Source organism: Lupinus angustifolius, chromosome LG06, assembly GCF_001865875.1.
Source record: "Lupinus angustifolius cultivar Tanjil chromosome LG06, LupAngTanjil_v1.0, whole genome shotgun sequence".
In the NCBI taxonomy this organism is placed as follows: Eukaryota; Viridiplantae; Streptophyta; class Magnoliopsida; order Fabales; family Fabaceae; genus Lupinus; species Lupinus angustifolius.
The window spans coordinates 32,530,110-32,591,069 of record NC_032014.1 but is presented as its reverse complement, the minus strand read 5'-3'; the positions used below and the strand labels follow the sequence as shown (position 1 = coordinate 32,591,069).

At 32.2% G+C, this 60,960-nt stretch overlaps 8 protein-coding genes across 14 annotated transcripts; 5 read left to right on the top strand and 3 right to left on the bottom strand.

The window, feature by feature from the left end:
* On the top strand, nt 4,322–8,633 carry LOC109351351 (bark storage protein A). The gene is made up of 6 exons (XM_019592832.1): nt 4,322–4,636; nt 5,539–5,606; nt 5,704–5,859; nt 7,750–8,001; nt 8,073–8,412; nt 8,478–8,633. Exons 1-5 carry the CDS (start codon nt 4,423–4,425, stop codon nt 8,406–8,408), a joined length of 1,026 nt encoding a protein of 341 aa, XP_019448377.1. The 5' UTR covers nt 4,322–4,422; the 3' UTR covers nt 8,409–8,412; nt 8,478–8,633.
* LOC109351353 (peroxiredoxin-2B-like) lies at nt 9,543–11,523 on the top strand. The gene is made up of 3 exons (XM_019592834.1): nt 9,543–9,747; nt 10,239–10,318; nt 11,138–11,523. The coding sequence occupies exons 1-3, from the start codon at nt 9,593–9,595 to the stop codon at nt 11,389–11,391; spliced, it is 489 nt and encodes a 162-aa protein (XP_019448379.1). The 5' UTR covers nt 9,543–9,592; the 3' UTR covers nt 11,392–11,523.
* Nucleotides 13,803–17,591, top strand: LOC109351352 (rac-like GTP-binding protein ARAC7). Its single transcript, XM_019592833.1, has 8 exons — nt 13,803–14,076; nt 14,465–14,552; nt 14,650–14,759; nt 15,989–16,052; nt 16,149–16,213; nt 16,326–16,391; nt 16,684–16,787; nt 17,343–17,591. The coding sequence occupies exons 1-8, from the start codon at nt 13,975–13,977 to the stop codon at nt 17,371–17,373; spliced, it is 630 nt and encodes a 209-aa protein (XP_019448378.1). The 5' UTR covers nt 13,803–13,974; the 3' UTR covers nt 17,374–17,591.
* Nucleotides 18,983–21,720, top strand: LOC109351349 (cyclin-dependent kinase F-1-like). The gene is made up of 2 exons (XM_019592828.1): nt 18,983–19,521; nt 20,715–21,720. The coding sequence occupies exons 1-2, from the start codon at nt 19,042–19,044 to the stop codon at nt 21,525–21,527; spliced, it is 1,293 nt and encodes a 430-aa protein (XP_019448373.1). The 5' UTR covers nt 18,983–19,041; the 3' UTR covers nt 21,528–21,720.
* On the top strand, nt 23,792–27,905 carry LOC109351350. 2 transcript variants are annotated; one of them, XM_019592830.1, is made up of 4 exons: nt 23,792–24,119; nt 26,413–26,707; nt 27,101–27,702; nt 27,740–27,905. In XM_019592830.1, the coding sequence occupies exons 1-4, from the start codon at nt 23,927–23,929 to the stop codon at nt 27,742–27,744; spliced, it is 1,095 nt and encodes a 364-aa protein (XP_019448375.1). In that variant the 5' UTR covers nt 23,792–23,926; the 3' UTR covers nt 27,745–27,905. The 2 variants fall into 2 exon arrangements, with proteins under 2 accessions (XP_019448375.1, XP_019448374.1); XM_019592829.1 differs by having other exon boundaries at nt 27,101–27,905.
* LOC109351348 (protein phosphatase 2C and cyclic nucleotide-binding/kinase domain-containing protein-like) lies at nt 32,652–42,242 on the bottom strand. 5 transcript variants are annotated; one of them, XR_002108216.1, is made up of 16 exons: nt 40,941–41,957; nt 39,127–39,258; nt 38,785–39,015; nt 38,480–38,605; nt 38,250–38,312; nt 37,700–37,782; nt 37,130–37,361; nt 36,717–37,030; nt 36,522–36,597; nt 36,378–36,444; nt 35,647–35,924; nt 35,493–35,558; nt 35,202–35,323; nt 34,251–34,407; nt 33,230–33,538; nt 32,652–32,949 (listed from the first exon to the last, which is right to left on the bottom strand). XR_002108216.1 is itself a non-coding variant. In XM_019592824.1 (15 exons), exons 1-15 carry the CDS (start codon nt 41,955–41,957, stop codon nt 33,293–33,295), a joined length of 3,210 nt encoding a protein of 1,069 aa, XP_019448369.1. In that variant the 5' UTR covers nt 41,958–42,240; the 3' UTR covers nt 32,652–33,292. The 5 variants fall into 5 exon arrangements, 4 of the variants coding, with proteins under 4 accessions (XP_019448369.1, XP_019448370.1, XP_019448371.1 ...); XM_019592824.1 differs by having other exon boundaries at nt 32,652–33,538; nt 40,941–42,240; XM_019592825.1 differs by having other exon boundaries at nt 32,652–33,538; nt 36,522–36,591; nt 40,941–42,240.
* LOC109351347 (dolichyl-diphosphooligosaccharide--protein glycosyltransferase subunit STT3A-like) lies at nt 45,128–53,742 on the bottom strand. Of its 2 annotated transcripts, XM_019592821.1 has the most exons (23): nt 53,570–53,742; nt 52,402–52,464; nt 52,159–52,214; nt 51,981–52,052; nt 51,728–51,833; nt 51,591–51,641; nt 51,186–51,281; nt 50,966–51,025; nt 50,772–50,885; nt 50,191–50,277; nt 49,037–49,140; nt 48,855–48,950; nt 48,474–48,594; nt 48,297–48,377; nt 48,080–48,211; nt 47,753–47,977; nt 47,200–47,343; nt 46,378–46,564; nt 46,205–46,302; nt 45,985–46,064; nt 45,811–45,898; nt 45,483–45,572; nt 45,128–45,379 (listed from the first exon to the last, which is right to left on the bottom strand). In XM_019592821.1, exons 1-23 carry the CDS (start codon nt 53,687–53,689, stop codon nt 45,323–45,325), a joined length of 2,328 nt encoding a protein of 775 aa, XP_019448366.1. In that variant the 5' UTR covers nt 53,690–53,742; the 3' UTR covers nt 45,128–45,322. The 2 variants fall into 2 exon arrangements, with proteins under 2 accessions (XP_019448366.1, XP_019448368.1); XM_019592823.1 differs by lacking the exons at nt 51,591–51,641; nt 51,728–51,833; nt 51,981–52,052; ... (1 more) ...; nt 52,402–52,464; nt 53,570–53,742 and adding an exon at nt 51,514–51,531.
* On the bottom strand, nt 56,861–58,429 carry LOC109351346 (lachrymatory-factor synthase-like). The gene is made up of 2 exons (XM_019592820.1): nt 58,212–58,429; nt 56,861–57,235 (listed from the first exon to the last, which is right to left on the bottom strand). The coding sequence occupies exons 1-2, from the start codon at nt 58,408–58,410 to the stop codon at nt 56,904–56,906; spliced, it is 531 nt and encodes a 176-aa protein (XP_019448365.1). The 5' UTR covers nt 58,411–58,429; the 3' UTR covers nt 56,861–56,903.

The window sequence follows — 60,960 nt, the reverse complement described above, 5'->3', positions numbered from 1 at the left end:
TAAAAATAAATAATAGATAATGCAATGACAATATAAAAAACTCTTACATTAGTTTATACATCTTTTTCTCGATAAGATTGCAAAAGTGTGGCATAAGTGGACTAATTAAATGGTGTGTATAGTTTTAATAATCCATTAGATACAATTTCTTGAAGAAAGAAACTCTAGTGTGTTCTTTGATGCATTTATGGGCAAAGAAATAAACCTCTATGTTGGGCTTCAATTGAGTTCAAGATTTTGGGCTTATATGAGCTTTAAGTTTATTTGTTTTTTTAAATGAACTTAAATCACGAGTTAATTTTAAAAAAAAACAACACAATGCAATTCACATAAAATATATTTCAATTTTTTACAAAAAATAAATGACAATTTACTTATCTTGTTAGTGAAAGTCAAGTTTATTGATTTACATAGGTATGTATATGTGGGTAAACAAAAATGGAGAAACGATAAATGATTTTAATCAAATACATAATAATTATGTAATTGTTGATTTTATGTTCTATATTTTTTATTGTTTTAATTTTTCATATTATTTTAAACATTTTGATATTTTTACAATCAAATACACATTTATATTTTATTTTCCAGCTATACCTTTATTTGTTATTTCTCTTTTCACATATATTTTTTCATTAAATGTTTTCTTAAACTATGTGCAGATTTAGCTAATTCTTTCCAACTTAACTAAATTAATAGTTTTAAAAGAGACTTGGTTTTGATTGAATTACAACTATAAATTAAGTAAACATTTGAAAGGGTCTACCTTCCAAGTTTTAATTTCTTATAGGAGTAGATTGCGGATTAAGTGATAATTATATTAAACATATTATTTTTCAATAAAAACTTGTCATTTTCAAATCATTATAAGATTTCGTTAACTTAACTTAAACAATAATTGTACTATAATTAGACTAATAATAAGGAACACACTATAAGTTAAAAATTACTCTTTTATTTTATATATATATATATATACGATAGAGATTAATTATTATAAACAAAAGAAAGAGATTAGTTACTTACCAAAAGGTGGTAGAATATTCTTGGTAGTACCAAAAAATAAAAGAATTCATTGACTCGATATCAAAGAATTTTCTAGTGTTAATTTTTTATTCATGTCTACTTAGTATACAAAAAAAAGATTTTTATACCTCTTTTATCTAAGGAAGATTTAAGAAAAATGGACTGTCTATTAATCCCAATTATGAATTCTCACATGAATTGGTAGGGATATAAGTCCAATATTAATTATCTTAGACGTATCAATAGCACAGATGGTCCTATGTTAGTTAATGAATCAAGATCCAAAACTGCATAAATGATATAATCCAATAAATTCATAAGTTAATGGAGCTTCGGAAGTTTTTTAGCTTGGAAATAGCCCCACCAAAAAACATAATGACAGTGTTAATGAGCGTTAAAAAAATACCCCAAATAAAATTAGGTATTTGCAAGTTTAAGGTATGATTAATCCTGTTATATTTTACTTAAGGTACACAAATATGTATTATTAAATTCATACACTCACAACATTGTGTTACTCCATGTATTATGAGCTGTGATTGATTAAAAAAATAATTAATAATTAAAATTTTAATTTAAATATTTTTTTCCAACCAATTACAATTCATGACAAATGGAATAACAGAATATGTAGGACATAAGATATGCTACTTGAAATCGGCCTCTAACTTGATATATCATCACATAATTATTGAGAACAATGATTCTCTCATTATAAAATGATTAACTTACAATTCAGATTGAACTTTTCAAATTGGAACACTACTCTTCCTGGAGCAGATTAATCCTTCAAATAAATTTTCCTGAGGCTTAGTTTTTCTTTGTTGTTTATTTTGTACCATCAAAATCTATATATTGTTAGTGTAAAGTTTTTTATATTCTATCATTGATTTGTATTACTTTTATTTAAGAATCAATAATTGTTAACATATATCTTGTGAATAATTTATTTATAGTATAAAAATACTTATATTGTCGGTATATACATGTTAAATCAAAAAAGGATAGCATCTAATTTTAAAAAGTTTCATTAACACTTTAGAGTAATGTGGCCGAGGGATTGTGATAAAATGGAGAATTGTAAAAATTGGAAGCATATATCTAATTAGAATATTTAAAATATGACATGTTAAATTATCAATTTTTGGTTGATGTGCAGTATTAATCAATCAACAACCAAGACTAATCCACAACAACGACATTAAACTGTGTTCCATCTTCAAGGTTGACCTAATAAAATATATAAATCATCTTTGTCCTATTCTTCATTGTAAGGCATGAGGTATACTAATTGGCTAAATCAAAGTGTCGATTTCTATCAACAATGTGATGGTCTAGTGGTATAAGGTTATGTTAGATCTTTAAGATGATCAAAATGTCAAAAGTTTGATTCTTAATAACAACATTTATTAAAAGATATAATCACACATTCCGAGAGAGAATAGTTCATTACCCTTAAAAAATATATATTTTTAAAGTCAACTTGATAACATAACTATTCACGTAACCCAAAATTTAAGCATGCTCGTAGAAATATTCTTTGGTGGGTTTTCATTTTTCATGTGTAATATTTATACATTATAAACGTAAAAATTTATATATACTTAATTCATTTTCCATCATTTATATATATTTGTTTTTTTTAAGAGTCTACAATTATTAATTATGAATGATGATTCAGCCTCAATATATAAAATGCATACATTATTATTGTATATATTTTTTTGTCATTATTTTTTATCTATTATTAGTACATTCTTTAACGACCTTTAAATTACATATGCAAATGGTTCATTGCTTTTTTTCTAATTAAACTATGATTCAAATCGAATCTTAGAGAATCCTATATTCCTATTTGTAATGTTAAGAATTTAACTATTGCACTAGTTATTTTTAAGATAATATTACTTCATCACCGTAACGGTAACCATCCCTTTAGAATCCGGGTATTATAAATTAAGTTTCTCAATATTTTCATAAATCATTTTTAATAACATTCCTAATACTCAATAAGGAGAATATAGAGTGAAAAGATTTGTAAAGTAAAAAATAATAATAAATGTTTATTATCTCTTTACTTCACATAAAATCAAATAACAAGAAGAGGAATCATATTCATTTCCATATAATAATATTTCTTCTAAACAAAAATGACTGCTTTAGATAATTTAAAGCATAATGAATATGAGCATAATAAAAGTGAGAGCCACACAAGAATTCGGAAAGAGATTAGTTTCTTATTAAAAAAGGTAAGAGAATATATTCATAGTGCAAAAAAAATCCAGAATTTGTTTCCAAAGAAGAAGTTTTTATTATTTATTTCAAATTATCAAAATTGGTACTTTGTATGCATTAATTTTTCATGTTGTAGATGTGTATACATACATACATATATATATATATATATATACATACATATATATATATATATATATATTGTTTGTTCTTCATTTATTATTAGATACTAGCATTTAATAGACTTTATCAGTCAATTCGTATTTTTATTAATTCAACAAATTAACATTAAAGATTAATATTTTCATATATAAATCTTAAGCTTTTGCCATAGATATATGATATCAAAATGACAAAATCTCAACCAAAATGAAATAATTGGATTATATTGCTCTTACTATATGCTCATCAATTTCTTTTCAAATTATCAACATTATTAAAAGGAGAAAATGACTTTAATTATTAAATTAAACATATTTTGATTTACCGTTAATAATTATCCTTTTATTTGATTCTACTACTTATATTATGTACCTTGTATGTTATATATATATATATATAACTACTTACGTGGGAAAAATGCGTTATTGTGAGAAATGATAACATTTAATATATACTTTTAAATCTTGATTGAACGGTCAAGATTAAAAAACACATGCACATGCACATGACTATCATGTGATCAATAACTAACTTTTAATCTCAACCATCCATAATTGGGTATAAGATCCAGATTTATTGTTGTCACAATTTTTATATAATAATTGTTATTACTTGAATAGCTATATATATATATATATATATATAACCGTTTATATCTAAATTAAGTTACCCTTAATCTCATTTGTTGATTTTTTCTTTTTAAATTTAGTATACCAAATGAGCGAGTGAAATAAGTGATGAGAGAGAGAAAGATGAATCTTAGATGACCTTCAAGTTTCAGTCATTTGGTCTATTATATTTAAAAAATAAAATAAATGAGATTAACTATAACTAGTCTAACTTAAATTTGGTGTAAATAATATATATATTATCATATTTGACATAGTTGTCTGGTCTATGTTCCATCATAATCATCTATGTCTATTATATGGTTGTAATAAAAGGACCTTTGAATCTTTGGAAAACTTGAAGGAGTGAAAATATAAGCATTATTTGAAGATGATGGGGTTACTTGGTTTTCTTGTATTGGTATTTGGCTATAGCATCAATGCCTATGGAGCAGTTACTCAAAGTTCTTGGGAAGAAATTAGCATTATCAATAGTAAAGGACCATATATTGGTATAGTGGTACCAAATTCCTTTGAGTTGAATCCTTTTCTACAATCACCTTTATTTGTGCCTGATCCTAAGTTTCCATTCTTTGATTTTTCAGGTAATTTTTAGAACTATGTTTTGTACAACTATTTTATTATGCTTATGTACAAGTTTATGTTTTCTACATCTTTGTTGTTTAAACTGAATTGCTTTGCTTCTTAATTGTTACATTGGTTTGTGTCAATCAAGAATCCATGCACTGCCCCTATAATCATTGTCTTTTATTTTTGCATGAAAATGAACATATCAACTAAAAATCAACTATATTGTATTTTGTTGAGGGAGTTACTCCTTCAAATTCATACCGGAAAAAAACATGGTATTAGACTTATAGTCCAACTTTTTCGAGTCCACCTATGAGTTAGAACAAACACCTCCCCTCCTATACTTATGTGAAGGGCATTGGAAGTCTCATATCCATGTTTTTCTTCTTCTCGATATGATTTATATACTTGTTGGACAACTTATTTTATTGCCGATTAGTTTGAGATGACACCTTAAAATTTTATCAAGAAATATTTTTTTTTTCAAAAGCTATTTGTTGTAGTTATTTCCTTCATTTTTGCTATCCAATGCTTAAAAAAAGTTCCCTCATTTCCTTTTGTATTTTGTGGGTTTCTCTGCCTCATATTATGGTCCTAGCTAGTTCATTATTAGCTTCTTTGATAAGTGGCAATTAGTCTTAGTAGGTTTTGTATTTTTCAACATTTGGTTGTTGTTGTTTTTTTTCCTCCGAACCCAACTAGTAAGATTAATATTTTGTTATTTTTATTGTCGATTTCACCTAGTAGGGTTAAGGTTCGATTATTATTATTGATCCTACCTAGTCGACTAAAACTCGCTTATGTTATATTTTAAAACAACACTAGTAATACAGTTTGATATAATTTATTTTTGATTGGTAATCATATGATAAAGGGTCTTTCTCATGCTTTGCATTTGGTAAACTTTATAATGCAGGAAGACATTTTCGCATTGGTGAGTTAGAAAAGAAAAGGGTTATAGTTGTTATGACTGGTTTGAGCATGGTAAGCTAAGTTTATGTTATGCCTTGTGCTTATACTTATAGTTATAATTAATTTTTCTTGTGTGTTTATTAAATAGTTTTGGTTCCTTTTTCTGTAGCTTAATGCAGGTCTTTCCACCCAATTGTTGCTAACTCTATTTGATATAAAAGGAGTTTTACATTATGGAATTGCAGGAAATGCAAATCCAAAACTCCAGATTGGAGATGTGACCATTCCACAATATTGGGCCCATACAGGACTTTGGAATTGGCAGGTAATTTCATTTCACCCCATGTGTTCCTAGTTGTTGCTAGGGGTGAGCACGAAGGGATCCTCTCCAGTACTAGAGAGTCCAGTGCTGGATAAGATTATTACACGTGTCAAAAATTAATAGTCGTGATTTCATATTATTTTTGAATAAAAAATAAGTAAAAAAAGTTAAAAAAGTTTCAGCCACATGTTTTAGTAATGACTTCTCCATTGCTGGAGAGAAGTTGAACTCGGGTAAGCATGGGCCGGATAAGGCTTGTTCCTTACGTGATCCTAAATGTTGGTAGTAGGGCTAAAAACAAGCTGAACCGGGTCGAACTAGAGCTCAGCTCGGTTCAGCTCGATTAAGGATTGGTTTAGTTTGAAACTCGACTCGAGTTCAACATGAGTTATTTTTTTAGCTCGAATTTGGCCCGGTTAAAGTTCGTTAACTGTTCAATTTAGTTCGAATGGTTCATTTAGACAACTCATATAATTAATTAAACTTTAAAAAATACTTGAAAATGTTATATATATAAATTTAATCTTTTTTTATATATATGATAACACTCAATATAAAAAATAATATATGGGTCATAATAAACATAAAAATTAGTTGAGGCGAACTATATTCAACTCAAGTTCGGCTTGTTTATTTAACAAGCTCAATTTTTAGCTCAAGTTCAGCTCGTTTGGTTCATGAACCAAGTTTATCGAGCTAAATAACAAATCGACTTTCGAACGAATACCAAGTTAGTTTTGTTCATTGTCAGCCCTAGTTAGTACGATCATTATTTTGAACCCAGACATGCCGAAGCTAACCCGATCCCAAATATCAATTGGGATAACATTCAAACCCGACTTATACCTGATTAAATATAATCCATATTTCTTTTAGATAAAGTTTTCTCAATATTTTATTCATTGTTATAGATATATGATTTGACTTATATATATTGTTAATCATGCATATATGATGAATTTTTTTTAAAGAATCAATGATAATTTCGACAAAATAGATGTAATTATTGCATATACAAAAGAAACAAATATAAACATAAGTGAGTGACCATGTGACAGATCGTGACGGGTAATTTTTGTTCCCTACTCGACCATAAATATTGCTTGAATTTAATTTTTGAACTTGAACCTGACCCTAAACTTGATGAGACCCAACCCTATTTGAGTGCGATTATAATCAAGTCAAACTAGATGCACAGGTAGGATCAGATTCTCATCACCCCTAATTATCACGATCCAACTTTTGGTTGAATATATTATGTAAATAGAGGTTTGTTGGGTTATTTGAAATATGTTATTGTATTAAGTTTTACATTGTTTAGTATTGGAATTAAAATAGAGTAGAGTAAATAATGTTATATATTGGACTCAAGTCCCTTATTATAATGTGCACCAGATATAAGACCAAATAGAAACACTCCATGGGTCAGGTAGGCCCATGGGTGTGTTTGAGTTTGTAATCTTTATTCTCTAATGATATCTTGATAGCCGCTCAACGCTCCCGGGGATGTAGGTATAATTGGCCAAACCCCATTAACAAATCCTCTTGTTTCTTCTCTTCTATTTATTCTATTCACTTTATTTGATTGTTTGTGGTCAACGCTGTACAACGATCACTTCCACTATACCAACAAAATCTAAAAGTCATTCACCTGTTTTTTAGTAGATGATCTTAAAGGTGCCTTTTAAACCAATCAATAACCACTATGCTTAGGTCAAAATGGTCCAAATTGTATATGATAACATTCACCATTCAACTCTCAAACTACCACCAATCTTCCAATCTTGTTTTATTAGAAGAGTAAACAAAAACAGATTGAAAACAAAGTATACCAACCAAACATGTCATAATAGAAATGCAAAAAGTTATGACTTTTCTGATTTATTTGACCAGAGATTTGGAGATGGACCTGATAATGAACTAGCTTTTGAAGCCAATGGAGATTACAGCAGAAAATTTGGTTATCTTGAATTTTCCAAATACAATAACAAGACAACACATTCCACCTCAGTTATAAATGTTCTGAACAATGTTTGGTACCAAGCTGAGGAAACTTTCCCTGTGAATGGAACTCCTGAAGTTAGGCAACATGCTTTCTGGGTTCCAGTTGACAAGACTTACTTTCAACTTTCAAGAAAACTCAAGGTAATTTATTATAATCCTGAAAAACATGTTATTATAATCCTAGTAACATTGCTTTTATTTGTTCCCTACAGAATGTTAAATTGGGTAGTTGTGTCAACACAACATGCTTGCCAAGAAGGCCTATAGTGGTGAGAGTAAAGAAAGGGGTTAGTGGCAATGTATTTGTTGACAACAAAGCTTATAGAGAATTCTTGAACTCCAAATTTGATGCATCCCCTATTGACATGGAAAGTGCTGCTGTTGCATTAGTTTGTTTGCAACACAAAAAACCATTCATTGCAATTAGAGCATTGTCTGATTTAGCTGGTGGTGGTTCATCATTGTCCAATGAAGCTGCTGTGTTTGCATCATTAGCATCACAAAATGTTGTAGATGTTGTTCTCAAATTCATCACATTAATTCCATAATTGTTATGTTTTTTTCTCTTAGTGTAACAATTCATTGATCTTATGTTATGTACTAAACCATGTTTCAAAATAAAATTTGTTCAGGAACTTATGATATTGTAGTTTTACAGTTTACATTTAAACTCAAGCATGTCAATGCAAAATAGTTTCAAATTTATGTATATAGTGTTGTTTGTTTCACATATGATGCCAAAACTGAATGAGTTGCATTGCATGTGTTCCTTAAGTTGGAATACAATAAAAATGTTATTTTCTATTTTTTATTTTTCCTCAAGTACGTGACAACTTTTTATAAAGTTGGAATACAATAAAACACAAAATGTGAGATAACTGATCCCATCTACTTTTAAGTCACTTCTCTACTAAATAAGATATGAAGTATTGGTTGGATGAATATGAGTTGGTTAAGATAAGGAGGAGTTTGTGGATTTATTAGAGATAATGATTGGGATTGTGGACAAGTAGGTTAAACTTGTTGAATGTTATGAGGAAATGTATCATCAACAAATATGAAGTTGGACAATGATACAACATAAGTTTTATATATGATTTACAATTTATTTATATTTTTTTACAAGTTAATAATAATTAAATATAAATTATAAATAATACTTAAAATTGTATTAAAATGTTAGAATGTTATTTGTTATTATTTCACTAACTATAAATAGTTTTGGCTATTCATTAATTAATATTTATTTCTTTACCTCAATATATAATTGTTGGTTGATGCAAAATTTAATGAGAAAAAGGTGATTGATAACGAGTGTTTTTATATTATTATTAAGTTATTATCATTCATATTTAATAATATTTAATTATTATTAATTCAAAAACTTAAAAATTATATAAAATAAATGATAGATAATATTATTGTATATAAATATTATATATCTCAAAATGGAATAATTTTTATTTTTATCTGTTTCAGAAAAGCATTGATTAACCAAAAACAATTTCTTTTAAACTTGTCGGTTGTGACATGTACATCTTATATTTATATTTATATTAATTATTAATAAATTGAAATAGGCATGGCTCCTTCTTCTAGATGCTTCCAAATTATAATTACTTAACAAAATAGCTAATGATATAAGGAGTGTTTCATTTCTAGGTATCACACACTTTGTTCTTCTCACCACACAACAGCATCAGCATCAACATCAACAACAATATCAACAACAATGGCTCCAATTGCAGTGGGTGATGTGATTCCAGATGGTACCTTGGCTTACTTGGATGATGAAAACAAACCCCAAGCTGTTTCTATCCACTCTCTTGCAAAGGGTAAGAAAGTCATCATTTTTGGTGTTCCTGGTGCTTTCACTCCTACTTGCAGGTAATGTTCCCCTTTCTTGATTTTCTAATACTTATGAACACCCAATTGATAATTATTCCAAAATAGCTTCATGGGTATCTCAGATTCACTCTTTTTTTACTCAAAGTTTTGATTTTTATCTCTGTTTTCTTTGGAAATATATGAAATTTTGCTTCAGTGATTGTGTTAGAGGATTTCTAACTGGAGCAGACAAGTTTCTGTTTTTTTAATTTCCCAGATCTTGTCCTTGCCTGAGTCAGATACCCTTTTGAGAAAAATAGTAGATGTCAACAAAAGCTACAAAATTTATGTTTACATAGAGAAAATTTGAAGAAAAAAATCGTGGGTTATGTCATGAAGTGGAGGATCAAGGTTATGATATGAACATAGTTCTGAATCCTCCAAATTTCAGTGCTACCTTGTTTGAATCAATCCAGATGATCTTTGTTGTTACCCTTGTTGCGAGGGTTTTGTACCATTTTATGAGGTCTAAATTTGTTTCTTTGCATCAGCTTGAAGCATGTACCTGGATTCATTGAAAGAGCAGAAGAGCTGAAAGGAAAGGGTGTTGATGAAGTAATCTGTATCAGCGGTGAGATTTGATCAAATATTAGTTTTGTCTCTTCATATCTGTTTAATTACCGTTGCTAATTTGCTCAATTCATATGTACATGCATGCAATTCCTGAATTTTATGACTTTCATGTGAAGCTCAAATAACAATCTTGACATATTATACCTTAGATGTGCATATTGTAGTATATTGCTTGCATGTGAAAATCCTTAATTCTTAAGAGTTGCATGGTTTAATCGAAACACGATTTGTTTGGCTTGAAAAGTTGAAATTCATTGACATACTTACACTGTTGCAGCACAATGACACTTCCAAGGCTTCAATACCTTTTAATTTAGACTTTTTTTTGGGACATGGAATCCAATTTACTTGTTACTCAATTTTTATTATATCTGCTGATTATTTGTTGTTAATTTTAAGCATTAGCTAGAAACAAAAAGCTTTCTTGCATGGACTCCCTGTTTCGAAGTAGTGTTTGATCCATTACATAATGGCTGTTTTCAAGTAGTGTTCAATCAATTACGTATTAATCAATATTCGATCGATTGGTCGATATCGACAAAAAAGATTTGTCTAAGTCGCTTTGTTTCTAAGTTAGTGTAGTTTGCGATTGAAATGGTCCAAGTTTTTGATTATTTCTGTTGTTGATGTGGACTGAAATCTAGAAAACTTTTAGCAATAGGACTTAATAAAACCAGCATTTTTCTCATTTGATGAATAAGATATGTGAGATATAGCAATTCTATGATTTATAATGCAAATCAACATGCTTCTACCAATCAAATTCATGAACTTGATTTGTTAGATGTCTAATTTGTGACTGAACTTAACCTTGCAGTGAATGATCCCTTTGTGATGAATTCATGGTCCAAAACATTCCCAGAGAACAAGCATGTGAAGTTCCTTGCTGATGGCTCAGCCAAGTACACCTATGCTCTTGGCCTTGAGCTTGACCTTACCGATAAGGGACTCGGCGTTCGATCTAAGAGGTTTGCTCTTTTGGTAGATGACCTTCAGGTGAAGGTTGCAAATGTTGAAAATGCAGGAGAATTCACTGTCTCCAGTGCTGAAGAGATCATTAAAGCTCTTTGAACCATTGCATCACCCCCTCCTATCATGGCTCTTGATGTGCCTGTAATGTTTGTGTTAGCTCTTTGACAATAGAATATGTTCAAAACATTTTGCTTGTTCTAGGAGGGTTATGATATGGTGCATGCTATTATGGAAATAAAAATTTGCTTCTTGCTATATCAAAAATAAAATGGTTTTTTTGTTCCCTGTTAGTTCCCTCATGTATGATTTTTTTGGTACTACCAATAGTATTCCTTCATCTTTTGGTAAAGAACTAATCCCTTTTGGGATGTGTGATTGACCTGACCTATCCAACAAGTGTCACTCATAAAAATCGAACCTTTGACATTTTGGTCGTTCGGAGGATATAGTGGAGTCTTACATTATTAGACCAATGTTTTATTGGTCACCCACCTATATTATGATTATCATATCTATGTAAAGATGTATATTAGGGACACACTAGTACTACAAATCTCATGTATATTAAAAACATTGGTCAGCAATTGTTTTGAACAATTAACTTACCAAAACCTTCATATAGGTTGCATTATCGAATGTTCAATATGATTCTACTAGCATTCATTCTATTGCATGTCTAGTATTTTCCATTCTTCTTGACATATATTATGTTGACATTTTGTTGTTCTTAAAAAGAAATAATTTAAGAAGGTTCAATTGTGATGAATGAATTTCTAGGTAGTGGATTTATCAAAATATTAGCTCGTTGACAAAAAGTAATGATACATTTTATTATTAAATTGTAATAAAATCATAGATATCCACTATTATGCTGAATACTAACAAATAGTTGTAGATATAAGTATGACTTAAGACCAACACACCACTTCATTACCAAGTTAAGTAACTAATCTACTAATATTTTTCCTCATTCATACAACTATCATGTTTTTATAAATGGACCCAAACTCATATTTTTTTCAATACTTTTTGAGTAAGAAATTAATTTATTTTGGGATGTGTGATTGTTTCTCACAACAAATATCAATTTCAGAAATTAAAATATTGATCTTTTTAAGAATTACGTGTTAGAGATTGCCTAGAGGCTAGAAAGATACCAGATTTTTTAATTTCTTTTTTATCTAGACACCCTCTAACGGACAAACAGGTTAATCACTTTCAAGAGTACAAAGTAAATTTTATTTCTACCGACAAAAAAATTCAATAATATTTCAAGGCTACAAAATTAAATTTTAGTTAGTGTATGCTTAATTTTATTTCATTATTGTTTTTAGAGTTTAATATATATTAACAGTGTAGACTTTTTATATTATCTATTAATCTTCCATGAGTCATATATTATATTAACTCATAAATACAAATAGTACATGTGAACGATAGAGGATAAACTTGATGATATATAGAGTAACATACTTTTATTTGGCTTCTCGTAGATATTTTTGTATTAGAGGTAATCGTGTTCAAACTAGGAACATTTATATGTATGTGATACTAACTCTTTCAATAAGTATTTCTTCTATTCATAAGATTCGAACTTGAAATCTTTGTTGGAGGAATCAAACATGTATCATTTGAACCAACATTTTTTGGTAGGATAGGATTATAGGTGCAGGTTGAGAGAGGGCCCATTTTTTGTAATTCAAAAATATTTCTGTTGGATTTTGAAATTTATTGAGTGGGAAGAAAAAGTGCACCTATATCACTTGCTACATGCACTGCCCTAATATTATTTTCTCACCTCTCTTTTATATGATATATTTTGTTTTACTCTTATTATTATGCCAAAAAGATATATTCATTAATCATTGTATTATTTAATATTTATTTTTAATTATGATTGATTTGAAATAAAATTAAAGTAAATGAGTGATGAATAAGGTATTGACTGTGTATAAATATTTATATTGTCAATATATAGATATTATAATATTTTATTATATTATTTTGTAAAAATTTATGTGTTAACTATTTTTTCTTGACAAAAATATCTTTGTAAATTGAACGAAGAGAGAGAGAGAGTTTATAAAGCATTAATTAAATGAAAAAATGGTGAGTAATTTGTTAACAAAATTAATGATATTAATAAGGTTTCTTAATTCACGAGAAACTACTCAAATTCAGGTGAAACTTAATTGAGCCATATTTATGAATTTTTGAATCACTAGCGTACGACTTAAAAAGTAAGTTATATTGAGAAAAACAAGTTTTAATACTTGAAAAAAGTAGTGATTTACTTTTCAAATGCCAATTTTCCTTTATTTTAACTTACGTATACTTCATATTCCATAATAAAACTAAAATATTTCACAATTTCAGAAATATTTAACTTCATTGTTTGAGTTTAAAATCTATGCAGAATGAGTCTCAAGTTTTTTATACTGTCACATCATTATTTGTATTACTTTTGTTTGAAAGAGTCAATGATTGTTAACAAATAGATGATATCAGTGTACCTATTTAATAAACACTCTTCGATGTAACCCATAAATCACTGTTCTTTCTTCATTTTCTTCTTCTTCTTCACACTTTATGTAACTCAAAGTCTTTTAACTTTCTTTCTATATTAAGAACAACAAGTTCTGTAGCTACTTAAACCTCTCACTCATAGCCTACAATTTTCATATGATGAGTGCATCAAAGTTCATTAAATGTGTCACTGTTGGTGATGGTGCTGTTGGAAAGACTTGCATGCTAATTTGCTATACCACCAATAAGTTCCCTACTGTAAAGTTTCTTCCTTTTTTTTCTCTTCCCTTTTGTTTTTCAAAATTTTGAAGTTGGGTTACTTGAATAATGCTTTCTATAAAATATACACCATGTAAACAAGTTCAAGTTTTGAGCTTTTTCTAAGAATAATATCTGGGTCTAATGCCAATACTAGTATTGCTACATTTGTTCCAATGTGCTGAGATGTTTCATTATCTGGTAAGCAACTTAGTTAAGTGTTTATTCAATGTGCTATTTTTGAAAAAAAAGCTAAAAAGAACTTATTTTTATAAGCTGGTAAAAAAAGTCATAGGTTGTTTTTATAAGCCTAATTACATTTTTTTGTACCATGTTTGTTTTCATTTTCTATATTGAAGTATATTCTAAAACTCTTATTGTGTGGCAGGATTATATACCAACAGTATTTGATAATTTTAGTGCAAATGTAGCTGTGAATGGAAGCATTGTGAATTTGGGGCTTTGGGACACAGCAGGTACTAAGATTTTCCTACTTGAGTTTTTATGGTTCAGTAATATGTTGTAGTTAATGTTCTTAAAATGTTGATACTTTTTTTCCCACTATGTTTAAAGGCCAGGAAGATTATAGCAGGTTGAGGCCACTGAGTTACAGAGGAGCAGATATATTTGTCTTAGCATTCTCATTGATTAGCAGAGCTAGTTATGAAAATGTTCTCAAGAAGGCATGCTTATCTCTGCATCATTCTTCTCTATTTTTACTCCTTTTTTCCATTCTATTTTTGTTAGCGTGTCGTTCGATACATGTAGCCGACCACACCTGGTGAGTTAAAGGCTTAGTTGTTGTAGGAAGTAGGTCTACTTTGGCATCCTTTGGATGAAGGGGGAGGAAAGGAACATTGAAAAGAGAGAAGAAAAAACATTTTGAAAATCATTTTCTCTGATACTATAAGAAAGGTACTATTCCCTTGTTAGGACAAGCATGGTGGTTAAGTAAAGTCCTTCGGTAAGTTCTTTCTCAAATTGGTGATTCGAGGATTTGAATGCCTAACCTTGCCGTTAAGGTTTGATTGGTGTCATAGTCGACTTTTAGTGAGACCAATCATGTTAAGTTTTTCTTTTGAATATTATTGTTTAAAATATTTGTTAAGCATCTTGTTATAGTTGAAGTGTGACATTTTATTTTTGAAATGCTAACGATGTCTTTTATAAATAAATTACAACACTAATACAAATTTACCAAACAAATTAAGAGGCCAAAGATTCAAATAAGATGGCAAGCCAGGAGGAACCAAGGAGAATGACGAGTCTTTGGTCGAATGAGCTTCAATGATCATTTGTTAATGTTCCATTCTCCGCTCTCTGATTGGTTTTTTGCCGACAGTACTTTTGTTGACTTTTGCCTATTGGTGTCTTCTTAAAGAGAGTGTAAGAAACAGGAGCTATGGAGGGAGGTTCAATATGATCCAAAAGGAAAACTTATAATGTGTGATATTTTGTTTTTAATCTTTATGAAACTAATTATGTTATTTCCTTTAAGCATAAAACTGTTTGATATCATGTTCAAGGTTCTTTATGTACACTTGATTTTTATCATATCTTTCTACTACCAGTATTACTAGTTGATGCCATGATGTGTTTTCCTTACTTATGGATAACATGGCATGGCTTGTAAATTATTTTTATTTGGTTCATGAAATATGGGTTTATCACTCCAAATCTAAATTTCATACTTTAAAATTTGTTTCAAGGGTCAATTAAATATATATGCATCACATTTTTGGGGTTTTCGTATGTTTTTTACTGTAGAACATGTGCATAGTCTCTAACTCTAACTCTGTCTTTGGAGTTATCAATAATGGACCATTTTGAGCATAGCTTTTGTGGACTTAATTATTTTTTTATTATCCATAATGCAGTTATTCATTTTAGTTTTATTTCTATTCGTCTTCAGTGGATGCCGGAGTTGCGTAGATTCGCCCCTGATGTTCCTATTGTTCTTGTTGGCACAAAGTTAGGTGAGCAGCAGCATATAGAAAAGCTTGTACGCTGAATTTCCTGACTTAATAGAGGGAATAAGTGAATGACATTGTGTTTTAAAATATTGATGCTAGATCTTCGTGAAGATCGTGGATATTTCGCTGATCACAGTGGATCTAGTGTTATAACATCTGCTGAGGTTTGAAATACTCAGTATTAGTTTTTTTTTCGTATTTTTGAGTAAACATGGAGAACTTACTACATTAGTAAAGAAAGGTTCTCATTCATCAATCATTGTGCATTGTAAACAGGGTGAAGAACTGAGGAAACAAATAGGTGCTGCAGCTTACATTGAGTGCAGTTCAAAGACTCAACAGGTAGTGTGAATCTTACTTCAAAGAAGCTATTTGTGTTTACTTTTATATAGATTTTGGTGTTAAGCAGAAGCTACTTGTGTTTACTTAAAATAAAAAAGAAATCAAATTTTATTTGAAAAGCGACTCCTGTTAATCGGATATTTCAGAAATCTGATTATTTAAAGAATCACCTAAACATACGGAATCTTATATAGAAGTCTGGTCTTTTTTTATATATATGTTGGTTTATATATATAGATTCTTATGACACATGTTTTGATAATGATAACATGATATTTTTTCTTGGTTTTAGAATGTCAAAGCAGTTTTTGATACTGCAATTAAGGTTGTTCTCCAACCTCCGAGAAGGAAAGAAATCGCAAGGAAGAAGAGGCAAGGGTCTGGTTGCTCATTTGTGTAAGTGTCTTGCTCAATTGTGAAACTTACTTAAGAGCATTGGCCTATACGTTAGATGGATAAGTCCTCGTAGCTCATTCGGTATTTGTTGATAGAAACTGCATAATTTTATAGATACTTTCCTAAGGATAATCAAATTACTATTTGCTATGCACATGTTGCTAATCTCTTGTGCAGCAGGTTTATTAATTCCAACAAATGGTGTTATATTAACACTAAATGGTTAGGATCAAAGTGAAACTATTTGTAAGGGGACCAAATCGATTTCTTTTTCATGTAGAGAGGGTGAGTTTGGCGCAACTGTAAGGTTGTTGCTTAACAATAAATGAGATCATGGGTTCAAATCCTGGAAACAACTCCCCTTGTGGAGGGTAAGGTTGCGTAAATCTACCCTCCCCAGACCCCACTAAGTATACGTTAGCTTCAATGACCATAGATCAGTAGAGATCATCTATGTTACCATTTTGATGCATCTTTAGAAATGCAAATTTTGATAACTTGTGCTGCTTTCAATTTTTGAACTTGCTACTCTAACACTTGTGTTATATGTGACAGAGGTATTGTGTGTGGAGGCTGTGCTGCTTAATACACATCAATTACATAATCACATACTTTTGATATGGATGTTATTTTGCAAAAGCTTCAAGGTTCAAGTGTGGAATCCTGATATATAATTACATATATCTAATCTGAATATATCCCTATGCTTGTATAAGTTGTATTGTAGTTGGAGGGAATTTTTCATTCTCTCTATTATTACCTAGGCATGTTGCATATTCTATATATCACCACCAATTCTTAAGCCTAGGGAATAGATATTTGTTAAGACACTTATTTAAGTCTAAGTTTTTTTGTGGAGATATATTGATTTTAACCTTCTAGGTCTGTGAGATGCTTACTATTTTCTGATACAATGTATTGTTTATCCGATACAATGACCTCAACTATTATATCTTATGAATGTCGTGGTTGATAGTCTACTTGCACAATTTTAAAGAGAGCGACTCACGTAATGGAATTGAAACAGTCCTATCTACTGAATCAATTGTCCTAATTTCATGATTTTGAAGGGTGGCAGAAAAATCAGGTGAGTTTTTGTGTTGGCTTCAATGTAGTAGGACCTGTGTACCTTCCTGGAAATAATGTCTCATGTGCCATTAAGTTCTTGAGGCCCCCACAAAACCTCATCTGATTGTTTCACTAGTCATTATGATGTTATGTCACAGATAATAATACCAATGATGTATTAGTACAGTGATATAAGACTTTACCAGATTCCGAGATATCGTATTAGGGCCGAAGGTTCAGTTCTTATAAGTGGCAATTGTTGGAAGAGGTAGTCATGCATTCTATATCCATAAAATAAGGGGATACCCTTCATTATACACAAAACAATAATAATGTGGGAAACATCATTTTGAATAAGAAATGGTATAGGAAAATGAAGGTATGTATGAAAACACCAAAAACAGCAATATATGTGAGGTAGCTAGAAGAATTAAAAGCAATGGGTAAGGAATATCAAGACTAATATGATTGCAGATATTAGGGAAATGTTTTCTAAGAAGGATCCAAATTTCTGGTATTATTCTGAGTGGTATTTTCCCCCTATGTTTTTTTATAAGAATTTTCCCCTTATGTTCATATCAACATCTTGAAAATATGATAATATAATATAACTCTGAATCAAACATGAATTTAGTCAAAACCAGGAAATTTCAACACACACATATATATATATATATACTAATTTAATTAGTTATTTCTTATATACAAATTAATTTAATGAATATATTATTCACTAACTAATAACATGTATTCAAGAGGTGATAAAGTAAGTGGAAATTGATATGAGCTTACATATGTTGGCATCTAAGAGATAATAAAGAACTTCAAAATTTAGTTGACTAAGATCATCGTACCAATGTTCTAAAAGCATATCAATGAAAGATTAAGAACATGAACCCATATATGTATTTGTATTCTTGTTTTAGTGTAGTGTAATGTTATATCCTCGTACTAAATTCTCCTACTAATCCTCTTATCCACAAAAATATAACATATGTTACTTGAAAACTAATCATCAACAAATAAAGTATTATCTTTTGACATAAATTACTTTATTGTAATTAAGAGGATTTAGTACGAGAGTATTTCATTTTACTTTATTATGAGTATTATGATATTCAAAACCAACCAAATATTTTCTTCTGAAACCCCCAAAACTCTGACCTCTTGAGTTCTTCACTAACACATGGACCCTCCTCAACCCAATTTCAGCACCATCCAAACCCGACCCGACATCACATCCAAATACCAAATCCTAAACCGGGTCGGGTCCGGTTCCTACGCCGACGTCTACCGTGCCCGCCGCCTCTCCGACGAAACAACGGTAGCTCTAAAAGAAGTCCACGACCAACAATCAGCGTTCAGAGAAATCGAAGCGTTAAGGATCCTTCAAGGGTCACGAAACGTCGTCGTAATGCACGAGTTCTTCTGCTGTGAGGGTGAGGATGTTGTGATTGTTCTCGAGTTTCTGAGGAGTGATCTTGTGAGTGTCATGAAGGAGAGTGGTAATGGGGAAATGGGTGTTGGAAAAGTGAAGAGGTGGATGATGCAGATTCTGAGTGGGGTTGATGCGTGTCATAGGAATATGATCTTGCATAGGGATTTGAAACCGAGTAATTTTTTGATTTCTGATGATGGGGTGCTTAAGTTGGCTGATTTTGGACAGGTATGAACTTTTGTTCTTCATCATGATAATGGGTTTTGTTCAAAATTTGGTTTTTTTGTTAATTGGGTGTGTTTGGATTACTTCTGAAAAATGAATTATTTTTGTCTTGTTCATACTCACTCGATTCATGGTTAATCGTAGTATGTTACCCAGTTAAATATCGGTACGCTAGGGATATATTTAGTAGCATTTCCTCTCTATAAAATCGTTTCTAGTGCCGCTTCTTGTAGTACTAAATCAATTTTTGTTTCACCTTAGGAGAAATACTCAAGGATAAAATTCGTTCTTTTTTTTTTTTTTTTGTAACTCATTCATGTAAGTGTGTGTATACTACCAATTATTCTTCTTTTCTTTTACTTTACTTAAACCATAGGTAAAAATCCGGTTCGTTCCTTAAAAGGAACCAGTTCCTAAAAGAACCACTAATTTTGCGTGATAAGTGTGTTTCGATGGTCTTGTTTGCAATCATTTTTAGTTTTGAGTTTTGAAATTTTTTAAAACCAAAACTAGTTTTCAGTTTGGGATTGTCATGCATCCATTACTATAGCTAATGACAACCTCCATAGTTGGTGCCTTGGTGGTGCATATGGAAAAGGTCTTGGTGATTCTCAAGGTGAAGGTGGTGGTAGTTGTTAGGGTGGTGATAAGCGGAGGAGTAGTGGTGGTCATGGCAGGGATAGTGGTGCTCTCTGGGCGGTGGTTGGGGTGGTAATGGTAAGAGTGGTGATGTTGATGGTCATTGTAGGGTGTGGTGGTGGAAGTGATCACAGTGGTGGTTATGGTTGTAATGGTGCTGATGGTGGTTGTCACCAAAGGGTGATGGTTGCTGGAATGGCGGAGGAAAAAAATTATCTCCCGTATTGGAGTGACAAGTTATTGCTCTTGCTTGCATCTAAGGATGAAACCAAAAGTATTGTATTTAAAGATAAAAATGTCACATTGTTTTTTGGTGTATTTGTATGGCCTTTATCTTTTGCAGTTGATGTAAAAGAAGAAAAAAGGTAAAAGAACATTGTTTGTGCCTGTTCCCTTATTGATTTGGCATTCATTGTTGTTTGATTGCTTAATATTTGGCATTAATAGCTGACTAAGTGTTTTGCTTTTACTTCATTTCTTATGCTTCAATGATTGGTGTTTTCTGAGATGAGTTTTTTTGCCTAATCTATTAATGTTTATTTGACTACTTTTTTTAGGCAAGGATACTAATGGAGCCTGGATTTGATGCTACAGAAGAAAACCCAGCACCACCATATGAGCTAGATTCTTCAACTAGTGAAACTTCACTTCAACGTCCCAAGGCTTTTCCCGAGTCAGACAGCTTAAACCAAACAGGATATGGAGGAAATCAAGAACATGGAACCACAAGTCATGAAGAATATTTTAGAGTTTTAGATGAGCTGAAGACTAAAAGCTCCATCTATGACACTGACAAGGATACAAACATCGGTGATGGAAATAATTCTTGTCTTGCAACATGCACAACAAATGACACAGATGATGAAATCTGGAAAGATACTTTTACGTACGAAACCGATGAAGGAGGGAATGAACTCGGTTGCCTCACATCATGCGTCGGATCTCGTTGGTACAAGGCTCCTGAACTACTTTACGGATCCACGGACTATGGTTTAGAGGTTGATCTCTGGTCTTTGGGGTGTATATTTTCTGAGCTCTTAACTCTCAAGCCTTTGTTTCCTGGAACATCTGATATAGATCAACTCAGTAGAATTATCAGTGTAATGGGCAACCTCGATGTGGAAGCTTGGCCTGGTTGTTCTAAGCTTCCTGATTATACAAGAATCTCATTTAGTAAGGTGGAAAACCCTCCTGGTCTTGAAGCATGTCTGCAGGATCGGTCGGCCGATGAAGTGTCTCTAGTGAAAAAGCTGCTTTGTTATGATCCTTCTAAGAGAGCCACAGCAATGGAGTTACTTCATGACAAGTACTTCAATGAAGAGCCTTTTCCTGTTCCTATTTCTGAGCTAAAGGTTCCAAGAGGAGGGTGATTTTATTCTATGAAATAGATTCTGATTCTACATATTCCTTTATTTTCTTCAATTAAGGAAATTGAAGATGGATCATATTATTGGTTTTACTTTTGGTATTTGTGAACAAAGGATAAATTATTGAGAAAGAAACTCATGTCTTCAAGAAAGTTTGAAAGAGTTTATAGAGAATTTGCCTGGGCTTATTTTATCATATAAGTAGCTTAATCAGCTGTTTGGAAGAGCTTAAAATTATAATTTATTTGAAGCCTATTGAAATAAGGTGAAGAGTTTATAGAAAAGTCACAAAATCTGGTATTAGAAGTATTTATTAAAGAAGCATTTTTTGGTATAACCAAAAGTATTTTCTCACCCTATGAGTAAAGAACTAATACTTTCTATGGTACCTGATTGTTCATCCTAAGTGTCACTCTCAGAAATCGAATATTTGACTTTTTAGTTTATTCAAGGATCTAGTGAGGCATAATATCACCAGATCAACGTCTTATTGGTAAAGAAATATATAATTAAATGTTATCCAAAATCATTTGTATACATGATCTATATGCTTTGAAACTTGTAAATACTCTTACAACCACCTTTCTTTCCCTTCATATATATATATATATATATATATATATATATATATATATATATATATATATATAATCAAAACTTTCAAGACAACAAACACTAGAACATGAACTATCTTCATTGTATGGCCAACTAATGAGGAATTGAGGACCAAAAACTATTGTAAACTATGTGTGACAAATGTTAAAAGTTTTGTCTCAAATAGAACAATGAGAACATTCATAGAAGGGGAATCAATTGCAAAATATCAATGATCAATACACAAAAAACAGAAACAATAGCAAAGGCCTAGAAATGGAAGGTACTTCTTCTGAACAATGAAATACTGAAAGGATTCTTCTGGAAAGATGACAATAATTTCACACAAATAGGAGTGAATTCCTTCAGAATGTATTTAGATTGGGTGCTATGTTCCACACCAATCTTATATAACCAAATAGTTAATATGTATGCGATGTTAATGTAAATATTTACACAAATTCAATACATCGTTCACAATTTATTTTTAGAGTCAATAATGATTAAATATAAATGGTTATCATGCCGTCACAATGTATACAACTCATACATAGTCGATAAAGTTTCCCAATAATAACCCAAGATTCCAATTTTTGGCCTACTACATTCCTAAATCATCATAACTGAATAATGTCAATAAGGAACATTTTTTCAGCATGTGTTAAAATTTCATCTAATACATAACATAATAGCTCATAAATATCTATACCTTTCTTCTCTTGTATTGCTAAGTATAATCCTTAACAAATTTGAGAGCTTTTAGTAAATAATTAAGCGCTTATTCAGTGAACTTTTTTAATTATGCTAAAAAGATTTCTTTTTCATAAGCTTCTTTCATAAGCTTAATGAAATAAGTTAAAAATAACTTGATCTGATTTATTTTCAATAAAAGAAATTCCTTTATCATTCAATTTTTTTTGAGAATAATATATTGCTCTCAATTCTTCAAGTTTGAAATAAAAGACATAATTAAATATATTATGTACTTAAGAATATTTTGTCTCATATATACTATAATATAATGATAGTTCATTAATCAAAATTTGAGTCAAACATAATTAAATTTTCTTTGCCAGTTGAGTTTTAAAACTAGAAGAAGAGAATAAAAATGTTTAAAAGCTATGCAATATGTTTTCCTTTTGTTTTTTGGTTTCCCACATGTATCATCACATTGGGGGCAATCCTGTCGGAGCCGAGAACATCCACAGGTACGTGTGGCTAACTCTCCCAGCGGACATTTTTTCTATCCACAAGACTCGAACCCGAGACCTTGCTTAAGGGGAATCAAACATGTACCACTTGAACCAACGCCTGTAGGTATATGTTTGTGACATTATTATGATGTAATTTTTTTTCCTTTCATTTTGCTCCAAAATCTAACTCACAAACGGGTGGTAAATAAAAAGAAGAAGAGATATTTAGTTATTTTAAGAGTATGTTTTTTAAACTTAGTAATAATAAATAAATAAAAAAGAGAAGAGTTCCACTTATTCACGGAGTAAGTTTTTTAAACTTAGTCTCATCTTATTCCCATCAATTATAGATACTAGTTTGAACTAGTGAATTTAAAAAACAAAGTGGAGTAAATAAAAGAAATTCTAAAAACAATTTGTTTCACTTTAGAAAAAAGTGTATAAATTTAGAAATAAAAAGTTGTCCTCTTCTGTAATTTCAACTCGCGGTGTCGAAAATGGGAAAGGGGTAAATTTTGCATCTAGGGTTTGCACTTTATATTCAACACCGACATCAAATTCTCTTCCACAACAATTCATCGCAAAATTGAAATTTTTTGGTTCTTCACTGCTTCAATGGCTTCCAGGGACAAGGAACAAGCTCCGCGGAACCATCACCATCATCTCTTGAGCAGCCTCGTCGTCCGCCCCGAAGTCACCACCGTCGCCGATACCGGCGCTGATCGCGGCGGCGATTTCGAGCCCGGAGAATTCCGCCGTGATCATCGTTCCCCTTATTCCCGCTCTGATCGATATTCCGGTGATGCTGGTCTGTTCCCTCTCTTACTTCGCACCTATCTCCTTAATTAGGGTTAGGTTTTCAATTTTTACGTTTTGGAATTTACATGAAGAAAGTGGTTCAGTTCATTAAGATTTGTTTGTTTCTGGTTTTGTTTTGTTGTTAATTAATTTAGTGCCTTGATGTTACAATGTGTGTTCTTTTTTAATTTCGTAATTAGGGTTAGGTTTTCAGTTTTCCGTTTCGAAATTTAGATGAAGAAGCTGGTTTGGTTCATTATACGTTGTTCCACTGTTGTTTTTTAATTTAGGGCTTCCACGTTGTGATTTTCCCCGGTTTTTTGTGAACCTTAAACTGTTGAATACCTTTTTTGTGGTTTTTGAGGGAGTAGACTATATTTACAGAAAGACAGTATATAACAACAATAGCTAAATGGTGAAAGCATGATTGTCAAGTAGAATGTAGCAGTTAAATATGCTTTTCAAGATTTATTTGGGTCTGAGTCACATGAAAACTGCCATTCTTTTCTAGTCATTTTCATTGACACTCTCTTTAGAATCTATACAGAGATAGGTTTTGTTACACGTTGTGTATTCATTATGTGCATGCCAAGCATATGGATCTCCTATCGATTATAGTGTGCCAAGTGAATAAATTTTGCATTTATGTGTTACAGCTCTGATGATGAAGGCCTGTTGCTGTGAATTCAGCTTTGGATCATGATCTGGGGTTGTTTTTTTAGTTAAAAGGGTTAATAAGTGTGTCGGATGATGGAAATAGTCCATTCTGCGTGAGAACTTGTGAGGTTTTGTACCACGAAATCTGTTCTATGGGTTCTCATTTTGCAGAGTCATGGTCATATGTTTGATTTGGATTATTTGTGAAGACAGTGTCAAGTTTAATGGAATATGGGATAGAATCACATGGTACCACGTGACTATCACTGTGGTCACATGATTTGTCGCTGACTATGACTGACCACTGCTGTTTGTTTTTGGTGAATAACCTTACACTATAACCAATGTTTGTCTGGTGTATTTGGGTTCCATTGGGTATATTTAATTTCCACCGCAAGACGTTCTTTGTAGCTGGGTGAAATGCTTCCATTAGTGAAATTGATCTGACATTATGGAATGGTAACGTTTATTGATCATAAGCTTCATATCATTATCAGTTATCTATGGTCATTTGAAATCCAGCTATATGTATCCTGTTTTCCTTTGGAATTGTAATATTTTTTGTAGCTGGTGGTTGTCATTTTAGTTTCTTTGGGATTTTTTGTTTGGTTGGTTAATAAGAGATGATTCAGCTGGTTGTTTATTTACAACATGGAAAGATGATTCTCAGATTAGTAATTCCATATGGAAGTTTAGGGACTTTGTTATCATGTGATTGTGTCTGTCAAATCCATAAAATATTGATACATTACCTGGGGGCATCGATATGGTACAGAGAAGGGATGCATATCTGCTAAAATTTGAGGGGTGCACTTTGCCATGTCCAATTTCATTCTCGAATTGCTTTGGTGTTACTTGGGGGTGTTATTGGCATTGTTCTACACGTCTTCAGCGGGGTTTATCTGCATGGGTATCTTGCTTTGAGTCTACCTTTGGGTGGTGCAGCATACTGGGGAGATGGTTGCAAAAACAGTCGAAGTCTCAGAGGTGGTTGATGGTTGCAAGATACCAAACTTTGGGATTCTTCACTCTGTGGTGGTGTTTGTTGGTGGTTATTTCTTTGTGGTGTACTTTCTGTTCTTATGCTCCTGAATATGGCCACTTTCTAAAGGGTGAAATGACATTGGTGTATTGTTTGACATGTTGGATTAGGTTTTTGTATAAGTGTTAGCTCATACTGTTGTCGAGGTTTTGAACTTAGTTCTTATTTTATCCTGCAGCGCATAGGTCCAAAATTTGGATTTGATTTTCCGATGCTTAGGTTAAATGATTTGTATGTTTAACTATATCATGGTCTGATATTGCATTCAGAGATTGATAGAATTGGGATCAAGGATATAAAAGAGGTAGCTTATGTGTCATGGAAAGCCCTGCCCATAGAACCTGTTTACTTTTTGGTAATATGGATCAGGCATTTGTGAAGTGACATTGAAGGTGCTATCACGTAAACTTCCTGCACTTTTAATTTACATATCCTTGAGGAGGAGAAGCCCTATGTGGTGGTAACCTTCCCTTTGAAATGTCAGGGTTATATGGCAGTTGCATGATCACACGCTTTTGGATTCTACAGTAGATTGCAAATCTAAATTTTGCCTCAAACTCTGTAAGTTGCTTATTTTCAGATTTCACTGTCTTTGTTTTCCCAGGATATAGAATTCGCGCAGGTTCTGCATCTCCAGTTCACCGTAGAGATGCAAATCACCGCTTTGGTTCTGATTACAATCACTTATCACAAAGCCGTGGATATGGCGGTGGGAGAGATCCTGGTAGATATCGAGATCCTTCACCTCCTTATTTTCGAGGAAAAGTGGGTGGCAGACCAATTGGTAGAGCTTTTGATAGGCCTGGCTTTGTTCCTGGGCTAGCTAGAGGAGAAGGCAACAGTAGAAACAATCCTAATGTGCGTCCAAGGGAGGGTGATTGGATTTGTCCTGATATCCGGTAAGTGCAAGTCTTTCTGATTGTGATGAGACTTGTCCCATTATTGACATTATTTGTTGCAGTTATCCTTTTATTATAATTTTAGTCCCTACCACTAGTATTTGTCCCTAAATTTTTCAGTAATTTGGTTTTAGTCTCTATAATTACTGTTTAGCAAGGTTGTTCCCTATTTTTGCATGAAGGGTGGTCCCTGTTGTTTCTAATCATTAAGGTACTGATCCCCAAAGGACTAAAATCCAAACAAGTGAGTGAAGATATAGGGATAGATATCACACTACTAAAGGAACCAAAACCTAAATGAGTGAAAACTATAGGGCCCGAAACTTATTTAAAGAACTGTGGATGTTAACAACCTCCTTTCCTTAAAATCTTATCAGCTTTATTATGTTGCAGGTGTGGTAATCTTAACTTTGCAAGGCGTGACTCCTGTAACAAGTGTAATAGGTCTCGGCCTGCACCTGCCGAGAGTCCCCGGAGGGCATATCCTGGTCCTCCACCACTTCATAGCTCTCCTAGACGCTTTCCTGGTTCCCCAGGAAGGACTGTGATTGGCTATAGATCTCCTCCTCGTGGGTTGGCAAGGGATGGACCTAGAGAGTATGGATCTGCTGCTCTGCCACCCCTCCGGCATGAAGGCAGGTTCGCAGATCCCCATCTGCATAGAGACAGGATCGATTCCCTAGAAGATGCTTACAGAGGGAGGAACAAGTTTGATAGGCCACCACCCCCACTAGAGTGGGAAAGTAGGGACCGTGGAAGAAATGGTTTCTCCAATGAGCGGAAAGCATTCGAGAGGAGGCCACTGTCTCCCCCTGCACCACTATTACCGTCACTTCCTCCACACCATGGTGGTCGGTGGGCTCAGGATGTTAGAGAGAGGAGCCGCTCTCCAATAAGAAGCAGCCCACCACCAAAAGACTATCGCCGTGATATGTTTGTTAATCGTGGAAGAGGTGATAGACGTGCCTTGGGACGTGACAGAATTGGAGGAATGTATTAGCTGCTGTAATTTGTGATTTATACTTTAGCTCCATTAATTGTTGAAGCTTGTTAAGTTAAAGAGATTAGTTCTTGAATCTCCTTAAGGGTACCTCACTGAAAAACCATTGGTAGTATGTTTGAGTTGTTTGACATATTTAGTCTTTTGTTCTGATCTGTCATACTGTTTGAAAATGGAGAATACACATTTTTTTGACTCCAGATCCTGGATCTCCACTCTACTTTCTGAGTGATGTTTGGTTGCCAATTTATAGATTATATTCTTGAGAATGTGATACATGAGAATCACTTTCTAACTTCAAAAGTGGGAACATGGGGATATAAGTTTTCATTTCCAGGAATGTAAAAACGTTTTCACTTATTCATTTATGGCCGAAGATATTCAAGGAGAAATGTGGTACTGGTTTAAAGCAATGACATTGGTTTTGTTGGATTCTTATTTTATTTGTTCCAAGGGAAAGATAGGATTATTATAGAGAAAGATTTAAAGATTATTGTTTTGCTAAGATATGATTTATAATAAGATATTATGGTGTTGGTTGATCTCAATTCATTATTTCTTGTTAGTGGATAGTCATATGATCTTATGATTGTGGTTTCATTGTGAGTAGTATTATTTTTTTCCGGTACTACTAAGAGTATTTTTTTAGCCTATAGATAAGGAATTAATCCATTTTCAGGTCAGTCACACTAATTTATTGCTAATAAACTATTTACTTCGAGTGTTATGCTCGTCCCAAATGTTAATGTACCCCTTATGGCAAATGGCTTCATCCGCTGGTTCCCAAATATGAACAAATATATTTGGCAAGCACTCTATAAGCAATAAGTACAAGATAATATGTAGTAAAAAAATGTTGTATTTTATTTTTCAACATCTAAGTAGGTAACTCAATTTTCTGCATCAACCAGTTGCTGCATTACTTTCAAGCAGTCTATTAGCAACACATCTAAATCTCAAATTACACAAAAGGCCACTTTTTCATGTGGAACAATTACTCCACATTGATTCTGCACTGGACTTTTCTATATGGCTCCTTTCTGAAAAACCAAAATATGTCTATTCCTAACTGAGCTGAAATGTATCAATTCTGAAAATCCAATCTACAAAATGTTTAAACATCATAACTTAATAACAATTACTTGTAATGAATAAGTAGAGCAACAATAATGCTTGTCATTAATTAAACAAACTTCAAAGAAATATTGTATACAAACCTCCTCTAACAATATTTCCACGAACTTGTTCGGACGAATCTTAATATTTTGATAGTTCATAATAGCAGTCTGCAAAAGAAAAACAAGGTTTGGAATATTAGTAAATTGTCAGAAGAACACAGGAGAAATTACACTAACATCTTCTGAGAGTTTACTCGACTATATTACCTATATCTCATATTTTACAAATGATACCAATCGGTTTAAGTTGGCATTACATTAATTAATATCCCTAAAACAAAGAATATAAATGTTTCTGGTATAGGAAATAAGGCAAGCTAATTATTACCTCTGACATATAGCGCTTATGTTCATATGAATTCCATTTGTGAGGTTCCAAAATTAAAAGGCCACTCTGAACAGAAGAAGAAATATGTAATTACTTAAATATATGCACAAACATTGTATACATGTTTAGCAAATCAGCCATATTAGGAACATTTAAACAGCCATATCAGACAATTTACATGGTACATTCTTGCAGCTTATTTACGAGGCTCTCACTTAATGCGGTCTGGGGAAGATAGACGTATATACTTTAAAGAATTTAAATGGTAAAACATATAACTAGTATTGAATATGATGGATGTAGATTATACTTACAGGTAGGAGCATGTTCCAAATCTTTTGAAATAAGGTCTTTATGCCATCATCCCCCCAATTTAGATGTATCCATACAGTCACACTCAAACTACATTGCAGAAAGTAACTTATTTTCATGACAAGACACAGTTGAGAAAATAAAACTTTCCTATGAAATTAATCCACTAAAATAACAAGTATTATGTATTATATAAATACAGAAAGGACGGCCCAGTGCACGAGGCTATACTTAGTGGGGTATGAAAAGGTACGTATCTTATCCCCGTATGTAGAAAGACTGTTTCCAGGATTTGAACATGTGACCTCATGGCCATTAAACAATAACCTCATCGTCGCGCTAGTACGTATTATATAAATCCATAAATAAATTCCAGAAAATAAAAGGAAAAAGAATGAAAGAACAAAAAAAAGCTATATTGAGCGTAACAGAAAAAGTGACTGCATAACTTACCAAAGAATTGTATCATAGTGTTGTTCCAGTGGGTCGTATTCATTCTCAAGAAAATCTTCTTGTTTGAATGAAACTATGTCAGATAGGTACCTTGTTGGAATTTCTTCATCATTTGATGAAGCATCAATACCTTGCTCCAAATTTTCAGCAGATTCTGATTCAACAATTTTGTCCAGATTCAAATCTGTTTCCTCAACTTGAACTAACACATTAGCCAGAAAACTGAGTTTGCAAAACTCCAAACTTGTCTTATTCTCAGCAGATATTGATTCAACAGTTTTTCTCAGATTCAAATTTGCATCCTTAACTCTATCTAGCAGATTGGCCAGAAGAACAAAATGTCAATATATTTTGTATAGAATCAAGTCGTAAACTTAAGTGGGAAACTTTTGCACTCGACAAAAACAGAACATAGGTCGATTTTAAGCGTAAAGAATTCCGTCAAGAAACAAAAATTAGAATTGATAAGAAGGATCCTTCCTACCAGGATCAATGTCAATTCCAAGCATACTTTGGCAGTTGAACTTCTCAGCTGTGGTAGAAAATAAGAATAAAATTTAGAATTGATATAAGTATATAGATAATGATATAAGAAGTATATACCAATATTGATGGTGAGTATTCCACTGCTGCAACCAATATCAAGACAATTCCTTCCTTTAAACCATTCCTCCTTCAAAGCATTCAAACGAGGATCTTCAGATTCTCCATTCTGGAACATCCAAATGCATTATGGTTTATCAAACAAAACAAACATCAAAATAATATATACACATACTCGGTGGGTATAGTAGTCCTTCATATTGCCATAGATGCAATCACATTTTTTGATTTCATTTTCTGCAGTTTCTTCCATTATCACTTCAATTCCTTCTTCTTTGCGTAACTATATATATATATATATATATGAGATGTTGTTTAGTTAGTTTAGTTATTCAGTTAGTTGGTAACCATGGCCACTACTTACAGTTTTACACTCTTCAAAAGTACCATTTCTCTCTTGTACTCTATCAATTGGTTTTGGTGTATTATGAACACCTATGAAGCACATATATTCATATCGAATAGGATACATATCTGATACGTTGATACATATTTTCTTAAAAAATATAGGATACTGTACGTTTATAAAATATGAACCTAATAAACTTATAATTATTTTATGAATTACCAAATAAGGAACAATATCATTAGATACAAAATAAAATTCATATTATTACACGATGATCAATCTTGTTTAAAGGATGATCAACATTATGCATATGCATTTGCTATTTATTCAGGATGATCAACATTATGCATATGCATTTGCTATTTATTCACTATGCAATTCTCCTGTTTTGTTTTATTTCTCTTACTACAAGTCAAACAGGTATATTACATATGTTTCTCTCTTTCACTTAATTATTTGTGTTATGCATTTTTCTCTTTTAAAATGTTATTGTGTAATATTTTGGGTATCTATGAGGTATCGAGAAAATATTTTAAGAGTATCGGAGAGTATCTAGAAAGTATCAGATTTATAAATTATTTATGTTAAAAAATATCGAACACATATACATGTTAGACATAAATACATGAAGGTTGAAATATCTGCGCTTCATAGTTAATTATTCAGTTAGTAACTATGGCCATTATCTCCTTCCTTCAAATGTTCCATTTCTTTGTTTCATACAATCCAAAAATTTATACTTTCCTGAACGTATTTATGTTCTTCACTTCTTATTAGTGGAAAAGTAGAAACTTAACACTTAACACAATGGTTAACAGTTATATATAGTGTTACATTGGGTTGATGTGTAAGAATACAACTGAACAAAAGCATATCAATTTTTATCATGCTTGAAATTTTACATTTAAAAAAAACTTAAATAAGTTGGTAGTAACAATTAATCATATCTCAAACTCAACTCTGATATCGACTCTAATTCGATATTAAATTGACTCATCCTTGACCTTGATTTTGAAGACTTAGAGTCGAAACCAGTTGTACGTCCAAAGTCAAATTCTATTATTGGTTTAGGGCTAATAGTAGCACAAGCCTCATGGGGTTTTGTTAGCATCAGACCCAAGGTTAGTGCTAGCATAGGGTTTTGTTAGCATCTGAGGGTACATTTCATTTCATTTCCTTTTATGAATGAAAAATTGCCAAATTGCCACAACTCAACCAATAGAAACAGAACAGACTCTATATTTGTTATTATATTAATATATATATATATATAGGTAGAATATAACTATAATTTTCAAGTATAGCCTCATCAAACATTGCAAAAAAAAAGGTATAATTTGTCAGCTTTATTTTGTGTTAAGTATGCATTAATTCATGGCCCAAGGGATGCAATAAAATAAGATTGAGGTATGAGATAGGCACTATCCCAGTCTTAACTGCAAAATGTAGGACACCTTTCCTAAAATGTGACCTTCACAGCAAAATGTAGGACACCTTGTCTGCTATGTTAATAGTTTATAACATAATGTATATCAACATAACAACATAGTTATCTGTTTTTGTGATCCCGACATTATATCTTCAAATCATGGAAATAGTCTCTACATCTACCATCTCATACGCATTAGGTAGGATCATCTTACATTGGGCTTCCATTTTTTCTTTAACTTGTCTCCATAATAAATAAAGTATTATTGCTCATGTGCATGTAAACATTTGTCCATGGCAACAATATTCTAAACTGCTTGAATTTCAATTGAAAATGAGAACAAATCCATTCATGTACATATATATAATATTTACAGAGGAGAGGAATTCCCAAAAATAATAATAAGAAAATGAAAGAGAAGATAAAAAAACATATCAAACCTACCCTACAAGTTTAGTTAATTCAATATAGATAGCATGGAAAGCACCTAGAATATTTGGTTTTCCAATGCAATCATCTGATAAAAACTGAACTAAGTGGAATATTGCTGGATCTATTGCTCTCTTTGCATTTTTTGGTTAATTGCATTCTTGGATTGCAATTGTCCAAATAAGCAAAGGTAATAGTAGCTCTCAATTCAATACTAGAAAGATTATGGTGTTGGTGGATAAGTACTTTGATGATTTTTTTGTATCAGCAATTGAATCCTTAAAAGATTTAAAACAGTTTAACAGTGTTAAATTGAAAGTTTTTTTGTCATCACTCTATGGTGTTGATGGACCAATAGAGTGATGTTTTGAACATTTTAAGGATTTAATTGGTGTCAGAAAAAACTTATAGTCTTTTTTGAGCATCGAAAGGAATGCTTACTCGCGGAAGGTAAACATTGGTGCAGAGCCAAACTTAGTTAACAAAACCTGATGCTCATTCTTTTTACCAGTCTTCAAGCCATTCAGGCACATTAAGTTCTTCTACTTCCTGTGGTGGGGAAACTAGAGAACCAGTACAATTCTCAGAATGAACATCCAAGTATTGTGTTACGCGAGAAATAATTTCCTCGGGAACGGGACTTGTATGGTGTCTCATCCCTTCCCAGTCAACACCACTAAACCATGGATGATTCTTGACAGAATCAGGACCTTGGCTACCAAGTCTAGTGTTTTCTTCAGCATCAAGTAACTGAACAAATTAGTCAAGTAAAAAGAATAAGTATGCATAGGTATTTTCAAATGTATGCAACCATGTGTATTCTGACCTTTTGAGTTTTGAGAACTCACATTAGATTGTATAAGAGAAATTCTAGCATGATCCTGGAGCAACAATGAACACATGATACAGGAAGATCCATACCATTGATTTGGAGCCTGTTTATTTGGTTTCTTTTTTCTATTAAAAATGGTGCTTTTAAAAAAACACTTCTAACATGTATATGATTGTTTGGTTGGGGCTTTACAAAAAATGTTTGCCTCGTATACGAGACTCTCACCCGGTGTGATATGGAGAGGTAGATGTATGCAGTCCTACCTTCACAAGCGCAGAGGTTGTTTCTAACATTTGAATTTGTAACCTCTAAGTCACAAGGCAGCAACCTTATCATTGCGCCAAGGCACACACTCTTATAAAAAACATTTATCTGGAGAGAAAAAATTTGAAATTCAACTTTTAGGAGCAATTGAATTTTTCAGCTTCTCACAAAAACGTTTCTGGTTTTTGTAAAATCACTTTTTTCCAATTTCCTAAAAAAGAGCACTTAAGTTAGTTTGTTTAAAATTTATGTGACTGCTTAAAATTGATGGTGAAGATCTTCCTAGAGCATGCATTTATTGCTACTCTAGAATCATCAACTAATTTCTTGTGTGTAAGAGAAAGAGAGTCATAGTTCTTGCAATACCTTGGAGATGAGATCAACAGCTTCGTCGCTGAAAGTCTCTGGAAGATATAGCTTCCGTTTTGCAATTTTGGCAACTGTATCAACTTCATTTTCCCTGCATGACCCAAATGGCATTTCACCCCGTAACATAAAATATATTAAAACTCCCAATGCCCACCTGCATAATCGTTGACGAAGTTTGTCAGGCTGACATCCACAAACCACTGTCAAGAAAACATAGGATCATAACAATAAATGATTTACATTCTAAAGATTCAGAGCTTATCCAAAGCATATCATAACCATAATGATTTACATTCTAGAGATTCAGAGCTTATCCAAAGCCTCTGGACAAATTGTGTTAAATACTATGTCCTCCAATTTGGTGACATGACACTTATTTGATTTTATCTTAATAATGTGGAGATGACATGGAAACGGAATACGACAAATCAGCAAAAAAAAAAGAGTGGTTACATCAATGACAAGTAAACAGGGGGGTTGAATTACATCGATTAGATTAGAAAATTACTGGATCAGAATTTCCAAAATTGAAGTAGGGGAATAAAAAACAAACTTCAGTGACACTGAAGTCTATGGGTGCGCTTATGTAAACAACTTAATTACGTGCTTATCCAATAAGTTTTTTTGAAATAATGTAAGAAGAGCTTAGTTTCATATAAGCTTCTGTGATAAACTTATTGAAATAAGCTAAGAGCTTATAGGTACATCAAAAGCTATTTTAATAGGACATTTTCATAAGCCCAAATAAGCTCTTCCAAACACCTCCTAAAAGTGTAATCAGGCCTAAAGTTATTCTAAGACTTAATTTAATGCCTATCAGGATTCAGGTATAACATATTGATTATAGGTTATTTTCAGGTTTTTGACGATGGGAAATAAGTGCACATTGACATGAGGGATTGTGTGGTTTACAGAGACTCAGCGGTTTTATACAAGTTTTATTTATACCAGTCAGCAGGGAAACCATGTCCTTTTCCCAAAACAATCTCTGGAGCTAGCGTATCTGCTGTCCCACAAATTGTGAATGTTCTCTCATCACACAGCCTCTTACCAAATCTGAAGTCCACCAGCTACAACAAGTACAACATATATAATTGATAACATTGTGCTAACAAATGAATTGCTGGATATAGATATCTCTTTTCCACGGGTATTATAAGCGGCAAAAAAAGTATCGGCCAATAGTGACATAAGTCAAATAATCATGAATATGATGAAATATATTAACTATTATCGAACCTGTATCTGTCCCATTTGGTCCAACATCAAAACATCAGGTGACACACCTCTATAGAGAACACCATTCTGAAATTCAAATATCAAATACATGAGAAATGCAGCCACCAACAAAGAATGAAAAAGACAAAGCAAAAGAATTATTTTAGAAGAAGACCTTGTGCAAGTCTTCCAAAGCATTAACAACAGCAGCAGCACAGAATTGTGCTGCTGATTCACCAAAAGGACTTGAAAGTATGGAAGACAAAGGGCAAGCAAGACATGTATTTAGCAGTATTCCAGCATATATGTGGTCAGCAAAAGTGCGTAAAACCTGTGGTATACAAGCTGAAGAGCTCATACCCTTAATCAAGTCTTTCTCTTTCAAGACTTGTGCTTCCTTTCCTAGTATTTTCACTCTTGACTTAGAAAATCTCTTCAATGTCAACAAATTTTCTGCAAGCCATATGTATTCAGGCAGCAAATTGCATCAGTAAAATAAAATCTAACTACATTATGTTTTAACAAATATCTTTTGCTTTCGGCGGGCACCCCTTGCGCTCTGTTTAATACAAATTTTCTTTACCGAAAAAAATGTTTTAACAAATATCATTATTGACTACATTGAATGTGATCAGTTGATGTAGCAAAAACTAGCCAAATCACCAAAAAAGAAAAGTAAAAAAAATGTTGGGTATATGTTTATATTTTGGCCACTAAAAGGTTACGTTTAAATCCACTTAGTGCTCCAAAGATTATTCACTTCGCTGAATTTCAAATTTGACTCAAAAAAGAAGGAAACTTAATCCTCCAAATATTAGGTTTATATTAATTTACTTCACAAAAGAACTTGATTCAGTCAAATTTGGAGATTGATAGAATCAATATAAACATTGAAGATTTGTCTACCTGAGTTTCTTAAATTTGCAATCCCAATCTCAGAGCAGTCAGTGGAATATAGGGTCTTCCTCCACTCCTACAATTAAAAAGGTCCATAAGCTAATTTGAGAATCTCAATCACAATGTATCGGAAGGCAACCGAAAAACTCTTACCAAATCTGAGAGCTGGACTTTATCAAGGGATGAAAAGTCAAAGTTTCCAATCAACTGCTTGGAATTATCCTTAAACCTATTGCCAAATTAATGATGCAAACAATATGAAGCCTAGGTTTAGGTGCAGAATATACACATAATTATCAGCAGAAACCAAAAGGCTGTTCTCTGATATGTGAACATATTAAAACATACTTGAGATCTTCATGTGAAAGCTTTCGTATGGAGCCAACGACTGATTCAAATTTCTCCTTTGTTAGTACAACACATACAACGTCACCAACAGCTACAGCACTTAAGGAACCAATATGTTCACCAACAAGGGCCCATTCACCGAAATAACTTCCCTCAGGCTTCTCTATTGATAATTCTCTTCCACCGAGTTTGTCATCGTCCAAATTTTGGATGTCAGGCTTGAGGCTGCAGGCATTTGGACTTGTCAATACTTTAGCACCAAAAGTGACTTTCACTTGTCCCTTTTGGATAATATATAATGCAAGGGCTTCATCCTGAAAAGACGTATCGAAGAACTTTAAGAAAAGAACAGAGAATAAGAAGAAGAGAAGGACAGGGAATAAGTGAACAAAAGTAACAAAGCAAAAGTATACTTTATCAATTATTGTCTGCCCACTTGAGAAGGAAACTTCAGAAAGGGAGTCTGAAATCTGACTCAGTTGCAAAATTGTCAGCCTAGAGAGGAGATCTACGGAGCGAAGCAACTTCAGCGATGATAAATTAGAGAACTCTGACATTAAAATCCCTCGAAAATCTTCTCGCTTTAATGCCCAGAGATTTCCTTTTGTTACAGCACGTACAGAGGCCTGGAGTGGTTTATTGTACCTGTAATAACACATTTTGAGGGGGGTGGGGGTGTCACACATTTGCTAGGTGAAAAAATATGACAAAGACATAAACATGACTTTAAAATTACCAATAAAAAGAAAAGGGAAATAGCAAAAGTATTATAGTCGGTGCTTAAAAGTGTGCCGGAAAAAATATAAAAATTATATTACAATTGAACTTTATATGCGTGCCTGGATGACAGTCCTCTAACAAAATTAACAGAACAACTTGAGGAAGATTCGAAGACATTATAAACAGAAATTTTCATGTCAAAAACAAATATTTCAATTTAGTAAACGGACTACAAGAAAAGAAAAAATGGTTAAGTGACTCACATTAAAGCAAGTTCCCCAAAGCAGGATAGTTTTTCAGCTGTATAGCGCTGCAAAACTCTAGGTACCTCCCCATCTTTTTCTTCCTGCCATTATGATAAATGTTGAGCAAGAATTGTAACACATTTCATTGACAATACAGAAAAAACACAATTTTAGAAAAAGATTAGGTAGAAGCAACATTGATGATATGGTCATATGGCAACTAGAACATGATTTCATCTGTATTATACTAGGGCAAAGCCAATTATAAGAGCTGGAGTGAAGGACCAGGTTTAAAAATAACACAAAGGTGATTTTCAAAAGAGGTTATGTCTTGGGGGGCAACTTTATGATGAATGAAGGATTCCTGGCTTGAAAAGCTGTGAAATATGTAGAAGTTTTGGAGGCATGCAAATGCCATGGCCCCTGTTTGGATAAGTTGCACGTATTGCATGGCTCAATTGCATTGGGTTGCATCATAACATATTAACTGTTTGCCAAAAAGAATAGTTGTGAAGCCATCACAGAGGTCAACAAAATCAATAGTGCAGCCAAATGACAGATTATAAACCTGAGTTGCCAGGACCTCAAATTCTCCACTGCCAACAACATAAAAAGAGTCACCTTCGCCACCCTGCAAAGTATAAATTTTATCACACTTGTGCAAAAATTCAGACCAAGCTAAAATAAAGAGACTTCTAATAAGATCCGATGCAAGTTCCTTTCAAGTTAGTCAACACCATTTTCAGCCTGAGAAATGCACAAAAGCTGATGAACTTTGATGCTCACTAGAAAACCAACCTGATGTACTATAATATCTTCAGGTTCAACCTCAACTCTTTGCATACAATCCAACAAAACATGACATTGGGAATCAGTAAGTTTTCGGAAGAGAAAATGATCATGCAACACCTGCTCTATGTGTGCCTGTGGCATATGAAGATGAAGCACCATCAATGATTTGCATTTTGAACTTGTCAATTGGAGAAAATAAGTCTATGAATTAATACTAGCATACCAATGTCATCAATGCAAATAAATAAAAAAGTAGAATTAAAATAGATGAGTTTAACATGATTGTAAAAACAAGATAAATTGAGGTTTACTTCTTCTTCCCATGTCTTCCTGTGGGCTGAAGATGGAGGAACCCAAGCTTGCCCATTCTCTAGGGAATTTTCAATTGCTCGGACGCGTGCCCTTGACAAGTCACGCCTTACACGTTGGTTCCTACAGTTCCAGCCAAAGGTGGAAGGAGATTCTGAACCTGTCATCTCTACAACTTGAGGCACTCGAGTTTGTAAAACTTCATCATAACTTGCTGACTGACCGACAGCAGGCTGATTCGAAAGATACATCAGTTACTAACAACAAACAAGGGGAAATGAATGCATGAATATTTATGCGAAAAAATAACATCAATAGAAGCAGGGAGAAACAAAACAGCATACTTCAGTTAGCCCATTGATATGCACAATAATTACTGTAATATCATCTGTACGAGTTTCATACTGTAGCCAGAGTCGATAAGATTCAGCGACTATTGCAGCACAAGCATCACGAGGATCTTTGAATTTTGCAACCTGTAAACATGACAGCAAATTGAGAGACTAGACATGGGCACATGGCTTAAATTTATATTTATAGAACTTAGTTATACATCCAAATCCTGATGGTCATCTATGTCTATCTTCTCTGAGAACCATAAGGATTAGACTCATGATTTAAATTACAATTTGGAAAGATTGGGTGGAAGGTTATTGGTGCCCCATCTGAGTCTGTACACATGAAATTTACTACTGTTCTATGGACGAAGACATGCCCTAACACATTGTCACATCAACTGGACAGCGATAATCAACAAACCATCTCACCAGAAAAAATCACGTTTTTTAGCTATACTTTTTTATCCTGCATGAGGAAGAAATACCATATAAAAATAGCCTAGTATAGGACTGAATCACCATAAGCATACATAGTTTAATAATGTGGATTTAAATTAAGATTTAAATTAAGATTTAAGTTAGTTCTTAAATGTTTCAGTTATTTAGGTACAGACAGTTTCACAATGCAAACTTTTTTACCATAATGCATGATTAGTTTGTTGCAATGACAACAGAAGACTAAATTCAACAGTGTTGAGGCAGAAACCAAAACAACTGTAGTGCTTGTTGGGAGTATTTTGCACCCTACCCAAAATCAATTCCAGTCCTTAAATGGTGAACTTGGATACCTTTTGGATAGAATGCTCACTGTAGTGCAAACGGCCAAACACCAACCCTGCTTAAAACAAAGAACTTTTGGTGATGAGATGACCTAATTACCCCCACTCGTCTAGTAGAATTTCAAAAAATTTCTATCACCCATTTTAGTAAATATCACTACATGGTGATTATTGCTAATAACACTCAGTCATCAACAGCTTCACTCATTAAAGGTTTTCAGAGTAGAAGGGATAATATGGTGCATTAACATTATGTTTTTTATACTCAAATGTGCTGTATTTTCTAGAGCATATGCAGAATTTTTAGAAGCAAAATTCTTTCTGCAGTCATTTTATGGCACAATCTTTATCCCTTAGCCTCCTTGTGGGTTTATGTGCTCATTAATTATAAGAGGGAATTCCTAATTCCTCTGCCAAAAAGTCACTTGTTGATTAAATTCTTCACCTAATTATGAGAGGGAATTCCTAATCCCTAAACTCCAAATGAGTGACACAGTAACTAATATCAATTATGCCTATTCATTATTGCTATTGGAATGTGATAATAACCTTCCACCAACTTGCTTTTTAAGCAGAACCAACCAACCAAAAGCAAATCTTAACAATAGAAAGAAAATTGTTATTCAGCATTTGGGTTTTGTGATAGAGATATTAGGGTTTTCTCTAACCAAAACGAGATCTAACTATATTCTAGCAAAATAGGGAAGAAAGGCAATAAAAATAAGCACTTGGACATTCTTTTTTATGCTAATTTTGAGACTGAAAAGCCTGTGAAGCCACCCATTACACGGGGCTGTTACAAAATGTCAACTGTCTTATAAGTGCTTCTCCTAAATATAAGAGCGAATTCTTAATTCCAAATGAGAGACACAATATATCAATTACGACTGTTCATGATTGCTACTGAAATGTGATAATAACGTTCCACCAACTAACATTTTAAGATCGGAAAGCAAATTTCATCAATAATAAGAGTAAAAGAGAATTAGTAAAGTTGATTTAAAAAGTAAAGAAAAAGGGGATAACAGAAATAAATTATACCATTTCAACAACCGTTTGGCTAGACAGAAACTCAAACACTCCATCACTGGCAATCACAAAGAAAGGGTGATCTTTTGTGAGCTCAAAGGCAATAATCTCCGGGTTAGCAACAACACCAATAGACTCGGCAACAGAGTCGCCTAGGCTCCTTGTAAAAGCTGTACCTGGGTACATCCCATTGGGCACCCACAGCCTCGGAGGGTCACCATCATCAGCTTCTTCAGTGCCCCAACACTGAACATCAGGGTTCTTAAGCCCTTCAATCTGATCCAAAGTAAGAACCCTAGCTCCACAAAGCTTCACCCTCTCAAGCTCATCGGGCCTAAAAGGTGTCTGATCAATTGACAAATCAACCGCCACTAATTCCTTCCCTCTCCTCTCTCCAATCACTGCCCTCGAGTCACCAGAATTCGCCACATATATTGTCCTACCCCGTACCAACACTGTGATCGCAGTCGTGCCACTCATGCTATCATCCAAAATATCAGCATGCAATTGTGAATTAGTAGCCAAGACTGCTGCGTGACAAGCCTCTACAGCATCAACATGAAACTTACTGTTCCTGAGTAAATTCTCACACAACCTGCTCTTCACGAACTGCGAACACTGCGCTCCAAATTCGCCATGGCCATCAAAAACTCCAAAGAAATGGTCATCAGGACTCGTTCCAAACGGCGTGTGGATGCAGAAACTGTCCTGATTAGCCTTATCCAGAGCATCCGGGTAATAACCTCGCTGCGACAAATACGAATACCTCAATTCATAGCTATTTGAAGGTACCTTAACTATACGTGACCCATCTGGTGGAAGAAATTGTGCTGAAACTCTAGCTAGCCTTCTGATTCCAGCTTCAGGGTCTCTACTTAAACTCAATTGGTTCAATTGGTCTCTGAATTCACCTTCTTGAACATCAGAAGATGTTTCAGAAAGCACAACAGGTCTTGTAATAGCATCACCATTGATGCTAGAATCTTTGCAAATGTCACCTATGCAAACTTTAGAGTAAATACAACCCATTATGAAAAATCTAAACTTGGATAAAACCCAGATTCCACAATTGTCATAAAACTAGTTCTTGATATAGAAACAGTGAAGTGGTATTTCTATTTGTGTGGCTAAACTAAATCAACAACTATGGGGCTATGCAGTAAGTGTGTGTGTGACCCAATATCAATTATTGGAAGAATTTTGAGATGTGGCACAAATCCCTTCACAATAAATGAATTTGAACTTGAAAATCAATGGAGAATGATAATAAATATATAAATAAAAAGTGAGAAATTGTGAAAATTTGATAGTTAATGTTGAAAGTAATGTTATGATTGAAAATGGGATGAAATAATGAAAATGGTGGGTAATTGTTGTTGGGTTAAAAAAAGTAAAAAGAAAGAGAAGAGTGAATGTGTGTAAGGGTCACCTTCATAGCTTTCCCACTTGCCCTACTTGCTTAATGATTCATACATCAACATTATTAATTTTTATTTTGCTTTGGTTAAAACTTTATGAGAAAAAAAATGTATAAAATATGAGTTGTATATGTTATTATTGTATCCTCCATCATTCATATTTAACTTTTATTAACTCTTCAAAAATTCAAAAAGTGATATAATATATAGATATTATACTCAAATTTTATTATTGTAATGAAAACATTAAAGTGTTATTTTATTTTAGCAACTAAAGGCATTCATGACCCTCTTAAAGTTTGAATATTGGAATTGCATTTTGATAATATCTTCAAGGATTTCTCTTTATTGATTTAGATAGAGAGAAGAGATTTATCAGACTTTATATATGACTAATTTATATTTTGTTTTTTATATTAATAAGGGTATTAATTTATGGATAAGGAACTAATCTTTTTTAGGATTTATGATTACCTTTCCTAACGAGTGTAGCTCTCAGGAATCAAATTTTTAACTTTTTGATCATTCTGTGGATCTAATGAAGCCTTACATTATTATATCAATATTGGAACTACAATGTTGTCTAAATGATTAAGATATGTAAAATATAATTTACTTTAGAATATTCATAATATTTTTAAGGATCTTCTCTTTATTCATTTTTAGAGGTTTATCCTGAAAAATCTCTAAATACAATTTTCTCACGTTTCACCATCTCAAAATCTTAGCAATTCTAGCATATACATTTGATTCATATTGGAAAAACGATTTAGAATGTAATATTCATGCACCATTATAATAAAATTTTATATACAATCAATATATCATTTACCATTTATGTATATTAATTTTTTTTATGAAGATAATGATAATTAAACATAGATGATGAAAGACAGACTGACAAGTATAAAACATATTAGTATATACATTTTTGGTCAATTGTTTATCTAAAAATAAAATAAAGTTGACATTAATGATTTTAAAAGACATTATTGCACTTCAAAAATCAGGCCTTAATTTTAGGAAATGAATCCATTCATGATCTTAAATATCAATAGTCAAAGTAAACGTCTCTCATATGATTTTTTAAATATAATTTATATTACATTTATAGTTAGCATGAAATTAATTATAAAAAAAATATAAATTTATAAAAAGTTATGAAACTCATGCATAAAAATTAGTTTATATATATAAACTAGGTATTATATATTTGAAGGGTGAAATAAGTGTTTTTTTGTTCTTGTCCATTGGGCAACTACAATACAAATGGTAAATAGACAAAGAAGACACAATAAGGCCATAAAAGGAGTAGAATGCTGATTAAGCCTGAGACAAGACAATTCATTCAACCCACTCACATCAATTTGGCACTTTTAGACAAAGCTCACAAGCACAAAATGGCCTATGATATTTTGGCACCTTAATCACATCAATTTGGCACTTTTAATCAAATAATTTACTCATGAGTACATAAACTAATCAATCAATATTAGATAACTAAACTTTGTTGTTTATATACAATCTCCAACACTAAGTATGGTAGTCTAATCACATAATACCATGTAAATTTTTGGCCTACAAACCTGCCTCAAAATTGTGATCTAATATAAAAAACATTAAAACATTGTCTTTATCCTAATAACAATTTTCTAAGTGTGGTAGTATAAGGTGTTGCTTTTTACTTAGACAATGATTTTTTGACATAAGGCAACATCTAACAAAACTCTTAATATTTATAATTAGAATGTAATGTAGATAATATCATCAAGCCACAAAAATCAAAACTAAAGACAACTTTGTTTCACACAAGCCACACACAAACATATATAGGCCAAGTATAATGATGAGCAACTGTAACAGCAACTAAAGGAGTGCGCCCAAGCCAAGAATAAACTCTACCAAATCTCTCTAGCAAACCAACAAAACACAAATAAACTATCAACAAATTCTAAAGTTGCACCACAAAGGACACAGTTGCTAACCAAATTATCAACACTTTAAACAAGTTTGCATCACCAAAAGCAATGGAGAGCAATAAAGATTTATAAGAAGCTAAAAAATGATAACCCGACTAAACCGAATACAACAACTAAATATTAATTACACTAGGTGAGGTCAGCGAACTGGACCGAATAACTTTCAAAATTATTATTAGCCCAACTTCATTTGTCCTTGGCATCAAGGTTGAACTGAGCCCCTTGCAACAAAACCTACAATACCCTGGCCTTAACTTTTAATACTCAATTTTACTATACCATACCTAGCTAACTTTGGTGTTTTCAGTATTACTGAACTCCTGTAAATGTTTAAGGCAAAAACTGGATCCCAGCAAGCATCTATCTAGAAAACAGAATAAAACGCTTCCTACTCTGTCCATGCATGAGACTTTACCCAATTGGCTTTATAAGGAGAAGGTTGTATTTAGTCCCAAACTGAAGAGATGGCATCCTCTTGCTGCCGATGTTGCTGTTATCTTGTTTATATAGTTACATATTTTGCAATATGCCGAACCAGTAAGTATGGCCATTACTACTTTCTTTAAATCCTCAAGAGTGTAGCACTGACGTGATCTTAACTAATCTCTTTTATACTCAAATGTGTTGTATTTGCTAGAGGATGCCGTCTCTTCATATTGCGAAATGTGCTTTGGCACTGTGTTTTAATCATAAAAAATGTAGCATTGACATGATCTAAACTAATTTCTTTAAACTTAATTCCATTGATACTTCCTTATTATTAATCCTAGATAGATCAAATACCCAGTGTAGAGTGAGAAAATTATAAAATAAAAATCATTTTTCTGATTGTAATTAAGATCCTAACTGGGATCAATGATCATTCAGTCCAAAACATGTTATTCCAAAATCTTCCTGTTGATCATTCCACAATCTTGAGATTAGTCATGCAGACAAAATCTCTCGATGTCCCCTGTGTATAAATATGGCCTTACTAACAAATAAATGAAAAGCTAGACTAAAAAGGGTTCCTTCTTGTTTCTTTCCTTTTTGAGGCAGGTCTTGAGGTTGCTTTCTGCCAAAAATGAGAACAAGAGACCGGTCATGGCTAGGTTGAGTAATTTTTATAACAAATTATAAGATGCAATCTAATGCATACAAAAAAAGTGCATACGTACCGATTTCGATTTTTTAGCATTCCCTCGAATCCTGTTCTTTGGAGGTTTCAACTTGTATAACCGAACCATCCAATGGTGAGTTGTGAACACCTGAATGCATTAAAAGGCATGAGTAACATCAGAGAACCATAATAGGTATGGTTAATGAACAATCCTAGGAACAATATCAAACAAAATGTACCCATAAAAGCCAATCAAAAGATTGACTTCTACAATGATTTAGACTTTTATCGAGCTTAAGAAGTTTACCAATCCAGTGAAAGTCAATGACAGAATAAATGGACAGGAAAGAATAGAACAGAGTTATCAAATTATAAATCAATCTGACCTCTTCAAAATGGGTAAGTTTGATATATTTCTTTCCAATTTCTGTCTGCCTCACTCTGTCAAAGGCTTTCCCGTCTGTCTCCACAAATCTGGAACAATAACAGAGTAGGGCAATTAAGTAGCCTTATTGTCGAAAACAAAATTTACCAACAATCAAATTTACAGCAAATCTGACCTGTAATATGAAAGTTTATACATGAGGGAGTTAAGCATTGTCGGTGTGGCCTGAGAATCAACCCGATACTGGCCGTCCCTCTTTTCAACAATGGGAGAAAAACAAGGGGTTAACACTCCTCATAAGCCAAGTAATGAGTGAAGCTAAAGTATCATTTGATTTCCAGAATAAAATATCAACGACTTAATAAAACAACCCATGTTGCTTATCTGTAACTTACTAAGTAATCTTGTTCCTTTATGTGAGGGAATACACCACCCCCAATACGAACCATCCACAGGAACTTGTTAATATCATCACTGGGATAGCCAACGAGTCCTGATAATAAGTATAGCAAAAAATCAAAACAGGGTGACTTGACTAAATCAACTCAACAAAGAGAAAGAAGTTGACCTCCAAAGACAACAAGAACATATTTGACATCCAAGGAATGGAAAATTTCCCAAGCTTGCTTCTCTGGAGAAGACATGGCAGTACCAACAGTAGCAATATGTGTGTTATTCCATGTATTATTGTCAACAATGACAGTTCGGTTAGCCATGGCAGTTGTTTGGTATCCATAATCCCACCAAGATGCAACCTACAAGGAATTGTATAAGAGCATTCAATATAATTCCCAAACTTTTCCATAAATTATAATTTGTTGACCATCCCTTTTCACAACATAAAGAATGTAACACTGACCTACTGAAATATAAATATTAATAATTCTCCTCAAATATCCATTGACGAGAATGATAAATAAATCAACATGTTCACAGGACCAAAGAACTTTTCTAGAAATGTAGATTGTGCCCCCAAATTAATTCATAACATCAATTATATCAACAAGTTTCAAATACATTTCACATTCCATGATTCCATCTATAAACAATTGAAACAGTCATGTTCTGTTATCAGCATCCACAATCCCCGACTTACTTGGCCTACAGAAACATCTTATCCACTTAATCTAAGTTGCAGAAAATTTATTTAATTTCAAAACACATCTAAGTTTCAGTTATTAGATCAAAACACAGGACATCATGCAAGCTAAAACGTAAATTTATCCCAACCAATCTTTTAAAGAATATCAGTGATCAGCATAAATGTTGAACTATAAAGAAAAAATCATAGATAGTTTATTCCAAAATGCTTGCAAATCAAATAAATTTTTGATAGACAGACGCGCTCAACCATGTGAGCTGAAAAATAAGGAAATGGCATGAAACTCACTTTATCATCTACATCTGTATTATGACTCAACCAAGCATAGGCCTCTCTAAAATCATCAAAAACATGAAGTCCAGCAGGTGTCTCTGATGTTAGGACAATAGAGGGGGCTGAATAAGCTACTGCTGCAGCCCATACGCTGTGGACCTACAAGAGAGATCAAGAGAGTGAATCAAAATTAACTTTGTTTATCATAACATACACATGAAAGGGCACCAGTGATCAGAAAGATGACAATAATAATAATTAAAGATCAGATATAAAAAGAAGACATCTTATTCCTAATTGATTATTAACAAGAAGAATCCTATACTATTTAATAGAGAAACAGGGGGCTCATTTAACAAGGAAAGTAAATTTCGAAGTTATGCTAATGAAACAAATTGGTTGAATTAAAAAAAAGAATAGATAAACTATAAACTCCTAGAAGGAGAAAAACAAAAGGTTGTATAAAAACAACACTCTACCTTATTATGATTGGTAGGTAACTACCTTCAAATGAATGATTTCATGCTTTGTAAGTTACACAAGGTAGAGAAAATGAAAGTTAAATTACCACATAGAAGGCACCTAGAAACACAAGCAAGATAATAGCAATGACGGATGTTTCCAGAGGCAAAACCAAAAGCCTCTTCTTAACTTGTGACTTGCGAAGAGGCTTTTCAACAGGTTCCTTTTCCTTCTTGCTTTTTCTTGAGATCCGTTCCTTTGATGTGTCCTCACTTTTATCAGTCTTCGCCACATCATTTGCCACAACACTTTTGGAACTAGCATCCCCTGCCTTGATGACCAAAGGCATAATATGAACAAGGCAAACTCATGAAGTGACTGGAAGTATTAAAGCAATGGCAAATGAAGTGAAGATTAAAGAACGAGTTCTTACATCAACATTAGAATGACCTGATAGGCTGGGTAACTGAAACTTAATTGATCGTGTGAAAACATCAAAAGCTTGAGAAAGAGCAATCCCAGACAAAATGCATGCTGCTGGAGCAAGTACAAGCATCAAGCGAACCTGATATTTAAAAAGACTATATCTTCAATAAAATATATATATATATATAATAGATTGAAGAATACAGTCCCAAGATCATTCTTACCATAACTCCAGAAAAATATACTGATGTTACAATGTAAAGTACCACAAAAGAGCTTGCGTCAGATAAGGGCAAAAAACAAGCCTACAGCAGGTTAGCACCAACACAACTTAGTTTTATGTATAGAATACTACAAGAAAGATATAACGAGGAAACTTTTTCAAAAAATACAAATCTTACAATTATGCCAGCGGGAACCAAGAATGCCAAGACATTGATGTCCATAAAGTAAGAAGGCCAGGTAGGCGGCTGGTGCTCACTAACACTAGCAATGATTGGTATATACTTGCTTGCATAAGTACTGCCACACCGCAATCAATTCAAACATTTGGGAGCCAAATCAGAAGAAAATATTTTGCAAAAAAAATCTAGAGATTTCTTTAGTTATATAGTCAGCAATTCCATAGTTATGAAAGTGATGTACAAGCAAGAACGTCAAACAGAGATAAGCATTTTAGAAAAATAAAGAAGACTGTAAGTGGTCATGCCATAAAAGCCATTTTACTGATAATTGTTTGATTGAAGGATTTGAATAGAAATTTTTTGCAAAGGAGAACTAACGGATCTAGTAGACTCAAGCTTCTTCCACTCCATCCCTTTGTTGGGCTTGAAGCTACCAATGCTATAAGTACTGCAATCACTGCAAAACACACTGCCCTGCAAAATAAATAAGACAAGCAGATGAATCAGTTTAATTTTTCATCTGCAGTGTTTAGAATAAACCAATCGAAAGGGACACTAACAGGCCAACAGACACAACTAGTGCCACAGCTACTCTGAACATTTTGGGGGAAAGGATCCCTTTAATATAGTACACAAGAGCCACCACATGGATGATAATAAAAACCTGCACACACAAAAATTAGGAAAAAGAACATTAGGTTTCAAAGAGACTAATCAATCAATTAATAAGTACAAAATATAAAAGACCAATTAGTATTTATCAAGAAATAAGAGAAGGCAGAACACAAAATTTTGATTTGTAAAATCCATTTTTAGGTTATGAATATGCTCAAATTAGTTAAATTGATCAACATAGAACTAATGTAATAATGACTAAGCAAGTAGCATTTGTATACATTAGATAATTAAACTTAAAATCTCGCATGGGGTTTGCAGAAGCTATGGACTCCAAGCTTAACAAGTAGGGATGACAATTTGTGCTGATATTTGGAGATTGCTTCCCTGTGGGGAAGGGAGAAAATCTCCCCGAAGGCGATTTGGGGACGGGGATCATTCCCCTCACCCCGCAGGGTCCCATCCTATAAATACAAGAGAAAATCCACACACATATATATATTGTACATAAGTTTAGTTTTAAATTTCATATTGATATGATATTATGAAATTAATTAGAAGAATCAAATTTCATGTCTTGATCTTGATGCTTTGTTGCTACTTATTTTGAACAATGATATTTGAGTTTGTTTATTATTATTTTGAATTGATAAATTTTACTTGATTTGAGCTTATTGAATAGTATTTGAGCTTTATATACTTAAAACTTATTTATTTTTATAATATCATTTTCTATTTTATTATATTTAAACTATTTTTTCCCTCAAATTTAAGAAAACATGTGGGGTCTCTGTGTGCGTGCGGATAATAGGGATGAGGAGAAAATTATTGTTGAGAAGTAAGTCCCACATTGCCAGACTCGTTCTCTTAGGTGTGGTTTAAATACATGTTGAGCTACTCCTTTCATTGCCAATTTGTCATGAGATGAAACCTTGGCAATTCTCCCGAGGAGAGGAATGGAGGAGTAAAATTAGACGTGGGGATCAGAAGCGAGGAGTACTCCCCGCCCCATTGCAATCCCTATTAACAAGATAGTGGACATAGTGTGTGTATATATATATATATATTACTCCTACGATAATAATAGGCAGAAACTAACCAGAAATGATGCAAAATGTTCTGATGTCATTACAGCATTAAATCCAACCACGGGCACCAAAGAAGCCAAGAGTGTGCCCAATACAATCTGCATTGAGAAAATCCGTAATGTGAAGCGGGAACAGGATAAGATGAGCCACAGTTTCCAAATGGCTTGTATGTAACTAAAAATGCAACATGCAGCAAAAAATTTACAAGTTGCAGATTGAAAATCTGCAAAGTAGCAAATACATAACCCAAAATGAATGAAACATTCTCGAACAAAATACAACATAGAATTCAACCTAAAATTAAATTCCATATTTACTTGCTGAAAAAAGCACATTAATGATTAAACCTCACTGCAGAGGACTTTAATAATCAGTTAAACTTTACCAAAATTATATCAAGCGTTATACAAGTTAGAGCTTTCCTTTTCAGGCTCAAGAAAATTAACATACAACAACAACAACAAAACCTTAATCCAACTAGGTGGGGTCGGCTACATGGATTGATCGATGTCTACCATAAATCATGTCCATTGGGCTTTAAATATCTAACTAAAAACTAATATAACTGTACATAACCAATATGAAAACTTACGAAAGGTGCATATGCAATGTACAGTCGAGAAGAGTAGCGACCAGTTACTATGCACAAGAGTGCATGCATTGGAATAAGGTTAATGATAAAAGTGTACCCTCCCCATGAGCAAACCTGCAAGTTAAGTAGAGAAGTACAAATAACAACAGCCATAGGGAAAGGTAACAAGAAAAACATTATCATAGAAAACTTACCATGTAAAAGTATGCTATGGAATTCAAAGTGGCATAGAAGAGGGATCCTGTATTTAGTGTCTGCATGACATGAAAATCAAGTCAGAAACTTCATGGAGAATAAAAGAAGACTTAAGTGATTTCTTTCCAGATGTGTACAGAACTGACAATTCATAGACAACCTTTATCATTATACAAGTTCGTTCAATTTGAAGTAAACTTGCTAGCTTTCATAACCAACCTTAAGATAGAGATAGAAAGTGATGATCAAAGCAAATATAGCAACAGCTTCATTGTCATAGCTGCCAGCCACTGATCGAGATATATACGAGGGAACCTACAAAGACAACAAGATTCAGAGACGAGCAACCAATCACATGTAAGAGGGAAGTCAAGGCCAGCAACCGAGACATGTTGAAGAGAACAATCATTGTCATAAGTCCACCACTAAATCTATATAGTGATATACATCAACGTATATGGTGGTTATTCAACCAGAATAATTTGTTGAGCATTAAAATATAGAATCTTGAATGGCTGGACCTATAACTTTGATTATTATGACTGACCATAAATCAAATGTTCATAGTCAGATGAAAATTTCAACACAAACTAATTCAGTCATAAAGCTCGCTGAGAAATTCACCATTGCTAAAAGAACTGCTGCTGTCAGGCCAGCCCCAGTACCCTTAACCTCCTACAAAAAACAAGCAGCTGCAGCAAATTAGCCAACATATAGTTAACAGACAAATTATACAATGCACAATTTAGGCATGGACAAACCTTAGTCAGAAGATATGTTGCCCATGAAGCAAAGGCTGAGAATATAGGTGCCGTAAACACACAGACAGTTTCTACTGAGAGAGGGATGTTTAAGGAATTCAGTACCCTGCACCAGAAGAGAATTGTAAACAACCTTAGATAAAGCTCAAAATAATTGCACACATGGATATTTAATATTAGAATTTAATCAACAGAAAAATCAAAATATGACAATTGACAGCAAACATCTCCAACTGTATTTTCAAATACTTACCACCATAGGGTGCCGGCTGTCAAGGTCAAACCAGGGTACACAGTCCCACCAATCACACGACCAAGAGGATACCTAGAAATAGAAGGGTAACACATAATAAATCTATAAACAGAGCAAGCTGATTAAACTGCATATATGTCAGGGAAATCATGTTTCAATCCAAACACCAGTTACTTACCAAGTTCGATCATCAAACCAATTCCAGAAATCATATATCCCATTCTTTGTCAAATACTGAAACCAAAAAATATGTCTGTCATCTTCTGTGAATCTTCACCCCAATGAGATTAACAGATTCAAATAGAACAAAAAAGGATAAATATCATTTTTCTAAAGCCATTAACCAGAATGAGAGACTCATAGTCCTCCCAATAATATGTGGTAATAGGTGTAGAACATTTTCATTCTAAACTATCCTCACCTGAGTGACTCTGTAATTGAAATAAGGATCAAATTCGTGAATAACACTCTCATACTTTATAACCTGTATGCAAGATATAGGAAAATGTGAGCAGTGGATACAAAAACTCTGTCTATGAAGTGGAAATAGATAACCTACTTGCTGCCCGGGAAAAGAAGCAAATACACAAAAATGAGAAGAGAGTGTCACAGTCTCAATTTTCAGAAGCATGAAATTTTGAAACAACGAAACAGTGTTTTCAATAAGAATTATTCATTTAATGGAAATTTCCAAAGTATCACCATGTTTACTTAATAGCTACAACACAAATAATTCGTGAAACCTACACATAGCAGAATATATGAGTACTCATGTTTTTATTTCATGCCACAACAACAACAACAAAACCTTGTAGGTTACAAGAATCAATTAGCATCATAATATCACCTCATAAATCATGTTTAGAGACAAACTACTTATATCTAAGTTTTTCTTAATAGTTTCTCCAATAATCTTTCTTGGTCTCCCTCTACCTCTAGCTAGCTACCCTCCATTGGATTTACTCTCCTTACTCAGGCTTCTACAAAACTTCTTCACTAATATTCAAACCACATATGGCGAGACTTTATCATAGTTCTACAATAGGTCATGATCCAAACATGTAAAAAAAACCTTCTATTGAATTATAATTTTAAAAATTCAAATTTCAATTAACAATAAGGCTAGGAGTTAGGACTAATTATCTTATTATAATACTATAACCAGAAACTTAATTTTCAGATTTCATATGGACTTAAATTATAAACAGTTCTTGCTATGTCACATACAATCTTCAGCTGTTTAGTTTTTTTATTCAACAGTTCATCATGAAAGCAAAGAATGATGAAACAGTTAAAATGACTGGTTATAGATTCCTCTGAACTCAGAAGGACGCAGTCGCATTGAAATTCAATCAGAATTTAATATAATTTTAAGATTTCTGAGTTAACGATTTCATTCCAAGTTACTAAACAGCTATTGCTTCATCACTGAGGATCCGCAACTTTTTTTGTTTGTTTTTATTTGTTCACGACTACATTGTGATCCAAAAAACATTGACGAATTGTTTAATTGAACGATTATCAATGCCGTTGGATTTAGAATGAAACGGATCTGATAAGAAGATAGAATGAGAATTAAAGAAACTTACAGAGAAGAGACGAATCGAGAAAGCGAGAACACCGATGAGAATTAGGATGAAGAATGCGAGCATGTTACCGAAAGCGTTTCTGATAGTGGAACCGTTGTTCTGAACATCGGAAGCCGCCATTGACGGCGAAATTGATAGTTCCGGAGAGAATAAGAGAGAGAAAGTGAGTATGAGAATGAGAGTGAGGTTTATGCGTTAAAACTTAAAACTCAATGAGGGTAGTGTTAACGTGTGGGCGAATTAGTTGCAACTGTATTTTGAAAAGACTATTTTGGGTCTAGAGTTTTATGGTAGATGACTAGAATGCCCTTCTTAATTGGGAGTGAGTGAATGCTATTGGGAGTGAGATGAAATTGTGACGACATATTGCCACGCTGTATCATGTGATTGGATGGTCGTTTATTTTTAGTCTTCGGATATGGTTGACTTTGTTTTGATTTAATATTTTTGCATTTTTGTTTTTAAATTTTATGATGCTAATGAAAATTACACAAAGCTTTTATCATAGTTTTGATAAAAAAAAAATATTTGCAATGAAGTGTAAGAGCATTATGAATGATTCATATTTGGAAGAGTAAATTAGACTAACACCCTCTGAGTTTTAATAAAATTACATGAATCATTTCTCATTTTTTTATACCTACATAAATCCCATATTTTTTATATTTTCATTACATTGATCACCCCTACATGAACATGAAAAATAAGTGTAATATCTTAAACAAAAAATGTGATAGATGCAATTAAGTTAAACAAAACATGATATATTATGCACACAAATCTAAATAATATACAAATCAATGTATTTCATTATTTTTGGTTCGTTATGATATATTACAAGAGCGATTTAAACAATATCTCTTCAGAATTGTTGATGCATTCTGTAACAAAAAATAATAAAGATACATTGATTTGTTTAACTTAATTGCATTTATCACATTTTTTTCTTTAAAAGATTACACTTATTTCTCATGCAGAGGTGGTCAGAGTAATGAAAGTATACAAAATAAGGGGGTTTGTATAGATGTAAAAAATGAAGGATGGTTTATGTAATTTCACTAAAATTCAGGATATGTCCGTGTAATTTTCTCTATTTAGTATTCTAAAATTTAAATAATATAAATATATAATTGAATTGACTTTGTATAATCTTTAAGTGGTACACTCTTAAGTTTTAATCAATTTGTTATAAAATATTAATGATGAGCATGATCACATTTATCTACATTAATTGTGATTGATTTGTTTCATGTATGATATGATATATGATATTGGTAGTTTGATATGGTTAGTGGATGTAATTTCCTCTAACCTCCATTTATATTTTTTATTGTATTAAAAAATATTGCAATAATTATTAATTATAAGGATAAAATATGTAAATGAAAATTATGCCATATAGATAGTTATAATATGTTTTGCCTTTATATATAGTATAGAAATATAGATAAATGGTAGAGTAAATAAGGATGGTAATGGGTGTGCTTGGATTTGAGTAGTGCATTACCCGACCCATCATATTGCATCATTTTTTGACCTAGACCCATCTCAGACCAATATTGATACTCGTTGGGTCTGCTACTGATGGGTCCTTGAGTACTCATTGGTCCTACAATCTTATATCTTATTTAGATAATGAATAAGAGAAAAAATTATAAAAAATAATTTCAAGTTTTAAACACATTTTAAATTGTCTACTTCAACATTATGACGTAAAATTGATTTAATAAGAATTGTTCAATCAACATAATATTATATTATACATATCAATTAAAAACATAACACTACATCACTACTCAAACATTAATATTTAACAACATATCAATTATATTTACGGATTAACAATATATATATATATATATATATGGATTCACATATTCCACATCTTATCCATCAATTGTAAGAAAATCTCATGGTATAGATCTACTCACTAATTCAAATCATTGAATTTCCCTAGAATTGATAACTAAGATATGGAGTAAGTTGTTTAAACTTACTATTGAAGTAAGTGGGTCTCCTCCTATATATTTATATATACATATGAAGGAATAGCGGGTTCGAGTACCCATAAGTCTGGATACCTCATTGTCCGGACTGAGACCCATCCAACGATAGATCTTTAAATCTCGGATCTCATTACCCACTGGTCCAAAAACATGAACTCAGATGCGACCATATGGGTATATTTTTTGCATGCATTTTTTGTGAGTACTCACGGATCCGGGTATCCATTGTCATCCCTAAGATTAAACATGTCAGAATAATATTATTTATTATGATTTGGTTAGTTTCATTTTATTTGACTTTATCTTTAATTTAAATTTATCATGCTAGTTATTATTTGAGTTTATCATCTTATGTTTATAACAAGTTTTGTTTATAAAATAAAACAAACTAAATCATAGATAATATTATTTTTTTAACGTTAACTTATTTCCTAATAAATAAATTATCATTTTGGTCATCAACTTTCAAACCTGTGACACCCCTTTCCTTAACTTATGTATGTTAATGTTAACAAAATCGTTGATGCGACACGTTAATTACATATGTGACAACGCATAACAATTTCACGCTCAGGAATTTTGCCACTTCATCGAAGTGACATAATTTTCAAACTTAAAAAATAAGAATAAACCGACATCGTTTCATGTCATCTTCTTTTATCCTCGACGACTAAAAAAACAAGCAGGCTAATAAAAATAAGAATAAATATTTATTTTAGTCTCTCATATTTTTTAATTTTACCAGTTTGAATCCTAAAAATTGAAAAAACTTAACATGGTCCCCAAAAAATTGAAATGTGGATCAAATTAATCATTTTTAGCATAACTTATAACATATGGTAGAAACTATTTGATCCTAAAAATTACTAATTTGACCAACATTCAATTTTTTTTACAACCATTGCATTTTTTTTATTTTTTTTTGAGAATTCAAACAAGTGAAATCAAAAAACATGAAAGACTAAAGTGTATATTTACTAAAAGTAAACATCATATATCCCCTTTTCCACATCATTTTTTCATCTATTTCATAATATTTAATCATTCATTTATTGATAGTTTTTAACATAATAACCCTTTGATCAATAATTATAAACTAGGTATGAAGAGATGTGTTGAGAAAAGTCATATAACAATATCATTATTATAACAACAATAATTATGTATTTTCAGTGTAAAGATTTATAAACATTTACCATATTATGCATCATTTATTTAAATAATGTTATTTAAGAGTCAACGATGTTTATAAATGAACAATAGATGTAACAGTATAGAAAACTTGAGTGTATACATTTTTTTTTTATGAAAGCTACTTGAATGTGTCTTCAGTTTGAAGGCTTGAGTGCATCTTCCATGACCTTCAAAGCTACTTGAATTCTCTGACCCATGACTTGCAATCCTGAGCCAATGAAGAAATCAAGATCTTCTAGTCTCCAACCTTCAACTGGTTCAACTTCATATAGCCATTCAATCACACATGAGTCACTTGCATCTTCATTTGGTAGCACCTTCACAGTTGAAACATATGAATGAAACCCAACATTTCCATCTATGATTGAATAGATAAATGTCATGTTAGATCGGTCAATGGATAACAGTTTCTGCTTAGTCCAGTTTATGGCTTGTTTGCCATTGTTTTCCACAGGGGTTTTAAAACCTGCAAGGAATCAATCCACACTGAGAATATAATTGTGTCTTCATTAAGATTTGTGGTTTTTATATTTGTAAGTGTATATTTTCATACGAGAAAGGTGTAACTTCATTATAATAAAAAAGATAATTATGTCACCAAAAGTTATATTTTCTTTTATTTTTTAAAATATTTGTTTCCTTGTTAATATAAAGGATTCTAATTCGGTTAAAATATTATATTTTAATTCAAAACTTTTAGCCATTGAAAGATATAGTAATGAATCTTTTCAAGTTTTCTCATCCTAGCCCAATAAAAACTTCATTTTTTAACATATTCAAGATCTTCCTCTCAAATATCACTTTACTAGAATTGTCTCCCTTGTATCCAACATGTCCAAATTGAATTGTTGACTCTTTTATCACTCAATGAGACCTTTGAAAATCCTAACTATTGAGGTTACTCGTTGTTATCGTGCTATGCGAATAATAGAGATATATTCAATATATACGGATCTACTTATTTCAATAGTAAGTTTTTTAAATTTACTTCTTATCCTAACCATTAATTCTATGAATATCTAATGGCTTAGATCTATTCACTAATTAAAATCATTACATTTCCCTAAAATTGATGACTACAATAAGAAGTAGTAAGTGGATCCACACATGTTCATTGTTGTTGCTATTAGTAGGTTATGCATCCTTATACTCTTCATCATACAATTTGCTTATAAAAAGAATTAAAAAAAATCTAGGAACTGAAACTTAAAAACTTGTGTACAATTATTTTTTTAGAATATTTCACTTTTTCACCATATCTTTCTCAACATTTAATGTACAAATTATAATATAAGAATAAAATATTTATTTATAACAGGATATAACTTATCTCCTAGCTGATAAAAGTATGACTATGTATTGTTTTGTTTAATTTTAAAAATATATTTATAGAAAATGATTAAATATGACACATGTCGTAATTTTAGTGGCTGGATTTGTACCTGCACAGAAGCGTATACAACCAGGTTGGCCAGAGATACCTTGAAGAGGAAGGCAAGTAGAGAGAGTAGGGAACCATTTATCAAGGCCAAAGAAATCCTCCAACAGTGGCCAAACTTGTTCTGCTTTTGATCCATTTACTTCTGTTGTTGCTTTTCCTTTCCATTTTGCTTCTTGCTTTCCATCTTCATAAGGCTCCATGTGTAGAATGAGGTGTGTATCTAATGTGAAGTAAAAAGCATGTGGTATTATTATTAAGGAACATGTCTTAATGATGTGGTTGGAATTTGTCATGTCAAAGGGCATAGGATAAGACTGATGTGTGGTTAATATTATCTTAAATTTGAGAAATCTCTCTTGACTATATGATGGGACAATATATAGGTGTTCCCAAAAAAAAATATATGAGTTTAAAATCTATATATTTTTAGTCTAAAGTTTTTTATATTGTCAGTATATTATTCATCACTGATTTGTATTACTTTTGTTTGAGAGTCAATAGTGTTTTATACATAAATAATGAGTGATTTGTTGACAATGTAAAAATATTTACACTATTAGTATATATATATATTAAATCATTTAATCGGTCGATCATAAGAAATGATATATTAATTCTATTTGGTTGAAAGGAAAAAAGTAAGAAGAGATAAATATGTGAGAAATATATGAAAAATAGAATGAAGTTTTGTGTTGTTTGATTGTATAGAGAAAGAAATGATTTTCCTTTCTCGTTTTCTCTTCACCTTAGAGAATAAAGAAATTTGGTGGACCCTCACCTTAGAGAATAAAGAAATTTGGTGGATCACATCTCATTTTTTACCCTCTCTTCTCAACCAAATGAGAGAAAGATGAACTTTTTGTTCAACTTCTCTCATTTCCTCTTATTTCTCCTTTCTTTTCTTCTACCAAAGTAAGGTTAACACCATGTTGGGTTGTAGGGAAAACAAGAGGAAAGAAAAGAGGGGGAAAGAAAAGTTATGAAAATTTTCATTTTCCACCATTTAGTTGCAACACTGAATAGGAGGGAAAGAAAAAAATGTGTATGAGTCCCACAAAAAACTTTTCCATCCTAATTTGTGAAGAAAATGAAGAAATGAGAGAAATCATCAAAATTTCAAATTTGTCATTCCACCATGAATGAATTGAAAGAACAATAATCTATGTGAAAATAAATATAATGACGTAAACTTCTTTGTATATATTCATTTTTATGTGAAATTAGTTAACTTAATTTTATTTTCATTGTATTTGAACTCACAAATAAATAATAATTGTATATGCTCAATAAAAATGAAGTAAAAATAAAAAAGAAACATAATCACTCAAATTATCAACCAAGTAACAATAATAAATAAATTAGAAAGATAAAACACAAGTGTGTGGAAGTGAGATGATTAGAAATATAAAAATGATTGTTAAATATGAGTTATAATTTCTTTAGATATATTAGTGAGAAGAAGATATAAGATATTAATGATTTTCATTAAATTTTATAATAAAAATTGTTATATTAAAATTAGTTTATATGTTACTTAAAAATATTAATCAATATTATTAAAAATGTAATTTGCAACAATAAAAAATAGTGTTAAAAATTAGACATACTTCTATATAATGAGGGCATTTAAGTCACTTTAAATACATTATGTATAAATGTGCATTTTTTTTCTTCACACTTTTCTATCATTTTCAACCATATCAAACAATAAAATTATTATATCATTTTTTATTATTTTTCTTTCCTTCTACTTTCTTTCCTTTCACTTTTCCTTAATCAAACATAACCCCACTGTTATTCTTTTGAGATGATAATGTATAATGATTGAATTTTTTAACATGGAAGAGGAAAAGCAACAAATAAGGAGAAGAGAGAATTAGAAAATTTGTCACTTGTCACCTTTATTCAAAATCTAATCTCAATAATTCAAAAATCATCACACAAATAAACTCATGTGTTATTATGATTACCTTGTTGAAGCGTGTCAAGTGTCCACTCGTATTTTTAGAGAGAAAATATATACATTAATAATATATGAGTTTTATATATATTATTTATATTTAATTTTTATTTATTCAAAAATAATAATTCAAATAATGATATATAATATATTGATTATATATAAATCTTTATAATGATAATATATAAATATTATTGTAATTTTAATATTAGTTTGTTGAAAGCCAATATCTTTCTTGTAACCCACATATCTAGTATTTGGGATTTGATATATAGCTTTTCCATGCTCTTTTCTTTCCAAATTTCTCTAACTTTTTTAGCACTCATCTATGCACTATGATCTAAAGTGAGATTGATCTATTTCACTACCATATGGCCCAGGGAAGATATTAATGATGAAATTCTATTATTAAGCATATATTTACTTTAAACACATACATTAGACTAATTATATTCAATTGAATCATTTTCAACTTACTTTAACATTGTGAGTTGTAAGCTACCTCAATCACAAACCTTCATGTTTTCACTTTCCAAAGAGATCAATCATTTGATTAAATCTATCAATAAACTTATGAACACCATTCGTACAAATTCATTGTCCTTAAACATTTCTTGGTTGGCACAAACATGCCTTGAACTTCTTGTGTCAAGTATTTTGTCTCATCCAACAACAATTACAATGATTGCTTTCAAAATATTGAAAACATAGAGGTTATTGATCAAGAGAATAAAATATATATTTATAATAGGAGATAACTTATCTCCTTAAATCTACTCAATAATTGACA

What these genes read in the sequence shown, in the direction of transcription:
- LOC109351353 (XM_019592834.1), top strand. Translation starts at nt 9,593, where the DNA reads ATGGCTCCAATTGCAGTGGGTGATGTGATTCCAGATGGTACCTTGGCT. An exon ending in GCTTTCACTCCTACTTGCAG is followed by an intron (nt 9,748 to 10,238) that starts GTAATGTTCCCC and finishes TCTTTGCATCAG; the next exon opens with CTTGAAGCATGTACCTGGAT. An exon ending in TGAAGTAATCTGTATCAGCG is followed by an intron (nt 10,319 to 11,137) that starts GTGAGATTTGAT and finishes TTAACCTTGCAG; the next exon opens with TGAATGATCCCTTTGTGATG.
- LOC109351352 (XM_019592833.1), top strand. Translation starts at nt 13,975, where the DNA reads ATGATGAGTGCATCAAAGTTCATTAAATGTGTCACTGTTGGTGATGGT. An exon ending in GGGGCTTTGGGACACAGCAG is followed by an intron (nt 14,553 to 14,649) that starts GTACTAAGATTT and finishes CTATGTTTAAAG; the next exon opens with GCCAGGAAGATTATAGCAGG. An exon ending in TCTTGTTGGCACAAAGTTAG is followed by an intron (nt 16,053 to 16,148) that starts GTGAGCAGCAGC and finishes TATTGATGCTAG; the next exon opens with ATCTTCGTGAAGATCGTGGA.
- LOC109351350 (XM_019592830.1), top strand. Translation starts at nt 23,927, where the DNA reads ATGGCTTCCAGGGACAAGGAACAAGCTCCGCGGAACCATCACCATCAT. An exon ending in TCGATATTCCGGTGATGCTG is followed by an intron (nt 24,120 to 26,412) that starts GTCTGTTCCCTC and finishes TTGTTTTCCCAG; the next exon opens with GATATAGAATTCGCGCAGGT. An exon ending in TGGATTTGTCCTGATATCCG is followed by an intron (nt 26,708 to 27,100) that starts GTAAGTGCAAGT and finishes ATTATGTTGCAG; the next exon opens with GTGTGGTAATCTTAACTTTG.
- LOC109351346 (XM_019592820.1), bottom strand. Translation starts at nt 58,410, where the DNA reads ATGGAGCCTTATGAAGATGGAAAGCAAGAAGCAAAATGGAAAGGAAAA. An exon ending in TTGTATACGCTTCTGTGCAG is followed by an intron (nt 57,236 to 58,211) that starts GTACAAATCCAG and finishes GATTCCTTGCAG; the next exon opens with GTTTTAAAACCCCTGTGGAA.
- LOC109351348 (XM_019592824.1), bottom strand. Translation starts at nt 41,957, where the DNA reads ATGGGTTGTATTTACTCTAAAGTTTGCATAGGTGACATTTGCAAAGAT. An exon ending in AAGATATTATAGTACATCAG is followed by an intron (nt 38,313 to 38,479) that starts GTTGGTTTTCTA and finishes TATACTTTGCAG; the next exon opens with GGTGGCGAAGGTGACTCTTT. An exon ending in CTTTGGAAGACTTGCACAAG is followed by an intron (nt 35,559 to 35,646) that starts GTCTTCTTCTAA and finishes TTTGAATTTCAG; the next exon opens with AATGGTGTTCTCTATAGAGG.
- LOC109351351 (XM_019592832.1), top strand. Translation starts at nt 4,423, where the DNA reads ATGATGGGGTTACTTGGTTTTCTTGTATTGGTATTTGGCTATAGCATC. An exon ending in TCCATTCTTTGATTTTTCAG is followed by an intron (nt 4,637 to 5,538) that starts GTAATTTTTAGA and finishes TTTATAATGCAG; the next exon opens with GAAGACATTTTCGCATTGGT. An exon ending in CAGGACTTTGGAATTGGCAG is followed by an intron (nt 5,860 to 7,749) that starts GTAATTTCATTT and finishes TTATTTGACCAG; the next exon opens with AGATTTGGAGATGGACCTGA.
- LOC109351347 (XM_019592821.1), bottom strand. Translation starts at nt 53,689, where the DNA reads ATGGCGGCTTCCGATGTTCAGAACAACGGTTCCACTATCAGAAACGCT. An exon ending in CCATAGCATACTTTTACATG is followed by an intron (nt 50,886 to 50,965) that starts GTAAGTTTTCTA and finishes CTTAACTTGCAG; the next exon opens with GTTTGCTCATGGGGAGGGTA. An exon ending in TAAAGGAACAAGATTACTTA is followed by an intron (nt 46,065 to 46,204) that starts GTAAGTTACAGA and finishes ATTGTTGAAAAG; the next exon opens with AGGGACGGCCAGTATCGGGT.
- LOC109351349 (XM_019592828.1), top strand. Translation starts at nt 19,042, where the DNA reads ATGGACCCTCCTCAACCCAATTTCAGCACCATCCAAACCCGACCCGAC. An exon ending in AGTTGGCTGATTTTGGACAG is followed by an intron (nt 19,522 to 20,714) that starts GTATGAACTTTT and finishes TACTTTTTTTAG; the next exon opens with GCAAGGATACTAATGGAGCC.